The sequence below is a fragment of the Gymnoscopelus microlampas genome (genome assembly GCF_963454915.1).
Source record: "Gymnoscopelus microlampas genome assembly, chromosome: 14".
In the NCBI taxonomy this organism is placed as follows: domain Eukaryota; kingdom Metazoa; phylum Chordata; class Actinopteri; order Myctophiformes; family Myctophidae; genus Gymnoscopelus; species Gymnoscopelus microlampas.
In genome coordinates, this window is record NC_139951.1 from 21369992 (window position 1) to 21440724 (window position 70733).

A 70733-nucleotide genomic window follows, 5' to 3' on the forward strand; every position below is an offset into this window, starting at 1 on the left:
GTGTGTGTGTGTGTGTGTGTGTGGACATCTCCACGAGGCAAGAAAATGCTAGGCTTGGAGAGAGTTCCTCGGCCGAAATGTCTGATGTGACGTTAATGAGCCCTTGGTGTCGTTATCTTCAGTGTGCCCACTTACCCACCAGGGGACATCCAAATTAAGGATAGCAACGTCAACTGTCTGGCTAAATTGTCCTTCATGCTTGTGTGTACAATTCTTGGCACACAACACACAGCCACCTGTAATGCTTATATACACTTGGTAACTAGCGTGCATGATTGATTGATTGATTGCATGCATGCGTGTTTGTTTATGCAGTATCTTTAAAGAGGACCTAAAAAGAAAACTGTATTGAAGTGCTCAAATATACAGACGGGTGACACATTAAAGGAAAAACCTGGATAAATGAGTGGAGAAACATAATGAATACAGATGCTTCCATACAAGTGTACTGTGTCGTCTGTGTGACACAATTAAGCAATGAACCACTTGAACTCCAGCATGCCTATTCTGGGGGGAACATTTGTTGTTCCTTCACCATATTTCATATTAAGTGGTTTTGTGAATAAAAGAAAACGGTACAGGCCTGAATGCTTGACCCCCTACAGTGAGGGGTTATGTGCGAGGGGCATTTTCCTGGCATGGGTCGGTTCCACTTGTTCCCTTAGGAGGAAAGGTCAGCTTTTCTGTGTGTTCACCTTTATCCTACAGTATGATGAAACATTTCTATCATGATGGAAGTGGTCTTTTCCAGGATGACAATGCCCCATCCACAGGGCATGTCATCAGGTCACTGAAATGCTTGATGAGTATGAAACTGATGTGACTCATATGCTATGGACTTCACACAGTCACCATATCTCAACCCAACTGAAAAGCTATGGGAGATTTTGGACTGACTTGTTAAGACAGTGCTCCCGGTGGGGTCAAGCCTGTGTTCCCAGGGTCCTATTTTCCACAGCTCTGATAGGACCCTGGGAACATAAAGGACCAGGTCACACATGCAATTAGCATCAGAAGCGCCAGCGTTCACTTCTATTCTATGGGATCAAAAAAAGGGAGGAGCGTCCTGTGTTGACGGTTTTGAAGCACGTGAAGTCCAACACACGTGGAGCTCACCAATGTTGAACTCCAAGTCTCAACTTGCGTTGGCTAGAACACGTATGTTGGCTACAAAACACCAAATATGGGAACATCCTTTGTTAGAATGGTGTTCTATCTCTCCAATGGCGTTCCAGAAACATCTATGCCAAGTTCTGTTCTGGCAGCTCGTGGTGGCCCAACACCTTACTAAGACACTTTATGTTGGTTTTCCCTTTAATGTGTTACCTGTCTGTATGGCACACTGGAAACTGAGCATGTACGCTTCTGTATGGCTGTAAAGCAGCTGCTCTTCTTCATTTATGGTCAATTCAACTTGTCATAACCACCATTGTGTTATCATCCAAGCCTATCCATCCCCTACCCTTTGTCCCTACCTACCTTAGCTTTCATTTTGTACTCTTATCTTGTGTCTGCACTTCCTACTATTTAGATTACTATAGTACTTGCTACTCTACAGTATGTTATGTATTCTGAGCATGTTGTTTATTTGTGAAAAAATGCTATGCATGTTATTGTACGGTGGGTGATGGCATATTTAAGCAGTCACACCTGACTCTGAGCCAAGGGTAGTGTTACTAACACACCTGCTGTGCCTGAGCTAAACGATTGAGCCAAGGGATTTTTTAGTTTTGTTTAGTAATCATTGTTATAGTGTTTGTTTAGTAACAAGGGTCTCCCCAGCTCTTTAGTGAACAGAAAATAAATGTTCATGCCAGGATACCAAATTGATCCAATCAGGAGAGAGAACTCATACAGGATAAACAAGTGAAATCAGAAGCGATGAAACAAAACAAAATTTGAACTGATAAATGGGTTTTCTCTCCTGAATGGACGAAATTGGTGACCTACAGTACCTGAAAGTTTATTTTCTGTTTATTAAAGAGCTTGAGAGACAGGAAGGTCCCTGTTACTGAGCAAACACTAGCAGTGATTGGTATCAGAATATGGGGCTTTAACTTTGAATTGCCTTGCAACTAAACTGTGCTATGCAACTAAACTCGGCATGCATTAAGCACTGCATTGAAAACCCATTAAGACACTGCATTGAAAACCCCCTCAAGGACCCCTGGGGGTCCGGGGACCCCCAGGGGTCCTTGAGGGGGTTTCAGGGGGTCCTCAACAAAATCAGTTAGTATATCATCAAAATAAGTTTAACCGCTTTAACCCTATTTTATACATATATTTGACATGAAAAAGTTTGAGTTGATGAAACCCTTCTTTCCAGGGGCACTAAATTGCCTTAACTACTCAAAATAAACAATTCAGTGGTACATGTTGCCTTGCAGTGAATTGATGGTGCTGGTCCTTCAGCTTAAAAAAGAAAAAAAGCCTTTCAGGGTAGAATGAGAAATACTAGACAGTTCTGACAGAACATGTCTCTGAACTCCTCGTTTGTGATCCGAGTTGTTAGTCGCAATGTCGGCAAAGGCGTCAGAATCATTATTGCAGTGTGAACATATATGTGGATTGACAGGGAGGTGTTAGTTGCAATATTTTTGGTGCCGCACATCAAGGTATAATTCCTGACTCATACTTGTGTTGTGTGTGGTTTACCGAAAATGCAATGCATTTCGGTGTGTTGTGAGCTTGTAAATCTGCTATTTTCTTACTACCGTTTCGCAACTATGTATACATCAGAAATATCCCAGTTGAGAATGACTGTAAGGCATCTGTTGGCAGGGCTATCATTTACCATGAGAGACACAGTTTCAATTTGGCTGCTCATAGTTGTGGCGATTGCAGCACAAAGCACACCTGTGATTAAGATTAAGTGAGATCTAACTTGACAGGTAAAACCTGAAATGGTGTGTTCATTGTGGAAGGAAAATGCTTGTGTGGGGTTTTGGAAAAAAAATCAGAGCTGTATGGTGTCATTGCTTTTGTTTGTCTGTAAATTCTATTAAAGACGACTACTGTAACAGGTTCCGTAGTAGGGAACAGATGATAGTAGGATTATTGGATCAACAGGCTCTTTATTTGTTAGTGAAAAAATAATCATAGTTATGTTGCTTGCCATGCCGTGGTATAAACTGATACAACTACAAACTGTATGGCTAGAAAATAAACGATTACAGGGGAAATTAGATGTAATATAGCCTACTACTGAGTCCAGACAGAGGCTAGTGTATTGGGATGGCTGATTTAGACTGTGTACAATGATGCACAACAGGTGTGTATAGTAACACCCAGCTAAGAGTCTAATTGATTCAGGCCTGGTGTGACTGCATAATTCAGCCATCACCCACTGCAATGACCTTGCAGAAATCATCATAAGCATGTTGCTTTTATACACCACAAGATGGAGAAGAGCTTTGAAATTATTCCTATATTGTTATTGGTGTTCTATCGTTGTGACACATGTAGGCCTGCTTGTCACGTTAAACTTCTTCCTCGGCTTCCTGTTTCCCTCTCCCATAAATATAGTCTTCAGCTGACCTGAGACATGGACAGTCCTAGAGTCTGACTAGAGTGTCAGAATCAGAATGACAAACTTTATGAAAGCTGAGAATAATTGTATACATGAATTGATAACCCTAGCTGCCATCCCATGGCAGTGGTGTTTTGGGATACAGTTTGAAAAGTCTAAATTAGCAATGAGGAACAAGTTCCAGCAAGATCCTATGGCTAATACTTTTCTCCTTTTTTACCATTGTGAGTTTTTTTGATTAATTGAATACTTTATTAACAGTCTGCAGATTTACAGAGGTACGGTTTACAATGATTGTTAAAAGGAGAACACAAAAGGCCCTAGGGGCTTGTTTCCATTGTGGTGTATTTTATTTTAGAAACTCTTCAAAACTGTAACTGCTGTGATGTGTGGAATGTGAGTGTTGTATAAAAAGGTAAAGCCACAAATGGTAAGAGGCCAGGTTGAGCCCAAAAAGGACCTACCTGGCATAGATATAGAAACCTATACTGCCTCTGCAGTTCATTAGAGCGACCTGCATCGCGGCCGCCATTTCGGAGATATGTTTATACAACTATATTCTGCCAAGTCCTGGAAAAGACGTGTGGTAATTGGTCAGTAGTCAGGAAGCTTGCCTTCTCCAAAATGGCGCCCGAGATACAGATGCCTCAGAGCCGGAGGAGGCGTCTACCTTTATTTGTCTATGAACATTGGGGTAGGGCTGTACTGCCCACTCACAAGATGATGCACAGTTGATTTCCACAACACAAAGATTAAGTGTTTAGCTACTAAGCTACTAAGATGCTATCTGCATCTAAGTTGAAACACCGTCCATTGACAGCCCATACATGAAACTAATTGTACTGAACAGTGATAAACTAATCAATATTGCAACTGTACGGACAGCTTGGATTATCCTCTTTGTTTCTGTCAAGTCTTTGTTTTGAAAAACTAAATACCGTTGTCATGTTATGTGCATCGTTCTGTCAATAAATTCTGTCTAGCCATTTTTTTAATGTGTTTGAGTTGGTTAGTGCTCGTCAGAAATCAGTTAACGTCCTGCATAACACCTGTTTCGAAATTGCACATATGCAGGACGTTGAGTGAAACAGACTTGACAGAGAAAATGAGATAATCCCAGCTGTCAGGATATTGGGGTCATTGTCATAATGTCATTCAATACAATATGTTTCATGATTGGGCTGTCAATAGGCTCTTTGCACAGGAGATTGGCAAGAAATTTGGCTGCTTCCTTACTTCCTTCACAGGTGTTACCAAAACTAATTAAGGCTCTGTTTGTCAAACATAGTCACAGTGCTGATATTGTGCATGTAGGGTTGTTGGAAAGGCTCTCCTACTGTAGGCCCCGTTTATAAGTGTAACAGAGCCTTAATTTGACATTGCTGTCGTATCATACTGGCTCACCCGATGAGTCGGGAGTACGTAGCACCCACAGATATAGAAACCTAGATACCTCATTGGCCTCTGCAGTTCATTGGAGCGACATGCTTGGTATGGTGGCCACCATATTTCCGGGGGGAACGGGCACTGGCCAATCACAGCGTGTTGACTACTGGCCAACCACAGCGCGTCTTTTCCAGGACTTGTCAGAATCTAGTTGTCCCGCCCCCACCTGCGTCTGATTGGCCTACTGAACGCCCCCTTCTGTGACGCACACGGAAATTTCCAGCTGCCCCCAAGAAGCGGAAGTGCGTCCGCCATACATACACTTCAGAGCCAAACGAGGCGTCTACCTTTATATGTCTATGGTAGCACCCATACTCCTCCTGCCCAACACTCCTTGCTGACAGGTGCCGCCCCAGCCTTTAGGAGTATGTGCCGTGACAAATATCACCCTCCCTGCCCGGCTTCCCTCCCCCAAACACGTATAGACGCTCGACAAAGCCGGATGCACTGCGGTGGATTCGAACCCCTAGACTCTGTGGTGGTGGGCAGGTACTTTACCACTCACTGCACTTCATCTGTAACTATGTCCCAATCCCCATTTTGACCACGGATATGCACTAAAAGAGTAAAAAAAAGGACATTCTTCACTTGAGCTTGTCTGTAGAAGATACTATATTTGTTTTGTAAATAATAATAGTCATTAGCTCCTTATGGGATTATTTCAGACACTACAGTTCAGTTGGTAGAATCCAACTGTTACTTTTTTCTCTGCCTCTTAAAATGGGAACAACATTATGATATTTACACCATGCTGAAGTCATTTGTTTGATGATTAGCTGTTTCATGTGAGGAGGGCGGAGGGTGGGAGGACTATCATGCAACCCCAGTTCTTGAAAATGTGCCATATCAAAGCTATGGCAGGTTGCTTTTGTACAGAAGATTGGTTGACTCCTATAAACACTCGTTATCAATAACATAGACCTTTATTTTTCTATTTTGCCAATTAAAAACATTTTACTCATGCACAGAAAGGCGTGAGCAACACATTTGACTTCCAGCATGGTCATGTTCACGCTACTGCCCTTTAAGGCTGGTATTGGGATGGCATTATTCATCATATTCCTGTCCATTTGTTTGCATTCCTAGAATCATGGCTGGCAGCACGTTACTTATTACGACATCGTTATTTTTGACCTTCAGTAAGCCTTTGTCATCCTTGGGGTGCTGATCCAAACCAAGCTATGCATATGTGCTCTAACAGCAGTTTGTCTCATTTCAAGGCAATTGCAGCCCAGTCAAACAGATTGTTCCAAGTCTGTCAAAGCAAAGCATCACAATTAGTGGTAGACCTATTCTTCACAGTAATAGCTACTTTATGTCTGGTTTTATAATTCATATCACGTAGCTGTAGGCTATCCCTTTACACCCACCTCTTAGGCTAGCATGTATTCTCTGTGATCAGATCGAAGTGTATGTAGTTTAAGATAAGATCCATATTTAATATCCCCACGATGCATCAAATAGCTGGTCACAAACCACCTTTGAGGGTAAGGTGATGTATTTTGCCACAGTTGAAAGTGTAAATTAAAAATGTACTAATGACTCAGGCGCTGGTAATATGACTTCTCTGAAGCATTTTAAACCTTATAAGTTAGTGTAGCAGTCTCAGGGAATCATTTATATGCAAGCTCTAATCCATCAATATTATCTGGACATAATCCCGATCTGAGGCACATATTGTTAATGCCAGTTGTAGAGGGGTTCTTAGTAACGAGAGGATGTGTACATTTGAGAAAATGTGGTTTCCTTGAAAGTACAACCACTTACAGTGTCCTCCTGTGTCATAAGGGGGTGGACAAACATGTGTATGGACAGACACACACAGAGATAGAATCCCCCATCGGCTTTGAACATATACACACTTCAATGCACATAACTACATGTTGGTTGACCATCCGCACATAACATCCCTCCCACGTCCTCCATCCCATACACACATATACGTATGCTTCATGCTTTCACTCACTATCTCACTTCCTTCAAGGCCCTCGTGCTGACCTCACACGCAAGTCCCAGTGGCTGGGGAGAACATGACAACATCTCAACCCCCACCTCACTCTCACTCCCATGGTCATGCCTGATCTGGGATCTGTCCAGGGTGTCACTGACTCACAACTAAGCCTTTCTTCCCCTTGTAGCACTGACGGAGCTAAGCTAACATGTGGGGACAGGTTGACTCACGCAGCTGGGAATGCTCCGCTGGCATGTTGCCTGTCTCTTCACCTCACCGCGGTCTCACGGATGTCGCTTGACAATGGACCGTGGAGGCACTGTAAGCGGCCCATCTTCGCTATGACACTACAAGCCAAAATTAAAATATACCATATTCTTTCTGGAAGCGTATATTGTACCCAGCGCGGTTGTTGAATGGAATTAGCGTTGTGCAGGGGAGAGTCGGGACAATACTATCTCAGATCCTCAGGTGGGAGGAGAATGACACCAACGAGGGCCCAGAATACGCTATTCTTACTCCGTCAGCCGAACAAATTAAACTTGCTGCAGAAACTTATGGTCCAGTTCTACATGGCCATCATTGGGTCCATCCCAGGGCGTAAGTAAGTGTGGGGATTTTTTTTTGGGGGGGGGGGACTTTTTTGGGGGTCCCTCGTGCCATTTCACACCAGAAATGTATACATAATGGAGGCAAGATGTTCCACAATAACTTGGCCCATACCATTCCTGCTATTACCCCCCCCTATCTCCCCTGCCTCCTGCAACTCTATCATAAACAGCCTAATGTTAACTTTAGATGAGGGCAAACTAAAGCCAGGAGCCAGTTTACTTAAATATAACATTGATTGGAAATAGGGGAAAACAATTATCCTGACTCTGTACAAACCAAGCTAACAAAAGCTCATGAAATGAACACATCTCAGTTTTGTAGCTAATCTGCACAAAACGTGAAGTGTAAAAAGCAACAATTTATTCACGGGGGAGTGAATTTACCATGCTTGCTGAGTGCCTGTCTCAAGCTGTTAATGCAGCTGCAAGATTAACGAGGTGGGAGGGCACATGCATCACTGCATTAGGTGAAAAGTGAAACTAAAACTGACTGACGGCAGCCAGCTAATTTTAATTAGAATATAATTGTAAATAATAACTATGATCGTGAAATTATTATTATTGGTCAAATGTTCTTCTTGAGGGCCACAGGTGTTGGGCAGGCCATAAAAAAAGAAGGGCAGTTTGGGCATCAGAGAGAAAGGGGCAGGTGCTCAAGCACTCAAAGCCCCCCCTCTGCACGTGAACGCATCCATCACCATGCGGTTCACTTCCACTGCCAAGTGCAGATTGCAGCGGATCATTCGGTCAGCCGAGAGGGTCGTCACTGGTAACCTGCTGCCTCTCCAGGACCTTGACCAGTCAAGGACCAGGAAGCGAGCCAGATAAATGATCACAGACCCTTCACACCCTGGATACCACCTCTTCCAAAGACTTCCATCCAGCAAGAGTTTCTGGTCCATTAAGACCAAAACCTCATGCCATCTGACCGGCTTCTTCCCAGTGGCTCACAATCAACTCCACTGCCCCTCTCACACTCACACACACACACACACACACACACACATGCATGCGCACACGCACGCACCCACGCACGCGCACGCACCCACGCACACGCACGCGCACGCACACACACACACACACACACACACACACACACACACACACACACACACACACACACACACACACACACACACACACGCACACACGCACACACGTACTGAGATGCCTGCACCACCACTAACTCTCTAACACGCCTGTGTAGATAATACAAGTACATTTATTCCTCCATATCCATAACTACAGTATGTTCCCATAGCCTACAGTACGTTGTTTCTATTGTATCCCTTCATTTTAGACATCAATACATTTAAAGAAATACTATATTACTGTATTTGTTGCTATTTATTACAATTCACCAACATCACCAAGGCACATTCCTTGTATGTGGAAAATATACTTGGCAAATATGTGTATGTACTGTATGTGTGTGTGTGCATCTGTGCACACAATGACAGGGTAAACAACACAGCCATGAAGGTTTGTGTTCACAAGTATCAGCAGCCAAGACGTTCTCAATTCAAACAAATGTGGTTTGCTCCTGTTTTCTCTGCACATCTTTTGTTTCCGTTACAAATGAGAGCACATGCAGAAAGTAACATCTGGGAAAATAGCAGTTTGTTCTCTATTTACTTAGTTTGTTTGTTCACTTTTGTACTGATCTAATTCTGGTGTATTAACGTACAATTTGTTTGGCTTAAGGAGTTAGGTATTTGAACATGCCTTCCATGTGAATGATGATTGCCAGAACAATTTAGTGTAAGAGCAATACAGTCTAAAGATCCTGCTCTTTATTTGTAAATATTGAGACAAAAATATAGGTATGCTTACCAAATCAGCAATATTATCTGTGATCTGACTAACGCCTACTTGAGGAAGCAAAAAAGTCTTGCATGATGTAGCATTCTTTAACTAATTTAATGTATTTATTTTTCAAGCTAACAAGCGTTACGTTTCCTTTAATTTGAACATTATTAAGCACTGTATTTGTCTTTAGATCCTATACAAATTAATATTGTAATTATTATAAATGCTCTGTTTCCTTGCCATACTGTAAATCTGATGATATACCCTAAGGACACTGCTCCCCAACAAGAAAATAATTGGCGACAGCCGGTGGTGTTGTAGACACTTATTTCATCTTCTCCCCACACATACACTTCCTATACTCTATGTATAGGAAGTCATTCATTCACCCACTCACTCACACTTCCCTGTACTCTCGCTGCTTTAGCCGCACTCATTCATTTATTCACACACACTCACTCACTCACTCACTCCACCCTCACACTTCCTTATCCCTTAGCCTGGATGGAATGGGACATATAAGTCTATAAGCCTTTATACTTATCATACGACAGAGTCACGTACAGGACATAGCTGATTAATAATCAATAATAAAAAAGGTGTCGCTAGATCCGCTATTTGCAGCATGTGACTCCGTCATACAACATACTCACATGGGCACATATGCACACACACACATGGGCACAAGTGTGTGCCCAGATAGAATAATCATGGAAGGTTTAGATTATTGGCTTACTACTACATTAATGGTAAGTTATCAACTGGTCAGTGGTCTCTGGAGCCAGACTGTTGACTCACACAATTTTCAAATTCTTCCATCATACAGTCTGCGCCACGAGAAGTGCTGAAAATGATCCGGGAGTAAAGCGGACCTCCCGCCTCCTCCCCACTTCCTCTTTGCAGTCACACAATTTTGTCCTAATGTAAATCAAATTAATCTAAGCATATATATAGCTTGCTGCTTAGCAGAAATGAAAATTCAAAAATATATTTTAAAGATATTCAAAAATATTTTTTCGAGAATGGAAATGACAAACATGACAACTTCCTGTTATCAGCTTTCAGGAGGTGTAGTTCCAGATTGTATGTAGCATTCAGAGATTGTGGAAAACTATGCAAGATTACCTGGACAGTAACTGAGATTAAAACGTTTGAAAACAGGAATTACCTTGACTGCACACAAAATGTTTGAAGTTTTCAAAAGCTGTCAAAAATGCCAAACAACAGACCTTGGATTAACTGGAGAAATCACAGCCATCCCTTTGTTATACTGAATTTTATGTAATACGTTTGTATATGCGAATGAAAAATACAATAATCTGTCTTTTGTTTTTAAATTGTACCTGTGGTCAATTTTTTATTGTCTGTGGTCATATGTTACATGAGTTTTGTATTGTTGCGTAAGTTACATGTGTTTGTGTACTGTAAAGTATTTTTAACTTATTGTCTGTTATATGTGAGAGGACCTCAACGGAAATAAGTCTTAGGACTTTCTTGGGTAATCCTCGAACTGCAAGTGGTTTTTGCTTTTCAAATAAATCAAATCAAATCAAATACCTAAATCAGATTATACTACTTTACTAAGAATCTTAACTTCACTCAACAACTGAATTCGACCAGAGAAGCTGAATAATTAGACCAACACAGTTCAGATCGGGGACTGTGCTGCCATTGCTTTGCTGTCATTGTACTGTAAAAAAAAAAAGCAGAAAATGTAAAAAAGAAAATAATAACCTTGAAAAGAAAAAAAAAATCAAAAACGTGCTTATTTTCCTGGTGGGTACAGGACGATAACCCCATTCAAGTAAACGTTTTTAATCATATTGCTGAATCATATTTCAGTTGAGTTTGTTTGCCGTTGCACGTGCCGTTGGTACGTGGTTGTACCTTCCCTGACAGCAGTAGGTGGGAGTGGATGATGCAAAATCACTCAGACAGAAGATTCCAAATGTCGATGCACTGTGCCGCCTAAGGACAACTCTCTGAACATCATGTTGTCATTATAGAACTCTTCACCCCCTGCCAAGAGTCAATTATTTGCTTTGCTACCCCAAAATGGCAGGTTTCAAGTGTGGGCGTGAGAAAATATCAATACACTTCAGTATCACGATATAATGTTTTGTGCTACATATCGATTCTCAAAATGCTATCGATGTTTTATTAATTTATAAAAGTAAGTAGTAGTAAGTTTAAGTTAATAAGTAATTTAAAAATAATATGTATTATTATTATTATTTTACTGATATGGGTAATTCATTTGAATGAAAAGTTGTACTATGATGTTGGATGTTATAGCTATTGTGATAAATACAAAATAAACTTTTTTTAAACTCAGATCTTGTGGCCACTATGACAGTTTTCATGGAATTAGATTAATACAATCACAATAAGCTGTGTTGCCTTGCTTACAGTATTGCAATATATTGAAATCGTAAGCCCTGTATCGTAACGGTGCACTTGCCAATACACAGCCGAAGTATCAAGTGTTACAATTCTGTGATAGCAAAGCGCGAGACAACATATACGTCTAACCTTGGTGGCTCGACACCTTTTGAATTGAGCCAATTTAAATTCTGACCGAGGTTTTGCCACTCATCTCTGCCTGAAGCATTCACACTAACTGGTACAGATATAGTGCTCCCTCCACGTTCTAAATCAGGTCCTTTTCTGTGTCTCAAGCTGACCGAGAAAGGGACAGTGGAAATCTCCACTTAACAGCTGGCTGCCCAGTAAAGTACATTGCCCTCTGGATGGACAGATGAACAGAGGAAAAAGAAAAAAACCAACAATCTAAGAATAAATTGTGTGTCTTATCATGACTCTGGCTGATGGACAGCTCTGAAGAAATTTGTTGTAGTGTTTGTGTGAAATGCGCTTCATAGTGTGTATTGCCTGTGCGTGTGTCTATTTCTGTACGTGTTAAGTGCATTTTGTGTATGAAAAAGTGTGTATTATATGCATTTGTGTGCAAGTGTGGCCAGGCGTTGTCAGTTCACTGCCTCCCCCCAGCCACAGTCACTCAGCATTAATTCTGCAGTCCCTTGATAAAAGCGAAGCTTGGACCAGCGCAGGCCCCATACTGAGCCAAGTTAGCCATGCAGGCTTGCCTTGCCTTCACAGCGCCAAGGCGAGGGGGCACGACAGTGCCAGGGTGATGTCACCAAACCCACCCCCATCCCTCCCAGCCAGACAGGCTCCCACACAGACTGACAAGGCAGATGGATGGCCTAAAGAGAAGAAAAGGCTAGAGCTCCACATTTGGTGACCTGCTGTAACGATTTTCAGTCGAGAATACGCATTTTGTGTTGTATACACCGGGTCCGGGAACCCCCAGGGGTCCTTAAGGGGGTTCCAGGGGGTCCCCAGCTAAATTAGGCACAGTTTAACCACTTAAGCCCTATTTTAAAAAAAAGCTTCCGAGCTTGTAAATGTGCTTTTTACGATTTTTGTTTCTGCCTATGACATAACCAAAATTGGGATGCCAGGTTGCAAGTCATTTATTTCACTATAATTTCAGCGTGTCGCGGGTTCGAGTCCCGATACCGACAGCCTTTGCTGCATGTCACCCCCCATTTCTCTCTCCCCATTTCCTGTCAGCATACTATCCTATCCTATCAATAAAAGCATTAAAAAAGAATGATTCCTCCTGGAGTGAAACCTGATTCAATCCTTCCACAGTACACTGAAGAAAAAACAGTACACTCAAGATCTGACTATTCAGATCATATCTTCTCTCTCCCCAGTCCCCACCTTCTACAGAATATAGACCATTGTAGAATGATGTACTTAAAAATTAATATCTTCTCTTATGACAACAAATCTTTTCAAATAGGGGGTTTGCGGCCTAATCAACCTAAAACGGTTTGAGAAACATTGGTATACACAACAGAGATAACGCCACAATTTGAGCCTAAGTATGAGCCTAAATGAGATGTATCACATTAGTACTGAAGTGAAAATGCAATGTGTCTCAAATCCACATACATTCAAATAGAAGTCATCTTTTGCACGCACAGATCCGTTGACACACCGGGGGACTTTTCATTGCAAACCAAATAAAACAAAAGTGGCTGCTACAGCATCATGTGACATTATTGTTTACTTGAAAACAGCATTGTGATAGTGATAACTTACATTCATGTCTGAGAAATTAACAGCAGCTCATCTAACAAATGTAATTGTTACATGCGAGTATATGCATCCTTTTATAAACAAAACAAAAAAATAAACGGTGAACTTCGTATTTACAGAGGACAGCTTCAAGTGTAAGAAAAGACACAGTGGTAAATACAAAGTCTGCTTGTTAATTCAGTTAACCATTTCCTAAAACAAAAGTGTAAATTCACATTTCTTTGTGTGAAAAGTAGATTGTCAATCACATCTTCTCACTTATTTATTTATTCTAGGGATCCATAAAATATGCTTTTGCAAAACATCGGGGTCACAACTTCAACTTCAAAATCATCAAGTGTCACATCATCCACATTTTAGTAGTAATAATCAAATGAAAAAAATCTAAAATCATGACATGGATGTGTAGTTTGTTGATTTGTACAAGAGTTCAGAGTCTTCAGCAATTTATAAAAATTGCTCAAGACTAGTGAATAAAGTGAACTAAGTGAATAAAGCTATGATTGTTTCTGGACTCAAAAATAGATCCTTAAAGTCATACTGATCCTAGTACACAAGGTAGATTAAATGTATATCCTTTCACATGACCCTTTGCTACTTCTAGAATCAAACTGTTTTTGTTACAAGCCGTAACAAAATATATATAAATATATTTGTGTGACTGAAATAATAAAGTAGAATGTCATTGCTCCGTCTGTTAAGTCTGGGACACATTGCAGTGCTAGTTATCTGTCCTGTGTTAAACCTATCTTCCCTTCCTTTTACAATGCCTACAGAAAATCTCACAAGGAAAAGAAAAAGAAAGAAAAAAAACATCTCAGTCACTAAACCAAATTTTCTTGTCAGTGCAGGTTATATGTTAACAATCTTCAGTTCTTAAATTAAGAGTTAAAAGAGGACATTCCACCACCAACATTCACATTCAACTGCGATCTCTGTCATACTGACCCGACAGATTCTGATTAGAGGTGCTGCCAGTGAATATGGGGCTCAAAGGTATCACACTGGGCCCCAGCCCTCCACAAGCCAGCACAATTTCTCTACCTAGATCCAATTCAATACTTTTTAATTTGTACTCGCAGCTATGTAAATATGTACAGTACTGTGTGTAGTAACTACTAATATACACGCATACAACAATCTTCATACACTGGGGTAGAATTAACACAATTATCAAAAGGGCGTTTTAAGAGAATTTAAGAGATGGCAGGGGAAACAATAGACCAGCTGAATAATAGTTGTGAACTTAGAATCGGGGGAACTAAATATTAACCTGAGTTATGCTTCATATTTGATATGTAAGAATATTCTGTAAGAATGTTTCTCACAGAAACACAATGCAGCTCACCTGTTTCTTCAGTTGAGCCCAGTTCACTGGGTAGGGTTTGGGCTGACAGGGGGTGGTACAGCTGGTTCACTGGGTAGGGTTTGGGCTGACAGGGGGTGGTACAGCTGGTTCACTGGGTAGGGTTTGGGGTGGCAGGGGGTGGTACAGCTGGTTCACTGGGTAGGGTTTGGGGTGGCAGGGGGTGGTACAGCTGGTTCACTGGGTAGGGTTTTGGGGCGACAGGGGGTGGTGGGCATGCCACAGGTAACTTTTTATTTGGTATGAATAGCTTGCTAAAAGGTAGCTTGTGTGGATAGAATGTAGACCAAAAGGGCAAAGTGTTAAGTCTCAGAATAAGTAGCAGGCTAGTTAGTGTACAGTAATGACAATTTCACAGTCTAACGTTAGAAATGAGCTTAACAGGTTAATTTGCATCACTCGTGGATTGATATTTCTTCATATAACATTGTGTTAGGTAGTGACACCCTCTCTCTCTCTCTCTTTTAGCTTTAGTTATAGTTTTAGGAGGCATGATGTCACACTTTCTAGTGCAGTTCGTGGGAGCTTGGAGGGGGCAGGATTAAACCATTTTGTGCGGCGGGGGCGGGCAGATGCTGCCTGTAAATTTACTTTTTACCAAAAAAGAAAAGATGTGTTTATTAAAAGACCACCCTGCCCATTTCTAACCTGAATCCTATCATTCTTTTGTGAGGAGGTTAGGTTAAGAATTGGCGATGTGGGCCTTTAATGAGCATTTGGATGACGGACGAATACAAATATGTTGACACTATAACTTATTTCAGGGCCCCCTGGAATCATCCGAACCCCCTCCTCATACAGCACCCCTGCACCTGGATACTTTCCCCCCAATGGCCCCCTTTCTGCATCATCAGGCCCTGTGCTGCTAAGCCACCAGTATCTTCGTGGCGTACAGGAGCACTCCGCCCAGGCCGGCAGCTGCTGCCATGGCGATGACCCTGACCAGGAGGAACTCCATGGAGTCCTCCAGTTTGGTGTGCAGCCGCAGGACCTGCCGGTGGGTGTCCTCGCGGCTGCCAGAGTTCTCCATGACGTGCTTGGCCAGGCCGCGCTTCTCGTTGAGCGGCATCTGGGCAGCCAGCCGACTCTCCGCCTGCTCCTGGCTCAGGCCGTCCCGCTGCATGAGGCGCGACAGCTGAGTGGCCGGGTCACTGTGTGGGAGGACCACACAAACTGATGTTATTTATGGTATGCTAATGTTAAAAAAATAAGTCATTCTGCAGGCCCTGGTAGCAGTGAGTGAGGTCACTAAGGGCAATATGTTTATTGAGAGATAACAAAGAATATGGATCAAAATGTACCTTATACTATGTTTCAAATCAGAGGAATTTCTACTTTAAACAGCCAGTAATTCAATTAATTATGGGTACGATGATCCTTAGTGTTATCAATTATAGTAATACAAGCATAAATACACGAGAGAGAACAACCAGGTGCTCAATGGAGATAAAAGTGGAGTTAAAAATGTAGATTGGTGCTTCTAAAATCAACAGGAACCAAAGCTTGAAGGAGAGGAAAGATCCGAGCACTCGAAAAAATAACGGGGGAGAGGGCGCAAAAACAATGTATTTAATCATGTTTACAAAAAGTATTAAAAATCAAACACAAGCATAAATACGTTGAATCCCACAGCACAGTGGTGTTGCCGTTCGGCCTTCGCGCACCAACGCAGTGCAGTGGGTCCATGACTATTCTGAATTTGGCAATGCATGCCCATGGCGCCGTGGGAAAAAGCTATGGTTTGTGCATGTGAATGATAAAAATCCAGAAATAAAATGCTCAAAGTGAACCATTGTCTTGCCCAGGGCAGGAAATTGTCCACAGTTGCTGACCCACTTGTATCGTTTTATAATATATAAAATATATATTTTAAATATATAATAATAATAATAATAATAATAATAATAATAAAAGAGCACTGCTTAGTGATGGCTGGTTACATAACCTGCCAATGTGGCTGGTTGCGTAGATAAACAATAAAAGTACAAATAGAATCCGCACACTGGTTCTCAGCAATAATAAGAGTGGATCTGAGAACCAGTGAGCAGATTTTATGTTTTACATTTACTGTTGATCGTCATTTGTCCAGCCCCTGGACTAGATTGGATCTCCTTTGGGTAGATAAACCAATAATGGTCAAAACGTACAGAATCAGCATGAGGCTCGTCTTACCAGTAAACCACCACGGTGTGGTTCAGGAACTGTGTTAAGCGTCTGGTTTCAAAGAGCAGGGGCACATCCAACACCACATAGCGATACCCTGGGGAGGAGGAAGAGGAGGCGGCGGAGCACTTATTGTCAAACAGCATTAATTACTGTCTTTTTACACAAGTGTCTGTGATACCATGTTTTTTTCCCCGTCTCTGTACAAGACATTTACACTCTGTGAGTAATTAAAACAGCCTGCATGCGTGCACAGACTGAATTTGAACAACAATAATCCTTGTCTGACTGCAATCATGTAATCAGTCGTTTGGAATAACATAATGATAATGATTTTGGCAGATTGAGACGCTAATTATTGCAGACCTGATGCATAGTGGTACCACTAGTTAGACTAAGACTATTGAAAGTCTTGGTATTTCCATAAATTATTTTAGAATTATGAGAAAACAAATTGCAAATATCTTTTCATTCTGGCTCTTGAACTTGAATTGGATAGAATGGGTTTGTCTACTTAAAGCAGAACAATGGAACTTGGGGCACCACCGCAGTAGTGAGCAAGAGTGTGTCCAACATAGTTGTGCATCACGTGTTTCTCATCAAGTACACGAAGAAGCACGAGCACCTCACAAGCACACAGGGCTATGTGGAACAGGAAGCATACCTGAAACTTGCCACTCAAATGTGCTGCAGGTCACTTTTTGAACATTGTATGACTTAAGAAAACCTTTCAACATACCTATTGGGGTCACATACACTGTGCATAAATAAAAGTAATTTCTAACACAAACAAAACCACATTTGTTTATTGGGTTCTATTGTTCACTTTGTAAATCAACGTTCAAGCATAGTCGTGCGATCGCAGTGTTGATCACAACCAGGTGACAATGAGACCTTTAAGATGTAGAAAGTTTTCTGAATACAATCCCAGAAGCTATATTTATTTATCTACAGATAGGTCATGAGTGGAGGCCACTACCCACTTTATTTCCATCATAAAACAAGCTCTCTCAACTGAGCCAGGCTCCAGTCCTCCCCTCACCTCTGAGGAAGTAGAAGAGGATCTCTTTGAGCATGGCTTTGTGGATCTCTGGGTGGGTTATAGAGTTGAGCAGCTTCCTCTTCTCCTCACTGGTGAAGATAAGCTCGCCCAGCTTCTGCCTGTCGATCTTTCCACTCTCCAGCAGGATCTCTGAACCAAAGTGTTGCACAATGCGGCAGTAGGCTCGACTGTTGGGCTCCACGACTGTTACACAGTGAAAGGAAATAGTAGAAAAATGTTTTCCATTTACAAGTCATGTCCATAATAATGCCATGCCAATGTCCTCTGTAGTGAGCTCTAGCAGCCTTGCATAGCTTACTACCACCACCCAGTGACAGGCAGTTTCAACTGCATGTGAATGTGGATGAAGGGCTAAAATTATAATCCCAATTATTTTTGCATAATATTGTAACCTTGTTCATTAATCATGATTATTTATGTTGTTGTTGTTTTTTTTGTTTAAAATCACTTTCTTATGCCTTTGTTGCTTATTGTCATGGCCATATCTTTGAATAAAGTGACGGATGCCATTACATAGCATTCAATGTGATGTAATGGCCTCTGTGATATTATTGTCTCTGTCAGCCTGATGGCTGGGGAGACGGGTTATACCATGTTCTGGTTATTAGTTTCATGATTACACAATTGTAAAAAAAATATATATATATATATATTTTTTTAAATTACCATAGAGTAATTGTGCATCCCACTTTGGATTAGGGTTAACTTACCTAACTTTCATTCTATGGTCTGCAGCAACTGCACATGATTGACTCTAAATATAAAGTACATCTCTGCCTTAAGTGAAATGCATGCTAAGTAGGCACTGTCGTTATAAAGGCTCTGTGAGCAGTATTCCGGACTCGCACTACGCAGTGAGGATTTACTTGCTTCAATTGAGCACATTGGCTTGGTCCTCAGCATTAACTGCTCATTCACATAAAGGCTCTCCTTTAAATCTTGATTTTTTAAAATGTGTTTGTTTGTTAAGAATATTTTGATTTATCTTGGCCAAAGAGTCAGAAGGTATGTTCTACAATGTAATGCAGTGCAGTAACATGTGTCCTGTACATCAGTGCATATTTTCTGTATTCCTAAATCTGTTGCTAAATGTTGTTTTGTTGAGTCAACACAAGACTAGATAGATACTATAGACACAGTTCCTTATATGAACCTCATACTTGGCAATAAAGTGTTTAACTTGTGTTTAAAGTGTTATATACTTTATTTGACAGTACAGTGGGGAGAGAGAAATGGTACAGAAGTCTCAAAATTGATTTGAACCTGGGATGTGGAGATGATGTGGTCAGTGCAATAAATGACTGGGCTACAGTACTAAAGTCCTTCAAGGGTTGGTGGTTTTCTATACTTATTTTTTTCTGGGAGCAAGAGAAAGAATATAAACTTCCTCTGACAATCAACTCATTTCATCTTCCTCAGCCCCAGAACTCTAAACTCTGAAATGATTAGAAAGTTCCTGGTCAGCTGAATATAATTAAACGTTGTTGGTTAAGTGTGTCAGTTCTACTGGGTGAAACAAGAATATGTACATTCAGATTTCAACATAACATATTGAAGTGGACTTGCATAAAAATATACCGGTAGCTGATTTAGCTCCAACACAAATATGTTTTGATGTGAAATATCCCATGTTCAAATCATAGTCTGTCTATTCAGATTATTTCACAAGGAAAGCAATTTCGTCCACCGTTTATCGACTAGACTATTACTTCAATTGATTTTGTAAACTGTTGTGAACAACCACTGGCAGCAGGAAGAGATACAGAGATAAACAGAGTGCTGACTGTCACTAAGTTTCATTTTATGAATTCATCTTAATTCTTTAAGATAACTTTTGGCATATTTGATATTTGCTTAAAGGGGAAATCCACCCATTTTCAATATTTAACTATGTCATTAATATAGCATAAAGGAGTTGTGTGGAAATAAGAAAAAAGTTCCCCCCTTTCTGTGTTGCCTTGAACTGGAGGATTGATTGTGGGTTTAACATTGCAAATTACAACGTGATGACTCATCATGTTGTAATTTGCAATGTTAAACCCACAATCAATCCTCCAGTTCAAGGCAACACAGAAAGGGGGGAACTTTTTTCTTATTTCCACACAACTCCTTTATGCTATATTAATGACATAGTTAAATATTGAAAATGGGTGGATTTCCCCTTTAAGTAGACAGTACAGTAGAAAGAGAGCAAGGGACCTACCTTTCCTGGCCACCACATCAGCGTCAATAATAGGGCATCCAAGTTCTCGCAGCATTGAAGAGACTGTGCTTTTCCCTGAGGATATGCCCCCTGTGAGCCCCACCAGGAACATCCTAAAGAGGCAATGTAATAAGAAATAAAACATAATCAATATACACATACATTGCACATAGTGATTGCTGGGGGTGTGAGAAAGTATCAATATATTTAACAATAGCGAGATTATGTTTTATGATACTATTCTATTCTGTGTATGTTTTTTATACTTTTTTTTTAAAACTATTATTTGATTAGATTTTTTTTTAAATCCCAATGTATCACATTGCTTAAAGTATAACAATATATCGCAAATTGCAATATATTAAATCATAAGAACTGTATCATGATGCTGTACGCATCGTATCGCCACATTCTTGCAAATACACTGGTCATAGCAGCCATAATTGCTGCCCTTATGTAGTGTGGATGACATAAGACAGCCCTAGATAGGTCTACTTTGTAAATAATAATAACAGACAGTGTTGAGCAGTAGTATGTGATTGATAAAAAAAAAATAAGATCACTATTACTGCAACTTAAGTATACTATTTCACACTAAGGTCTTATACAAAAGTGGGTTTTCAATAAACCCAATCAATTGCTTGTTCAGTCAGAAGTTAGTTATTTAGTTACTTCTCTTGGGTGGTGGCTACCTCACAGCACCATTTAGTGTAGACTAAAGACAAAATAAACCCCTAGATAAATTATTTACCAGAATCTTAAAACAAAGACAGAGGCTTTATTTATTTTTCATCATCAATCACAACACATCTTTATTTCCCAGTTAAGAAAAAAACATGTACAACATTTATACAAAATGAAGTCTATTAATTCCCCACATTTATACAAAATGAAGTCTATTAATTCCCAAAAGCCTGGAAAGGGCAGGAAAGATAGTTTAATTATACATTTTCAATACATAAATTAGTGAACTTCTGTCAAAGATCTTTGATTTATGCAACTCCCCTACTCAATGATAGTCTGAAGAACATGCTTTTAGTTGCTCTTCTGTTGTTTGACATTGTTTGAATTCCTGCTGTCTGTATGCATGACACAACAGTTCAAATATAGACCATCTGGAACTACAAAGTGGTGAAAGACTCACACCACAGAAGAAAATGTATAGATGCCTCCTTGGAATAGACAGAGACTAGAAAAATGTCTTTATTTTTTCTACATGCTCACGTGCAAGTGCTAAAGAGCATTAGTGAAAGGGCTCATAGGAGGACAGACGTTTTGGACATAAGAACACCGTCAATGCCATATGAATGAATCACAGAGAAGACATGTTTCTCTAGGACTAGAGGTCAACACAGGTGCAGAGGAAATAATCTAGTCTACTCTAGATCATAAAAAAAAACTCTCTCTGGCTGTTTAGTATACCTTTTTTTTGGCAAACATGACGTTAGGTTATCTAACTTACACGCCCTCTACTGTAATCCACCCATTCTATTACAGCATAGATCTGCTATAGCCTTGGATCAAGACTATCATAGATGTATTTAATCGAGTCTGACTTTTACTTTCGTCATCTATGATATGCAAATGTAAAATAAATCTATAATAGTCTTGATTCAAGGCTAGAGCTGCAATAGAGATCACAATGTCTAGACGTGTTGTAAGCTCCATTCCATGGTCATTCTTTGTGAAATATTACTTAAAACTCAAGTCCTCCAACAGCTAGACAGTTTGAAATGAGTTTAATCCAGATTTATGGTTTAGGATAATAACCGTTACTCCCTTTTCTCTGTTTCTCACCACATTACCTTGTAAACGAATCACTCCTGACTTCAGCTGGAATGACAGTAGAGCCAGAATGGATATTATGAAAACGTAAACAAGCCTGCTAACAGGATAACGTTAGCAGTCGTGTTGTTTGTCAAGTCAAATAAATGTCACATATCGCTGCTGCCATTGTCGCTTAGTGCTCATAAAACATGCGGCAAGGTGACAAGAATATGAAAGGTATTTCTATAAGTTAAAATGACCGACACTGTCTGCCAAAACTCAGCCAGCTAGCTAATGCTAACGACCTAGCTTCTTGGCTTAAATGGTGCATCGCTGAAAATCTTCCGGTGTTGCGGACTGTTCTCCCGAGGGTTCCGCAGCTATGCTTCTCCTCCACTGTGCATTTCATCCATTTCAACATTTTGTGTTGAGAATAAATCCCAGTCATATAGTTGGCAATACTGGCTTTCAAATGTGTTTAATAAATAAACAAATAAGCTGTCTGCATAAAATAAATATGGTCAATAGTAATACAAAGCTTTTGCATAGGTGAGAATGGGTGGAACAACAAACAAAACATGTTTAAGTCAAAATTCAATTGAATTTTTATTAAGTAAATACAGTCCACTATCCTAAAAATATCAGTCCTCCATTTGCTTATCTGGGTCTTTGTTTGACGATGGCACTTCTGTGGCAACATGTGGACTTGAGGAGCTGTGGGAATGCTTTGACCTTTTACCCCTGTGTACCATTTCTCCTCCGTTCTCCCCCTCTTCACGCTCCAGTCTTCCTCTTTTAACAAAATGTTCTATCCTGGATTCCAGACTGTCACAGCATGGACGCTCTAGCAAAGCCTTGTAATTTCTTTGTCTGGAGCCTTCTACCAGGAAGCAAGGACTAGAAGACACCCCACCTGTGGACAGAGAAGAGAAGGATTAGGAGAGATGCATTTTATTTGAACCACTTTCAACCTGGCTTCCATATTTTGGGCATGTCATTATACACAAAAGTGTATAAGGTCCCCCGACCTCTAAAGTAGCAAATCTACAAGCTCACAACGCAACAGGGTGCCATCTGTTTCCAAGGCAGCCTCTCTCAGCTATGGCCAATAAAATTGAATCTTATTGAATTTTTCACCTATGACCTCCAGGCCCTGGATCATCCCATGGATGACATTAGCCTTGATGGCACTCTGGGTCCATTGTTGCTGCAGTGTGGCCAGGGCGTGGTTCAACTCATCCTCGTCCCGGTGCCAGCTCAGCCCGTCAAAGTGGCAGTCGTACAGCACAAGTGGAAAGTCTACCGCCATGCTAGAAACAGAAGTCAAAGTAGCAATCACTCAGAAGGCCCTGACACACCAAACTGGCTTGTCCCGACTACTACAGACTAACGTTACAGCCACCTCACCACCACCGACGGTGGACCACTGAAAGAAATGATGGTGAAGGCATTTTCTGATTTGTTCATACAGGCCTGATTAAGTTTTGGCCCTAAACACGCACATCAAACTTACCTGTACTGGGGTTTCCTGGGGTTGCTCTCAACATCCAGCAACTGGTTGATTGTATCTGGAGCTTCCAACTTCTGTCCAATTAGGAGCAGCACGGCCATCATACAGCGCACCTAATATACAGGGATAAAATAAACAGTGGCTGTTAGTACAAAACTAAACACACACCTATAAAGCACAATATACAGCCTATATACATACACAGTTACACACACACATACGACTGTGGTCGTTTTCTCTCCCTGCACACCTGATGATACAGGAACGCCAGTCCTTTGATCTCAAAGATGAAGAGGTCATATGGGTTAGTGCTGGTGGTGTCTTGAGGCTGGATGGGTTTGACTGAGGTTGACAGGATGGTCCTCTGGAACTGCAGCACTCCATTGCCCACGTCCATCTTACAGATGTTGCGGAAGTCGTGCGTGCCCTCATAGCTGTGGAGTGTCAACAGAGACTCAATTGGGAACTGTGACTGCAAGGCACATGAGAGAACTCGGCAACAACGTGTTCATTAACCTTTTTGACAAAGAGATTTGGTGTAGAGGGGGTAAAAGCGGACCAAGTACAGAGCCAACCCCAGTCAAGTTAACTAAGTATAGTGGATTTAAATTTTGATTTATGATCATGAACAAGTCTCCTCTAGAGCTAGAAGCAGGAGAGCCCAGACTCTTTTGATGAGGCCACATACCCACTGCATTACCTCCTTGGTGGAGGGAAAAATAAGTCTATCATAGAAAGTACATAATGGTAGGCCAGTGTTGCAGCCATCTGTGTACTTTATCAGTGTATAGGTTAAGGTTTGCATCTCTAGTACGTACCGTTTTGCGGCCTCTGCCATCAACGCTACATCCAAAGTCCCACGGCTGAAGTAGTAGCGGTAGGTCCGGGACTTGCAGTCAAACCGCGCACTGAAGCCCTCGGCCGCCGGTGCCCACTCCAGCACCCTGATGTCCTGAGGGAGGACTCGGTTCAGCATCTTCACATATGGAAGCTCAGAGCCAACAGCTTTCACTTTGGTACCAGCATCCATGTTGTCTGGAAGCGTGACACCCAATCCTTCACAAAACTGAGAGGAGCGCAGGTCTATGGATATTACCTGAGAAAGGGAAAGGGGAAAAAAAGGATTATTAGTGTAAGACAAGTGAATGTGTAAAAGTAGCGTCTTGTGAAAAGCTTGTCCCTTTTGTTATTGGAGAATATACAGTACACTACACAGGATGCTGTAACCAACCTAAAGCCAATCTCCAACCAGATTAACAGTCAAAGTGAACAGACCTGGGAAAAGGCACTAACTCCCTTATCAGTGCGCCCGCAGCGGTGGTAGTTGGAACTCGGGCGGTCGTGGATCAACCGTGTCTTCAGCAGACCTTCGAACAGCCTGGCCTCCACCGTGTTGTCTGTGTTCTCTTGGACAGCGAAGCCCTGGTAGGCCCAGCCCAGGTATGCTAGCCGGAGGGCCACGTGTCGCCGAGGATGGACAGAGAAGTCAAAAGGACGCTCTTTTCCACCTTTCCTACTCCTCTTGTTGCTGGCGGGGGTATCAGGGGGACCGTCTTTGGTGGTCCTGACCCCGTCATCCCCGGCTCCATGCTCCTGTCCCAGCTGAGACTTGAGCCTCTCCAACTCCTCCTCCAGATCTTTGACTCGTTGACGCAGGTTATCCGACATGCTGCTTCGGAAGTGGAGAACAGAAAGGTTACTTCTGAATGTGTACATAATACTTCAACAAATAAATTAAGAATTACTTGAGGCAATACGTGGGATAACTAAGACATGGCAAAAGTTTGAGCTTGGCTAAAAATAACTGCTATTCTGTTGTTACACCAAACCTAGATTACACCAAAGATGGATTCGTTTTTTATCAATATTGTTTACACAGATAACCAAATCACATCTTGTGTGGAACTAGGATGGAAAGCAAAACATAAGATGTAAAAAAAAAAAAACGTAGGCCTACATCAAGTATGAGAATTGTGAATTCAGATAATCAAATAAACGATGTTGATGGTGGGCAGGGTTGGGTTCAGATTTTGCAGTGTTATTAAAGAGCTGTACAATTGAGGCATTTAGGGCAAGCCATCATAAAGGATGTGGTGAAGGAGGCATGTCATTGTTTTTTTCTGAGAGGGCACTGTTTGAAATGGCTGTTTTAATATTTTTGTGGATTTAGAATACTGTATTGTTGTTGCATTTTAATGTGTTGAGTGATTTATGTTGTTTTTATATGGTTACCTCCTTGGCAAGGTCTTATAAAAGACCAAATACTCGACTGGTTGTTTACACCTGACCCAAGACCCTGGGCAGTAGATGGAGAAGGAGAATCAGCTGGGGTCAACCTGGGATATGAACCAACTCTGAGATTCCCTTGCCTTTATATCGTTGGCTACGGTGCGTGTGTCATCCTGCTGATGTCAATACGGGACAGTCATATCCATATATGGAGTCCCGATAAGCCCAAAGATGGATGCCGTGATATCGGACTTAGATATGTCATTCAGTGACGTGGTCGGACCTAGTATCGCGTAACTATGGCAACCTATCCAACAAACCTGTAAGATGTGAAAGCCTTTTCTACATCTCCCTTGTTAAAGAGATTTCTGAGCTTGATGGGACTTCCTGGTCAAATAAAGGTCCAAATTCAACAATATGTCCAGTTGGTGCTAGAATGGTTCCGTTTCATAGCAGGGTAAAGACAATTCCATTTATACGTGTGCTGAGCTCCAAAGCAAGCATTGACAGTATTCAGTAGTATTTTTGTTAACTGGACCAGTGCACCTAAATAATCAAACACGCCCACTAATATAAATTGTATTAGCTACATGTATTTACAGTTAAAGGGCACATAGATTAGTAATGGAACAATAGAAGGTGAACGGGGTGGCTTTAATCACCTGCTGTGAGGCCTTGCAGTCCCCAGACCAGACTGAGGTCCAACAGGAGTATGCTTTCTGTGAATCTGTGCATCACAACTGATAATAGTCTTGTAAGGCAGTTTGGCTTTAATAAGGCTTCTCATTGTGCAGGTACTGTGCCCTGAACATACGGTAAGTGTTGCAGGTCCTTGTCATATCCTCAGTAATGCTGAGTGCAGACACTTTCCCCCTGCAATCAGTGGTGGAGAGTAACTAGTACATTACTCAAGTACTGTACTTAAGTACAATTTTGAGGTACTTTTACTTTACTGGAGTATTTCCGATTTTCAATACTTTTACTTCTACTACCCTACATCTCAGAGGCAAATATTGTACTTTTACTCCACTACAATTATTTGAACGCTTTAGTTACTAGTTACTTAGTAGATTTAGATTATAAACCACTTCAGCCTTATTAAACATGATAACTTTTGAAACAGGACATTCTGCATAAAGAGTCATTTTACTTTTGGTACTAAGTATATTTTTGATGCCAATACTTTTGTACTTTCACTCAAGTAAATTTTGATTACATTGCAGTTTTTTTTTTTTTTTAAGTTTAAATTGGATTCCTATACTATGTGTGACTGTATCGTGACAAGAGATAATGTGGTTGCCGTGACAGTAAACGGTATAACCAACTGTACTGTATGGAATATAGCAGCATATTAGCTAATGTTAGCCTAGCTCATGCGACAGATGAAGATGCTAAAGAGAGAGAGAGAGGATGTACTTGGCAATGAAAGTGCCAAAACACTTTGGCAAAATTACCTTTGTTTTTTCGTAGTTTTAATTTCCATTCCAATTTACTGGTTTACAGACTGGCCAAATGAAAACTTTTATCTGATAACTTTCACACTTCACAGTGAATTCACACGCGAGTCCGCGACCGACAATTGTTGTCGTCGGACGGAGTTTCTCAACGGAATTATTTCCGGTGTAAGTGTGTGGGAAATGTAGTTCATCACCAGCATTGCCATATTTTATGAGAGAAATAAGCAACCAGCTCTAGGAAAAGAAGAAGTTTTCAAGAACATTCTAACAACACAAAATGCTTTGAGAACCACTGGTTTAACAAATAATTTAAACAATTGAGAAGCAAGCCCAAATAAGCAAGTGCACGTTGGAAACCAGCCCAAATACCACAACCCGCAACCACAAATTCTTTTAGCAACTTTACGCTTATAATAAGCCGACATGGCAGCACTGTTCATTATCATCATCATGCGTTTCAAATTCTCAAATGGGTGTACGTGTACCCCTAGGGGTACGCTGGGGTACTGCAGGGGGAAAGTGGAAACCGTGTGAACCCTAATGATCTAGACTAGTGTTAAAACAAATAAAAAAATAAAAAAGCCCTAGCACTACTGATATTGAATAGAAAACACTTATTTGCTACATGCTGCAGCTGTTTTATTTTTAAATGAATGATAACATAATAAAAACTGGACTTCCTTAAATGTTATGGCCACCATTTAAAAAAAATCTGCTTAGGACTGGAGGCAACTCTTTCCTCCATTACTTATTTCTAATTATTCTTTAAAAGTTGGTTTATCATTCATTTATAGCATCATATGCTGGCTACGGTAAGGGGGGTATTCAGATATCAGGGAAAGGGTAGCCTGACACTTTACATTTCGTTTCACTGACTCCATTATTAGAATTATGTTTTGCGTGGCTAGTGATTCAGGGGCTGGAGCCAGGCAAGGGAAAGGGCATGAAGTTCACCCCCAAAATGACTTTTAAATTACTCATATCCCATGTACCCCTTATACCCCATGTACTTCATGTGGGCACTTGGGGTAAGAAGGTCAAAATAATAGCAACAGCAGAATAAGCTGTTTTTCATGGTGGCAACCTGCACATCCTCATCCCACAAATGCATGTTCTTTACAAATGGGGACCATTTAAAAGGGAAATAAACAGGCTTTCCAATGATATAAAAGCTAAGAAGCATTGTTGCAACAAACACAAATTTCCAAACTTTGTGTGCTATGTTTATATATATATATATATATATATATATATATATATATATACTACTATATATTATTACTATATTGTATTGTATACGTATTCTATTATTTTCTATATCTCTTATGACTCTTCTCATCTCCTGGTCACATAATATGACTAAATTCTCTTTTTGTTTAATAAACTTCAGAACTTGTTGTGTGATCCTGCTTACTGAACATTTTAATTTGTAGGTTAAACAAATTATTTAATTATTTAAAAAACAATATCATTTGTAAATAGAGTAAATTTAGTCTAACAACATGCCACACATAGCCATCACAGCCAGGGACATCTGTGATGGCATATGCATACTTTATAAAACCCGCCCATATGGCATATGTATACTTTATAAAACCTGCCCCCCCCCCCCCCCCCCCCCCCCCAGGGGTCCGGGACCCTCTGTTGAAGACCTCTGGTCTAAACTAAGTTTAATGGTAAAAAAAATCAATTTTAAAGTCAGAGAGAGTAAAAACTGATCTAAGGATCAAACTACTGATGATTTATAGGCTATAGCAGCCTGCAGAAACACATAAGATAATGTGCAAAATCAAGTTAGTTTTATGATAAATTAAGACATGGCTGATATGTTTTTGTGTCCTAGGCCAACATGGTGCCATATTATGCAGAGCAGCCCACACCCCATGGTCCTGTCCTACCCTCAACTTATGGAACTGCTGATACGGAAAGCTACAAGACTTTATCTTTCAACACAACTCATCCTGTCTCCTCCCTCCCTCCCTCTCTCTCTCCTCATACAGTACACACACATAAACCGACTCTCTCTCTCTCTCTCTCTCTCTCTCTCTCTCTCTCTCTCTCTCGTTTACTCTCTGGCTTCAGTGGCTTGAAATAACACTCAGAAATTTGTGTGTTTGGCAGTTTTGTAAGAAATTTGAGACACAATAGGCCTACAACTAGGGAACTGTACATTGGTCGTCAGACCAGCTCTCAGGGCTTCACATTTCAAGAACCAATAGCATTTACACTGATACAAAGGCTATCTGTAGGAAAAAAAGTTTCAGAATCCACCAACAGTGTGGCGGCGACCAAACAAAGTCCAGTGTGCATTTCATACCCAGTCACTGGTAGGCTACATGTGGTTGAAGTGTGTGACGCACGGCAGGCAGGGCCAGCCCAGTGCAGTGTGAGAACACAACCGGCCCCCACCTTCAAGCATATGGTCCTTGGCCGATAACGTTGAAGAGGAAACACAAAATCAACCGGAAGAAAGAAGCATTTTAACTACAAATCCTCAGACGAAGCCAATACTGTACAATTTCTAATATTAATTATTCTGTCGGTCAGTTCAAAGATGGTTGATTAATTATTTTTTACACGTGTATCTTTTAGGAACAGGAAGGGATTTAAACCAATATGGCGATGCTGAAGAAAAGGGAGCTAAAACTGATTAGAGAGATATGGGAAAGACTGACACCTATAGCAGAGGACATTGGTTCAGATGCCCTTTTTAGGTAAGTATGTGTGTCTATTAAGATAGACACGTTTGATTTCTTAGACCAGTGGTTCTCAACCTGTGGGCCGGGACCCCCAGGGGGGTCCCCACATGATTTTGGGGGGGTCCCCAGATGACAGTGAAGTGACCATTTAAGGACTTTTAAGACCCTTTTAATACCTAAAAGAGAAAAAGAGAGAGAAAAGAAAAAGACCATTACTGCATCAAAAGTAATCAACAAACTATACTATAAAAAATATTGGCCAAATTGTCAAATAATATAAGAAAGAGGCAAATATGTAGGAAAATATTGTGAAATAGCTAATTTACAAGCTCACAACGCTTGTAGATCTGCTATTTTCACTATATTTATCTGTCGAACAGAGTCAAACTAAATTGAATGCCTTGACTCCTACATCCCAAGTGCTTGTCAGGGTGGGGGGTCCCCAGTTAAATTATGATTACTTTGGAGGGTCACAGCCTGAAAAGGTTGAGAACCACTGTCTTAGACAACAATTCCCGTTGGAATGCCATTTGAACAACTCAAGCTCCTTGTGTATGCTACATTTATTTTTATTGTTTTATTTTTATTATTATATTGATAAAACATTGTTTTTTACTGAATACTTTTTTTTTGTATTTGTAAAAGCATGTACCTTTGCATACTTAAGTATTTCTAAAATATTTAGAAATACTTAGGCCAAGTATATTTAGAAATACTCAAATTTGCACTTGACTTAAAGTACTCCCGTACTTTAAGTCAAGTGCAAATTTGACACAGCAACTTTCACTTGTAGTAATATTTGACCAGGAGTATCTGTACTTTGACTCAAGTACTGGGGTAGAGTACTTTGTTCAGCACTGGTCGTGACCTCCCGTACAGCTGTTTTAACAATTCACTTTGATCACCACTACAAAAAAACATAGTTGAATTTATACAAAATATTCCTAGTTTAAATATTGTAATTCATTTTTCAATAAATGCACTCTTGCACTCCATATGCAGCCAACAGTATAAAGGCATGTAGATTCCAAAATGGCAAACAGCAGAGCATGTAAATAAGCATATCAGGATCAGAGCAGTCTAAACCAGGGGTCACACAAAGATTTGGCGGACCCCCTGTAGCAACTCTGAGGACCCCCTAGGGGTCCCGGACCCCCTGTTGAAGACCCCTGGTCTAAACTAAGTTTAATGGTAAATGATGAATTTCCTCTATGAAGTTAGACAGCCTATCTGTGAAAAGCGGTGAACTGTGTCTTAAATTGTCTCTCTTCTGTAGGCTGTTCACAACTTGTCCTGGCTCCAAGACCTATTTCTCACATCTGGACATCAGTGCCCGTTCTGAACACCTGCTTTCCCATGGGGAGAAGATAGTCCTGGCCATAGCTGAGGGGGCCAAGGACATAAGCCAGTTGACAGAGACTATGGCACACCTCCAAACCCTTCACGCTTACCAGCTCCGAATAGACCCCACCAACTTCAAGGTCTGCCTGGCATCAGTTAGGCTAATAGCCAAAAATAATAGTAGGCCATAATAAAGATATCTATTTCTCTCTCTCTCTCTCTCTCTCTCTCTCTCTCTCTCTCTCTCTCTCTCTCTCTCTCTCTCTCTCTCTCTCTCTCTCTCTCTCACATCAAGGTCTATAGGCCTTTAGAGAGAGAGTAATTTGTTTTGTTAGATTGTAATCGCCCTGCATGGGATATTAAAGTCAGGTAAACAATGATTATGCATAATTGGGTCTCATACCAACAAAACAAAAAAGGTAGCAAACACATGGTGTCAGTAGACTATATCTTATAATTCTATTATTATTATTATTATTATTATTATTATTACATTTTTTATTATTATTATTATTATTATTATTATTATCATCATCTTCATCATCAGTAGCCTAACACCAACAAGTTAATATTTCATAGAATTAAAATCCTGAGGTGAGGCCTAAGAAGTGCCAGCCAATATAAAATAAGCTTTCATTACTCCAATGATACATCTCTAATAACCTCTCTTTGATTGGTCATCAGCTATTCTCACACTGTCTGCTGGTCACACTGGCTGGTTACATGGGCGCTGATTTCACGCCTGTGGCGCACAGAGCCATGGACAAGTACCTGTCTGCCTTCTCAGCGGTGCTTGCAGAGAAATACAGATGAGAATCGTGGACTACCTGAGCCCTTACATGCCCTGCACTATTTTAAATTGCATGATGTGTTGTTATGATGTTGTTTTTAAATAAAAGTTTGCAAAAAATTGCTGTGCTTTGTACTAATTAGGCTTCGTACTAATTAACTGACCTGAATAATCTCAATGGAATATGGTTTTGATGGGATGTCATGCTTCGTTTTTCTTCTTGACTTTTATTGTCTTGAAAATGTTTTTAGTAAGACCTTTACATGTTTTTATTATGTTTAGTTACATCAATATGTGATATGTATTGCTATGTTTGTTGTGGACCCGAGGAAGAGTAGCTGCTACTTTGGTGGCAGCTAATGGGGATCTGAATAAAGATTTGATATAGTTCAACACGGCAAGAGCTAGACAAGGCGAAGCCCACAAGGTACTGAAACTCCTGGGTGGAGTGAGAAACATAATTTATGTTGCTATCCATGGTGCTGAACTCATAACTAAAAATAATGTGTCTGCAACGATATCTATATTTAGCAACCAATTTTAGACCAGCCAACACCTCCGGGTGATTGAACCATATAGGTCATTAGAATAGTAGGATATCCATTCTGTATTATATTCAAGTGTGAATTTAATACACCTTTTTTTAATTAACAAAATATGCCGGATGTTTATTAACAACCATATCAGTTCTAACTGAAGTCAACGGTAACGTTGTCCATAGTATCCACACTGTAATCAGTTAACATTTATGTAAATATAAATTAATAAAAAGAATTGTAGCATTTCATGTTATTGTATTAGCCTATGATAAATGATGTGTATAATGTGTATATAATAATGTATATCATGAATAGGCCTACATTTCTCAGGGTGGAGGTGCTCAAATAGGTTTGTATAATGTTATACAATTAATATTCCTGTTTATAATTTGAATAGCAGTTCATTCATTCTGACTAGGTTTCATAACTTTGTCATTTAACCGGCACAGCAAGTGCTGTTTAGAAAATGATATTTCAGTTGCCCCACTCTGAAAGAAGAGAACGGGTGAACTTGTAAGAAACAAACAGCTCAAGTAGCAGCAAAGCATTTTGGCGGTAGTAGGCCTACATGCTGTAACTTTTGCAATGCCATGACCTAATAACTAGCATTTGGCCTATTTAGTTCTGCAGTAGCCTGCAACATCTTAGCTCAGTAGGCTATTCACCAATTGGTAAGCCTATATGACTTGCAGGGTGAACGTGCTTGACTGACAGGAGGCAGACACATGCCAGATTTATTTTTCCACTATAAAAAATAAAACATTTGTGACAGTGTGTGAGTCCTCCTGTTGACGGTGAGGTGTGCTGAATGTGTTTGCAAATATTAAATTATTGTTATCATGTATGGCCTAGATTTGGTTCATTTAAACGTATTCACTGTGACATCAACCATGTGATTTAATTAATTAATATCTCTCTCTCCCTCTCCTTCACACACACATAATAAAATGTTGTTGCAAGTTTACGCCAATAGCGATTTAGAAGAAATATTTTATTGTATATTTATGTATATATACGTGTGTGTTGATTGATTGATAGATTGATTGATTGATTGATTGATTGATTGATTGATTGATTGTTTTGTTTTTTTGTACTTTGACTCAGAAGTGATGTCTTCTGTCATATACAGTGAACACTGTTCATCATCATTTACAGCAGGTACCTTAACCATGAAGTAAACACAAAGTTGTCAATGTTTCTGTGACACACTGTCTAATCCACTTTTGGATATATTCCAACAATGCTGGAAAGACTTATTTTTGTCCACTGTATGCTCTTGACATCCTTAGTAGGATAAACTTGTGCACTACCAGCAAGAATTAGGACATTTCTTAAGAGGTATTTCCTCAGTTCCAGCCATCTAAAGAAATAAGGCTTTCCCAACTCAAGCTGAAACTTTGAAATGGTTGTACTACTGATGCAGCCTCTCATGCAGCATACCCAATAATAACAAAGACAATAGCTTGAATTTAATTTATCGCTTTCTTTATTGTCCAATAAATCAGACCATTGTACACGATCGTAGCAGCACCATGTCATGGCTGCTGTTTTAACGGTACTTCTGCTGCAGAGCCAGGGCCACCAGCGCCAGGAACTTGTCAACAGCCAAGTGGACCTGGGGGGTGAATTCCTCAGGGAACATCATGGACATTGTCACCAGAATGCAATGGATAAATAACTGAAATGAGAGACGAAAAAGTAAGTATTGTGTTGACATACACTCAAAAGGTAATTGCCAAGAGTCTGACACATACATTTGTTACTTTGTCTTTGTTATTGGTATTTATGTAGCTTCTCCCTTATCCAAATAAATACTTGGCACAAATCTTAAAGCCTAATACGCCTTGATTGTGAGATAAGTAAACCTACAGCTAATTTCAATTTAGAAGCAGATATGCTGTGAAGGCTTTTAGGCTACGTACCTTGAAGTTGATGGGATCAATCCTGAGCATGAAGGCGTGCAACTCGCTGAGGGTGAGGAGACCAGCGTTCAGGTCATCTACCTTAGTGATGGCATCATACACACCATTCATGATGACAACGCCATGTTTCCTGACATTGACAGAGTCCTTGGACAAGTCCTTCCAGTGGGCAAAGTAAGACTTGGCCTGAGGGAAAACAACCATCAACCTGCGGGTGGAAGAGATAGTGGTATTGGTATAACTATTGCTTACATAAAGCTATTCAGTGTTCTATGAGAATTTGACTGTCCTTTAGGTTCATAGGTTCATGGTTTCAGGATTTGTAGTGCGCCCCCCATCCAGTTCTGTATCTCACCTGGCAAGAGCCTCACTTCCAAGCTCATCGGACCTGCTGGAGATCTTTGTGAGGAATACCGTGACGGTGGACTTTTCCTTGGCAGACAGACTCATTTTTGCTGGTTGGCTGAGTTGAGGACTTCTCAAGCAATGCAGGTGAGGAGGCTTTAGAATGTTCTGAAGTTCTGCAGCATCAGGAGGCTCTTTTATGATCCACAATTCATCACGTGAGTCACCTTAGCCCCACCTCTGTCGGCTCTCTATTGGCTAGAAGAGGAGATCATAGATCTGGAATTGATGGGAGAGATGCAAATTCTGTGAATTTGGGGTGTTGTCTGGCGTTATCTCTTTAAGCTAAATATAGAAGCACAGTCTAATTCTGTAGAGTAGCTTATACAGCGGGGAAGGTGGGGACATACATAATAAATGCTGAAATGACCCCGATGGCCCTAATCCTGATGTCTGCCACACTGACATTTCAACGTAAATACATGTATGTGTAGTGTGAGCATGTGATGAAGGTACCAAAGTACTAAAACATGGTTTTAAAGAAAAAAAGCTACTCTTCTTTTTAGTGCTAAAAGTCTGGCAGGACCCCTTTGCCTTTAAGTCATTCTGGTTATTCCATGCACTTTATTACCAAGTTTTGCCAGATCATTTTAATTCATAAACACGTAAAAGACCAATAAAAGGCTTGACTATAAGTAGCCTATCTTAAATAGAAGTTAGTATAGCCTTTGTTTTCTCATTTTGGGCCACAGTCATAGAGTTCATGTACCGCACTCAAATTACAGCGAATCATAATGACATTACAAAAATGCATAGTGAAAGGAGAGGAGTTGCCTATTCTATATTTAGTTACAGCTGTTCTTCCCCCTTATCTACATTCATAATCATCTGTGAGTGAAGGTCTCTTCAGCCACTCAGCTGATCACAGAGGTAACCAGCAGACAGGGTGCTCTCTCACCCGACGCTCCAATATTCAAGAGCAAACTGTGAAGTGCTGGTTGCAAAACAGAACTGCCAATTCACAAGCTTGCTTCCATTGTGCAGATTGGGATGTTATATGACTCATGTTTGGACTTATACTCTATGAACTGAGGCAAACTGTTTATCCTATCTTCTGTGTGGACAACAATATTCCCTATACAACATTACAGTATTCCCAAATGACAAACTATGGGTTAAATAACTACTGTAAAAAGTGTTAAAAGCAAAAATATATATTTTTATATAGGCTACATGGAATAGAAAATAAGTAAATTATCAGAGAAGTAAGAAATGAGAAAAGAAAAGCTAAAAAGAATATACGATTAAGCTAGAAATACAGCAGTAAGTGGTGATCAACCGGTAGCTTGATAAGTATCAAATCCATGTCCTCAGTCACTCAGAGAGACAGGGACACAAGCTTTTATGTATCTGCACGGCAGCCACTCTTAAGCCACTCTCTTGCCGCCATCTCGGATGGCTGGCTGGCTGGCTGGCTGACTGGTTGGGTGGAACTGCACACTCATTGACTAAATTATAGGATTGGAGTACAGGATTGGTCAATTTTGGGGATCACTGGGACCAGAGTTACAGGATTGGTCGACAGAGCACTGAGAGAGCAATCACAGAGCACTTGTCCCTCGCAATTCAATGTAAATCGTCATGCTATGCGATGACAGACTTACAAGATTGGTCGATTGCAAGATGCATCTTGATGCGGATGTGGAAGATTCTGTATTCATGCAGTGACATCACAATCAGTCATAATCTAGTTGATTTACCTACATAAACAAAGCCTATGTTATGTGTTTCCACTTTACATGTCTTGAATACATCTTTTAAAGACGGGGTGCTGTGATTTTCAGTGATCACCCCCCCCCCCCCCCCCTGAAACATAATCATCAGGTATTATGGTTATACTAGGAGGAAGATTTTTTTCAAAAAAGTGTACAGAAATTGTTAAAATTATGTTTTTATGTGGACGCGCCTCCAGTTCATTAAGTATACCTGGTTCTCACCTTAGCACCTCCTCCACCACCTTAGCACCACCCACCTGTCCTAGTCCCTCCTCCTCCTCATGCCCACACCTGTTTTGGTATGATAATGAGGGGGAGGGTATATTTTTACTATGTCACTAAAGGGCTGTTTTTCTATTGGCACGTTTGACCCTCAAGGTTTCAGCGCCCAGGTAGAAACTCAAAATAGTCAGAGAAGACATAAAACACCATAAAAACACCACCAGGGGGCTTAATGAAGTTCTATCAACCTCATAGACACATGAAAAACAGAAAAAATGCAAAACCATGGCACCACCTCTTTAAGAGAATTACTTGACTGTTGATCATTTTAAATGTTGTGTTCTATGTTTCCTTTTGTTTACACCATCCTAAGCAAGGAAACGTTTGAACAGCCTGTGAGAAGGCCATGATTTATACATGTTTAGTAGTTTGTATTTCTTGTCATCTTTCTATTGTATGACCACAGGGCGCCACAAAAAAGGCTGCACGTCCTCGCCGTGGCACACCTGTGAGAACTGCACCTATAATCACTGTGTCTCATTGTCTCACTACACCGGAGATGGCACAAGCAAACACACGTTGATGTATTGAGGCGGAATTCATCATCTGATTCACCTGAGTTGCACACACATCAAAGCTGTACACACCCTTTTATGAATCCCACGTTGGTCTTTACTAAGTAGCAAACCTACTGTACACTAAAATATAGTAGACATATACAAAGACTTTATGAATGAGGCCCACTGTGTGTTAAGCAGATGCACATTTCTGTAAAAGTAATTTTTCTACCTCTGATTTCTCCTGGTGAGAGACTAGGAGAGCTGGGTCGACAGCAAAAAGGAACAGGTAACAATCAAAGAAAGGCTGACTTCATATCATTTACATATAGTAAAAGGAAGAGAGGAGCTAACATGCTCCCGCACATAGTATTAGTGGATTCTGCGAGGAAATTATGCCATTAACATCCAACATTTGTTCTCTGCCCTCTAAATAAGACCACACTCACACTATACAGGTGAACTCTGATCATTGAACGTTGCACGCTACAAATAATAAATGTAATGGGCATAGTCCTCATACGATATGATCTTAAAATGATTGCAGTTACACTTTTGACGTATGATCTCGTATGTATTGTAGAATATTACATGCTTCACAGTAAAACCCATCAGTAAAACCCATCTTAACCTAAGCAGTATGAATGAGGAATTCCCTTCCTTATGTGGGATAAAGTCATTTCACATGTCTATCCTCCCTTTAGTCCCTAGTTCCGTATCGTGGTATATCGGTATCTCACCTGCATTGTAAGAGCCTCCAAACTCATCGGACACTGCTGGACATTTTTGTGAGGACGGTGGCCTTTTCTTTGGCAGACGACAGGCTCATTTTTGCTGGCTGGCTGAACTGAGGACTTGTCAAGCAAGAGGAGGAATGAAGCTGTGGAACGGTCTGAAGTTCTGCTGCATCAGGAGGCTCTTTTATGATCTACAATTCACCCTGTGAGTCACCGTAACCACACCTCTATTGGCTCTCAATTAGCTAGACAGATTTGGAATTGATGAGATAAGGTGTCAGCAAATTCTGTGAATTTTGGGTGTCTGGCCTTATCTCTTTGACCTTTATATAACAGTCTAATTCTGAAGTGTAAACTATACACTACAGATATGTGCAGTTTACGACCTGAAAATGTTATTTTTGCTGTTTGTAACTCTAAGTTTCACACTACCTGTTTAGACCAAATATCCATGTTAGACCCTTGAAAATAAACTATTCTGTCAGAAAAAGCAGTTTTTAACATAAGACCATGGCCACACATTCCTATATATTGTATATTATAGCTGTATGTTCCACTTTCAGATTCTGTAGCTACAGTATGTCCACAAGCTCTAGAGAACGGAACCTCCTTTCACCCTTTATTACGTACCCTTTATTACGTACGCCCAGAGTGGACACTAAGTACACTGACAAATTCAGTCAAAATCTCAGGAGGAGCTATTGGATTTGTCAACTGGTTGGGCCCTCACAACGGACTAGCCATGCAGTCACAGAGGACTTGTTGAGCGAAAATCAACAATAAACATGAATGGGTTATATTCGATTATCGACTCTCTCTCATCTCATAGACAATTTACATGGCATAGCCTGGTGGGACATGTACACTGTGATATAGTCCGTTGTGATTGGCCAAACAGTTGACCAATCTAATAGTTCCTCCTGAGATTTCCTGAATTTCTCAGTGTATAATAAAGGTTAAAGGGACGTACCTTTGTATAGAGCCTGCAGACATATAGCTACAGAATCAGAAAGTGTCAGTGGAATATATTTGGAATATAACACCAAAATATTAAATCATATAAATCCATGGTCTCATGTTTAAAACTGCATTTTCTGACAGAATAGCTTGTTTTCAAAGGTCTCAAATGGATATTTGGGTCAAAGCAGGAAGTATGTAACGGAAAGTTACTGACAGCCAAAATGTCATTTAAGGCCGTGTATAGTCTATTACAGAATTAGACTGTACATCTATATTAAGCTTTAAGAGATAAGGCCAGACAACACCCCAAATTCACAGAATGTGCCGAAGATTTATCTCTTCCATCAATTCCAAATCTGTCTCCTCGTCTAGCTAATGACGACAGAGGTGGGGTTAAGGTGACTCACGTGGTGAATTGTAGATCATAAAAGAGCCTCCTGATGCTCTAGAACTTCAGAACATTCCAAAGCTTAATTCTTGCTATTGCTTGAGAAGCCCTCAATTCAGCAAAAATGAGTCTGTCCATCAGAGAAAAGGCCACCGTCCAGGATTTCCTCAATAAGATGAGGGGCATGCACAATGAGGTCGGTGCTGAGGCTCTTGCCAGGTGAGATACCGGTATACCAAGACACGGAACTAGCTAGTTAAGGGAGGATAGGCATGTGATATTACTTGATTCCACACAAGGAAGGTAATTAATTGCAATGTTCAATGATCAATGAATTAAGGTTCATGGACTCACAGGTAGGCGAGGTAATTCTCGATAAGAGAATACTATATGCATAAACGTATAGATGCAGGCAACCAGTTGTAGTTACCCTTGTGAGAAGTCACAGACAGCCTTCATTTCACATAGCTGTCATAGTTATATGTATAGATTACACTGATGCCTTTCACCTTTCTCACCATATTTGCCATGATCTCTTCCGCCCCCAGGTTGTTGGTTGTTTTCCCCCAGGCCAAATCCTACTTTGCCCACTGGAAGGACTTGTCTGCGGAGTCTGTTGAAGTCAGGAACCATGGTGTTGTCATTATGAATGGCGTGTATGATGCCCTGGCTAAGATAGATGACCTGAATGGTGGTCTCCTTACCCTCAGCGAGTTGCATGCCTTCATGCTCAGGATTGATCCCATCAACTTCAAGGTACGTAGCCTAAATTCCTTCACAGCATTTGTGTTACATCAAATTGAATAAGTCCCAAAAGAAAAAGTAAGAAATTGATGTATCAAACTCTTAGCGATCACTTTTGAGCGTACAGTATGTCGGCATAACACCTACGTCTTCGTCTCTCATTTCAGTTGTTTATCCACTGTATTCTGGTTGTGCTGGCCATGATGTTCCCTGAAGACTTCACCCCCCAGGTCCACTTGGCTGTTGACAAGTTCCTGGCCCTGGTGTCTCTGGCTCTGCAGCAGAAGTACCGTTAAAACAGTGGTCTGCTGTTGATGCTGCTACGCTTTTGTACGATGGTCTAATTTATTTGACAATAAAGAAAGCGTTAAATGAAATCCAAGCTTTTTTCTTTGTGGTTTCTCCTATGGTCAGAATGATGAGTAAATTCTCCCAGCAGTGCTAACAATGCTACAAAAAGGAGTCTTTACAGCATTGTCATAATCCTTCCAAAAGTGGATTAGATAGTGTATCACAGAAACATTTTCACAACTTTGGGTTAATTTCATGTTTAACATACCTACTGTAAATTATGGAGAAGAGTGACTGCTATATGACTGCTTCTCAGTCATATTGCAAAAAATGACCTCATGGGCTAATATATAATATAATAGGCTACAATGCAATATGAAGAAACAACATTTATTTTAACAGAGGATATTGAAATACAATATCACTGTCTTGCACTGCAACCTGATGGTATTAGGTCTTTCATTTAACAACTTAAAACCCTACAGTATATATTTTGTTGACCGGAATCCCAGGAGTCTATCCTTAGTCCGGCCCTTTTTTACCCTCTACACTATCTCTTTGCCGCTCTATAATCTCACAAGAAATACAATAAATAAAACATGGTATACATCATGGCCTTCCCACAGACTTTTGAAAACGTTTCCTTAATTCGAAAATTAGGTAAATATTAGAATACAAGTGCATCACAACATTTAAAATGATCAACATTGGCCAGTGAAGTAATTATATCTTGAAATATGTATTCAAGACAAATCACCGTGAGACTCATCTCACTACACCCTGAAGAAGGCACAAGCCGACATGCGTTGGTGAATTTTACTGTAACTAGACCATCGAATTAAAGGGCTTTTATACATTTCAAACCTATACCCTGAGTGTCTGGATCTGGATTTTTTATGCCTCTTTGGTCATAAAGTGTCCTTTTTTCTTAGAAATATTATATTTCTCTCCTTAACCACACAAACCCTAGCGTTTCTATTCTGGGGTGAACATTTGGTGAAAACAGCAGATCTACTAGTTCACAATTCGTCCCAATGCGACAGATTGTGAGCTTGTAGATCGGCAAAGACATTTGGTGTACAGGATAAAAAAGGATAGACCCCTGAGATGCCGTTCAACAAAGTATATACTGTAGGACTTAAGTGGTTAAATGAAACACCTGATACCATCACGTTGCAGTGCAAGACAGAGATAATGAGATTACTCCTTGAATCAATGTATTTAAATTTCCTATGCTTAAACACGGACTGAATGTTGTTATAGAGCTTTCGTATGTTATTGTAGCCTATTATATATTACTAGAGGTTCACCTACGTCATACCGCTGATCGGACTGATATGCCCATACTGTATACAGTATGGAGATCTCTGTATCTATCAGTCCTTGTCACTTTTGTGCCCATATATGGAGATCCCTGGTGTCATCAGTATATGCACATATATGGGCATGGTGATATGCCCATATATGGAGATCTCTATATCTGACAGTCAAATGCTGTGATGAATTGGGTTGTGGTTAAAACTTGTTATGTGGTTGACTATAATTGTCTTCGCTAAAATGAGTGCAACTGAACTGACAAAGTGTTTTTGGTTTTATTCTCAATAACAAGGGTTTATATGTGATGTCTAAGTCCTATGTGCGGTATTCGCTAGTGGTTAAAAACCCAGATGAGGAAGAACTCGCTAATATAAAAAAGGAGGGATAATTGTTCACTTAAATACAAATAATCAATTCAGTGGAACCGTTACACCATGACCACACATTGTTAGACAACAAACTCTATATTTGGGCGAAGCTGCATTGGAAACTCATTATATGGTTATGGCTGAGTCATGGTGACACTGTCTAATCCACCTTTGTAAAGATCAGATTATGATGATGCTGTAAAAACTCCTTTTTGTAGTATTGTCAGCACTGCTGGCAGACTTGACTCATCATTGTGACTGTAGGATAAACCACAAGAGAAAAGCTTGTATTTAATTTAACGCTTCTTTATTGTCCAATGAATTAGACCATTGTACACAAGAAGCGACACCAACAGCAGACGACTGTTTTAACGGTACTTCTGCTGCAGAGCCAGAGCCACCAGGGCCAGGAACTTGTCAATAGCCAAGTGGACCTGGGGGGTGAAGTCTTCAGGGAACATCATGGCCAGCACCACCAGAATGCAGTGGATAAATAACTGAAATGAGAGACGAAGACATAGGTGTTGTGTCCACATACTGTGCACTCAAAAGCGATCGTTAAGAGATGGATACATTCATTTTTTACTTGTTCAGTTTTGCCATTTAGCTGGGACTCTTATTCAAAACGTGAGTTGGCACAAATCTTAAAACCTAATAAGCTTCAATTGCGAGATCATCAGCATTCAAATCAGACATGAGTAGACCTACAGCCCACTTTGATGTAACACAAATGCTGTGAAGGAATTTAGGCTACCTACCTTGAAGTTGATGGGATCAATCCTGAGCCTGAAGGCGTGCAACTCGCTGAGGGTGAGGAGACCAGCATTCAGGTCATCTATCTTAGCCAGGGCATCATACACGCCATTCATAATGACGACGCCATGGTTCCTGACTTCGACAGACGCCGCAGACAAGTCCTTCCAGTGGGCAAAGTAGGATTTGGCCTGGGGGAAAACAACCATCAACCTGGGGGCGGAAGAAATCATGGTATTGGCAAATATGGTGAGAAAGTTGAAAGGCATTAGTGTATGCTATATAACTGTTAAAGCGAAATGAAGGATGTCTGTGACGTCTCACAAGGGTAACTACAACTGGTTGTCTGCATATACGTTTATGCATACATGTACATATAGTATTCTCTTATCGAGAATTACTTTGCCTACCAGAGTTCATGAACCTCAATTCATTGCTCATTGAACATGGCAAGCGACTAACAATAAATAGAATGGCCATAGTGCTCATACAATATGATCTTAGAATGATTACAGCTAAAGTTTGACCTATGACCTTATATTAGTAGACTATTACATGCTTCTCATTAAAACCCATATTATCCTGCTTAGCTGTATGAACGATTAATTACCTTCCTTGTGTGGAATCAAGTAATATCATGTCTATCCTCCCTTAAATAGCTATACTCTCTGTCGTGGTATACTGGTATCTTACCTGGCAAGAGCCTCAGCACCAACCTCATCGTGCAGGCCTCTAATCAAATTGAGGAAACTCTTGACGGTGGTCTTTTCTCTGATGGACAGACTCATTTTTGCTGAATATTCTGAGGGCTTCTCAAGCAATGCAGAGCAAGAATGAAGCTTTGGAACATTCTGAAGTTCTACAGCATCAGCAGGCTCTTTTATGATCCACAATTCACCACGTGAGTCATCTTAACCCCACCTCCATCGGCGGTGGGGTTAAACGAGGAGACAGTTTTGGAATTGATGTAAGAGATACGGCTTCGGTACATTCTGTGAATTTGGGGTGTTGTCCTGCCTTATCTCTTAAAGCTTAATATAGATGTATTGTCTAATGCTGTAATAGACTATGAAGATGACATTTTGGCTGTTTGTAACTTTCAGTTACACGTTGCCTGTCAGAAAATGCAGTTTTAGACTTGAGACCGTGGATGTATATTATTGAATATTCTGGCTGTATATTCCAAATATATTCCATTGTCACTTTCTGATTCTGTAGCTATGTCCACAGGCTTTAGACAAACATACGTCCCTTCACCCTTTATTATGTACACTGACAAATTCAGGAAATCTCAGGAGGAGCTATTGGATTGGTCACCTGGTTGGCCCCTCACAACGGACTAGCCAATCACAGCGTACTTGTCCCATCAGGGCAATGCAATCATTTGCAATGTAAATTGTCAGGCTATGAGATGAGAGAGTTACAGGATTATTGATTGTCAGATGCATCGCAAAGCGGACGTGGACCATTCTGCATTGATGCAGTGACATCACATAATCGATTATAACCTACTAATGTAGTTGTATACAACGTAGGTTCAGGAGTGGAGACCACCCTCTGCTTATCACAGCCACTCCCCGTCCTCAATCAATGCAGAATGGTCCACGTCCTCTTTGCGATGCATCTGACAATCAACTAGAAAAAGTGCTCCTCAGAGCACAGGGCTCCGCCAGGTCAGGTACGTTATTGTGGCCTCCTGGTGGCGCTATAATAGGCCAATGTGAAAAGGGTGCCATTTGTTCAAGGGCTTTTGACTGCAATCGGACACTGCATTCATGATTTGAGGCATTTTGTTCCAAAAATGTATTTTGCAAAATTAGACCTGCTGGTGGCGCTATAACAGGCCAATGTGAAAAGGGTGGCATTTCTTCCTCGGCCTAAGAGAAATGAGTTTGTGAAATTTCACGGAAATATGCGTTCAAAGCTTGTTCAAAACGGACCAATCCTGCAAACTTTGGAAGCCAATTTTAGGCAATCAGGATGGAATATGGGAAATCGGATAAATCCGTGTTGATCACATGACTAGATATGGTGTACCGATTTGTGTGATGTTTGGACAAAATCTGTAGGAGTAGTATCAATAAATGTGTTTTGCACATATCGGCCTCCTGGTGGCGCTATAACAGGCCAATCTGAAAAATGCCAGAGGTTCTGAATTGGCATCCAGGGAGTGTGCGTGCACAGTTTTGCAGCGGCCGGGCCAACGGTGCCAGAGATTAGCTGCTAACGGACGGACAGGACGGACGGACACACGGACGGACGGACAGAGGGTAAAACATACTCTCTCGCCATGCCTTTCGGCCTGGCAGAGACAATAATCCTGTAACTCTTATCTCATAGCCTAACAATTTACATTGCAAATGATTGCATTGCCCTGATGGGACAAGTACGCTGTGATTGGCTAGTCCGTTGTGAGGGGCCAACCAGTTGACCAATCCAATAGCTCCTCCTGAGATTTCCTGAATTTGTCAGTGTACATAATAAAGGGTGAAGGGACGTACGTTTGTCTAAAGCCTGTGGACATAGCTACAGAATCAGAAAGTGACAATGGAATATATTTGGAATATACAGCCAGAATATACATCCAATAATATACATCCACGGTCTCATGTTTAAAACTACATTTTCTGACAGGCAGCGTGTAACTGAAAGTTACATACAGCCAAAATGTCATCTTCATAGTCTATTACAGCATTAGACAATACATCTATATTAAGCTTTAAGAGATAAGGCAGGACAACACCCCAAAAATTCACAGAATGTACCAAAGCTGTATCTCTTACATCAATTCCAAAACTGTCTCCTCGTTTAACCCCACCGCCGATGGAGGTGGGGTTAAGATGACTCACGTGGTGAATTGTGGATCATAAAAGAGCCTGCTGATGCTGCAGAACTTCAGAACGTTCCAAAGCTTCATTCTTGCTCTGCATTGCTTGAGAAGCCCTCAGAATATTCAGCAAAAATGAGTCTGTCCATCAGAGAAAAGACCACTGTCAAGAGTTTCCTCAATACGATTAGAGGCCTGCACGATGAGGTTGGTGCTGAGGCTCTTGCCAGGTGAGATACCAGTATACCACGACACAGAGCTAGCTATTTAAGGGAGGATAGACATGATATTACTTTATTCCACACAAGGAAGGTAATTAATCGTTCATACTGCTTAGAAGGATAATATGGGTTTTAATGTGAAGCATGTAATAATCATAGGTCAAACTTTTAACTGTAATCATTCTAAGATCATATTGCGTGAGCACTATGGCCATTCTATTTATTGTTAGTCGCTTGCCATGTTCAATAAGCAATGAATTGAGGTTCATGAACTCTGGTATAGGCAAAGTAATTCTCGATAAGAGAATACTATACTGTATATGTATGCATAAACGTATATGCAGACAACCAGTTGTAGTTACCCTTGTGAGACGTCACAGTCAGCCTTCATTTCACTTTAATAGCTGTGAGTCATAGTTATATAGCATACACTGATGCCATTCACCTTTCTCACCATATTTGCCAATACCATGATCTCTTCCGCCCCCAGGTTGTTGGTTGTTTTCCCCCAGGCCAAATCCTACTTTGCCCACTGGAAGGACTTGTCTGCGGAGTCTGTCGAAGTCAGGAAGCATGGCGTCGTCATTATGAATGGCGTGTATGATGCCCTGTCTAAGATAGATGACCTGAATGCTGGTCTCCTCACCCTCAGCGAGTTGCATGCCTTCATGCTCAGGATTGATCCCATCAACTTCAAGGTAGGTAGCCTAAATTCCTTCACAGCATTTGTGTTACATCAAAGTGGGCTGTAGGTCTACTCATGTCTGATTTGAATGCTGATGATCTCGCAATTGAAGCTTATTAGGTTTTAAGATTTGTGCCAACTCGCGTTTTGAATAAGAGTCCCAGCTAAATGGCAAAACTGAACAAGTAAAAAATGAATGTATCAAACTCTTAACGATCACTTTTGAGAGCACAGTAGGGCTTTCACCACTAGTCGACCTTGTTGGTACTAGTCGAATAGTTGGGAAAAAACTATGGCATTAAAAAATATTTTTTTAATTCCATAGTAATGGCTCATCTTACTATTATTATTATCCTCCTGACTTTATTTTTTATCAAAAGGGGGTCAAAAGTATGCCCAATAAAAGCCTATTATTGGACAATGGGGATCCTTGGAGACACTGCTGTGGTGCTGTGCTGCTCTGCCAGAAGCGCTTCCCTTAAAACGCCATAAAAATAAGGGCAGGAGGATAATAATAATAGTTATATAGTAGTAGGATGGCATTCAAACAATGCCCCCCCTAAAAAAATAAAAATAAAAAATAAAGTTTTTATTTTATTTATTTTTTATGTAAATTTCGACTAGTCGACTAGTCGACTACCACTGGGTCAAATTAGTCGACCTGTAAAAATCTCTAATCGTGAAAGCCCTAGTGCAAAGTATGTGGACACAACACCTACGTCTTCGTCTCTCATTTCAGTTATTTATCCACTGCATTCTGGTGGTGCTGGCCATGATGTTCCCTGAAGACTTCACCCCCCAGGTCCACTTGGCTATTGACAAGTTCCTGGCCCTGGTGTCTCTGGCTCTGCAGCAGAAGTACCGTTAAAACAGTGGTCTGCTGTTGGTGATATGCCGCTATGCTCCTTGTGTACAATGGTCTAATTCATTGGACAATAAAGAAGCGTTAAATTAAATACAAGCTTTTCTATTTGTGGTTTATCCTACAGTCACAATGATGAGTCAATTCTGCCAGCAGTGCTGACAATACTACAAAAAGGAGTTTTTACAGCATTGCCATAATCTAATTTTTACAAAGGTGGATTAGACAGTGTATTAAAGTCATGGTTAACATACCTACTGTAAATTATGGAGAAGAGACTGCCTATATTGCAAAAGACCTACTTCTCAGTCAAATTGAAAAAAGAAAAAAAAAACGTATGGGCTAATGACATCCTATATTAAAATTGACGGAGGGAAGACGGGCTGGCGGGTGGACCTCTGATGTCACACTCATGTCACCATGACTCAGCCATAACCATATAAGGAGTTACCAATGCAGCTACGCCCATATATAGAGTGTGTTGTCTACTTCAATGTGTTGTCATGGTGTAACGGGTTCCACTGAATTGATTATTTGTATTTAAGAGAAAGATTATCCCTCCTTTTTGAGTGGTGCTGAAGGCAGCCACTCCTATATCTGGCTTTGTCTGTGTGTGTCCGTATGTATGTACTGTATGTATGTATGTCTGTATGTCTGTATGTCTGTGTGTCCATTGGTCAAGCATCACGTGACACGTGACAATATGTTGAAAGGGTGTGCTTTGATTGGCTAGCGAGACGCATGACGAAATAGAGCCCTATAAATAAGTGCGTCACTTCTAAACATTGTTTACATGTTTCGAAGTGACATCAGTGCCATCAGCCAAGCTTGGCTGATTGAACATGTTAGCCAAGCTAACATGTTCTAATCCTTAGATGTTCTAATCTAAGAATCAGAACATTTCTAGAAAACTATGGTTAAAGATAGGGTAAGTGATTTCCTTTGGTTAAAATAGCACGGGTCTGTTGGCGGAGACTTGTGCTCCGAGAAGCACATTTTTCTAGTCTGTTTTCTATGTCTGTCGACAAACATTGATGACAACATCAATACGGGGGTCAATACGGGGCTCATCAAAGGCACCACTCACTTCACACAGGGTGTGATTTTTTATATTAGCGAGTTCTTCCTCATCTGGGTTTTATAACACTAGTGAAAACCGCACAAAGGACTTATTATCAAATATAAACCCTTGTTATTGAGAATAAAACCAAACCGAAAATTCACTTATTTTAGCAAAGGACATTAAAGTCAACCACATAACAAGTCTCAACCTCAACCCAATTCATCACAGCATTTGCAGCACACAATACAATTCAAGTTAATCACAGATAATACCAAGTCCTTTAATTAATAAATAAAATCCTGTACCACAGGCTTTAATAGTCCGTCCAATCCTTGGAATAAACATATGCAGCAGGCAAGACGCAATGGCATCAGGTGCAAATCTCCATAAATGCTTCTTATATGGGCACAAATAAACTGATAAGACATCAGGGATCTCCATATTTGGGCATAAAAGGGACAAGGACTGATAGATACAGAGATCTCCATATATATATGGGCATATCAGTCGGATCAGCGGTGTGACGTAGGTGAAACTCTGGTAATATAATAGGCTACAATAACATACGAAAGCTCTATAACAACATTCAGTCCATGTTTAAACATGGGAAATTAAAATACATTGATTCAATGATCAACATCATTATCACAGTCTTGCACTGCAACCTGATGGTATTAGGTGTTTCATTTAACCACTTAAGGCCTACAGTACTTTGTTGACTGGCATCCCAGGTGTCTATCCTTGGTCCGCTCCTTTTTCACCCTGTACAAATGTCTTTGCCGATCTACAAGCTCACAATCTGTCACATTGGGACGCATTGTGAAACTGCTATTTTCACCAAATGTTCACCCGAATACTGACGATAGGGTTTGTGTGGTTAAGGAGAAAAATATTCTTTCAAGAAAAACACTTTATGACCAAAGAAGAATTAAAAAATCCAGATCCAGGCACCCAGGGTATAGAGCGTGCCAAAATTCCAGAAAGGGGCGTCAACAAGTGTCTTTTGGTAGCTGCGGACATCTTTGAGGGGTAAAAACCAGGTTGACTTAACATTGCCCAACCACGCCCAATGCCAACGCCCCCCGTGGTGACGACGCGTTGGCACTCTCTATAGGCTTGAAATGTATGAAAGCCCTTTAATTCGATGGTCTAGATACAGTAAAATTCACCAATGCATGTCGGCTTGTGCCTTCTTCAGGGAAACGTTTTTTTTTAAAGTCTGTGGGAAGGCCATGATGTATACCATGTTTTATTTTTTGTATTTCTTGTGAGATTATAGAGCGTCAAAGAGATAGTGTAGACTGTAGAGGGTAAAAAAGGGTCGGACCAAGAATAGACTCCTGGGATTCCGGTCAACAAAATATACTGTAGGGTTTTAAGTGGTTAAATGAAAGACCTAATACCATCAGGTTGCAGTGCAAGACAGTGATAATGTATTTCAATATCCTCAGTTAAAATAAATGTTGTTTCTTCATATTGCATTGTAGCCTATTAGCCCATGAGGTCATTTTTTGCAATTTGACTGAGAAGCAGTCATATACTGTAGCAGTCACTCTTCTCCATAATTTACAGTAGGTATGTTAAACATGAAATTAACCCAAAGTTGTGAAAATGTATATATACACATAACTATTTCCAGTTTATGGTATTGTTGTACCCGGACGACACAATTGTCATGTCTAATACAAAGGAGGAATAACTCTCATCTCATAGCCTGACAATTTACATTGCATAGCCCTGATGGGACATGTACGCTGTGATTGGCTAGTCCGTTGTGAGGGGCCAACCAGTTGACCAATCCAATAGGTCCTCCTGAGATTTCCTGAATTTGGCAGTACATAATAAAGGGTGAAGTAGGGGCGTACGTTTGTCTAGAGCCTGTGGACATAGCTACAGAATCAGAAAGTGTCAGTGGAATATATTTGGAATATCCAGCCAGAATATTCAATAATATACATCCACAGGCTCATGTTTAAAACTATATTTTCAGACAGAATAGCTTGTTTTCAAGGGCCTAACATGGATATTTGGGTCAAAACAGGCAGCGTGTAACTGAAAGTTACAAACAGCCAACATTTTCAGACCGAGAACAGCACGTTTCTATAATGTATCGTCTACTACAGAATTAGACTGTACATCTATATTAAGCTTTAAGAGATAAGGCCAGACAACTCCCAACTCAAATTCACAGAATGTACCGAAGCCTTATCTCTTCCAATTCCAAATCTGTCTCCTCGTCTAACCCCACCGCCGATGGAGGTGGGGTTAAGGTGACTCACGTGGTGAATTGTGGATCATAAAAGAGCGTGCTGATGCTGTAGAACTTCAGAACGTTCCAAAGCTTAATTCTGCATTGCTTGAGAAGCCACCGGAGTATTCATCAAAAATGAGTCTGTCCATCAGAGAAAAGACCACCGTCAAGGGTTTCCTCAATAGGATTAGAGGCATGCACAATGAGGTCGGTGCTGAGGCTCTTGCCAGGTGAGATACCGATATACCACGACGCGGAACTTGCTTCTTAAGGGAGGATAGGCATGTGCTATTACTTTATTCCACACAAGGAAGGTCATTAATCGTTCATACTGCTTAGCAGGATACGATGGGGTTTAATGTGAAGCATGTAATAAATAGTCTACTAATACAAGATCATAGGTCAAACATTTAACTGTAATCATTCTAAGATCATATTGTGTAAGCACTATGCCTGTTTTTGTTATTAGTTTCTTGCTATGTTCAATGAGCAATGAATTGAGGTTCATGGACTCACTGGTAGGCGAAGTCATTCTCGATAAGACAATACTAAATTATATGCATAAACGTAGATGTAGACAACAGTTGTAGTTACCCTTGTGAAAAGTCACAGACAGCCTTCATTTCACATAGCTGTCATAGTTATACGTTTAGAATACACTGATACCTTTCACCTTTCTCACCATATTTGCCAATACCATGATCTCTTCCGCCCCCAGGTTGTTGGTTGTTTTCCCCCAGGCCAAATCCTACTTTGCCCACTGGAAGGACTTGTCTGCGGAGTCTGTCGAAGTCAGGAACCATGGCATCGTCATTATGAATGGCGTGTATGATGCCCTGTCTAAGATAGATGACCTGAATGGTGGTCTCCTTACCCTCAGCGAGTTGCACGCCTTCATGCTCAGGATTGATCCCATCAACTTCAAGGTACGTAGCCTAAATTCCTTCACAGCATTTGTGTTACATCAAAGTGGGCTGCCTGTAGGTCTACTCATGTCTGATTTGAATGCTGATGATCTCTCAATTGAAGCTTATTAGATTTTAAGATTTGTGCCAACTCGCGTTTTGAATAAGAGTCCCAGCTAAATGGCAAAACAGAAAAAGTTAAATTAAATTAATGTATCAAACTCTTAGCGATCACTTTAGTGCGTGCACAGTATGTGGACACAACACCTACGTCTTCGTCTCTCATTTCAGTTATTTATCCACTGCATTCTGGTGGTGCTGGCCATGATGTTCCCTGAAGACTTCACCCCCCAGGTCCACTTGGCTATTGACAAGTTCCTGGCCCTGGTGTCTCTGGCTCTGCAGCAGAAGTACCGTTAAAACAGTGGTCTGCTGTTGGTGATATTCCGCTACGCTTCTTGTGTACAATGGTCTAATTCATTGGACAATAAAGAAGCGTTAAATTAAATACAAGCTTTTCTCTTTGTGGTTTATCCTACAGTCACAATGATGAGTCAATTCTGCCAGCAGTGCTGACAATACTACAAAAAGGAGTTTTTACAGCATTATCATAATATCTTTACAAAGGTGGATTAGACAGTGTGTCACAGAAACATTTTGACAACTTTGGTTAATGTCATGGTTAACATACCTACTGTAAATTATGGAGAAGAGTGACTACCTATATTGCAAAAGACCTGTACTTCTCAGTCAAATTACAAAAAAAAATAATCTTATGGGATAATGATATCCTATATTAAAATTGGCTTAAGGGAGGACCGGCCGGTGGGTGGACCTCTGACATCACACTCACGTCACCATGACTCAGCCATAATCATATAAGGAGTTACCAATACAGCTATGCCCAAATATGGAGTGTGTTGTCTAACTTCAATGTGTCGTCATGGCATCAGGTGCAAACAGCTCCATATATGGGCACACAAGGATTTCCTCAATAAGGTGGGCAGGCAGGATTGAGGTTGGAAGTGAGGCTCTTGCCAGGTGAGATGGAATACCATGATACTGAACTGGGGAGTTAAGGGAGGATAGGCACGTGAAATGACTTGATCTCACACAAGGAAGTTAATACAGTAAATTGTCTAATGTCTACTGCTTAATAGGATGAGATGGGTTTTACTGTGAAGCATGTAATAGTCGACTATACATATGAGATCAAATTCAACACTAGAATCAGAATCAGCAAGAATCTATTTTAAGGTTTTGTATTATTAGTTGCTTGCAATGTTCAATAATCAATTCATTGAAGTTCATGGATTCACTGGTAGGCTATGTAATTCTCCATAAGAGAATGCTAAATGCATGAACATAGAGGCAGATAATCAAGTTGTACTTGCCTTTTTATGGTTTGTAAGAAGTCAGGGACAGCTTTCATTGCTCATAAAATATCTGTGTGTAAATCATAGAATACACTGATACCTTTCACCTTTCTCACCATATTTACCAATACCACTATCTCTTCCACCCCCAGGTTGATGGTTGTTTTCCCTCAGGCCAAATCCTACTTTGCCCACTGGAAGGACTTGTCCAAGGACTCTGTCAATGTCAGGAAATATGGCGTCTTCATTATGAATGGTGTGTATGATGCCCTGACTAAGATAGATGACCTGAATGCTGGTCTTGTTAATCTCAGCGAGTTGCATGCCTTCATGCTCAGGACTGATCCCATCAACTTTAAAGGGATAATTCACCCAACAAGCCAATAATGTCATGACCAGCGGACCGGCAGGCAGTGGTATCCCTTTCTGACATTTTTATCCCTCGATTTTGTAACCCTTTTATCACCCGGTGCCAATTTGCTAAGTGATCCTGGGCACTACACTCCTGCCCCCACCACTGTAACATATTCTAAAAAATACATTGCTTTTAAAGTTTTGATAATTTTAAAACTTTTGTTTTATTTATAAATGTTTACATCGACTGGCTCCACCTCCTGTGCTGGAATTGATCCATAGGAAAAGAGACACTGAACTTGGCACTAGGTCAGACACCAGAGGGTGCTGTGAGGTCCATCTCAGGAAGACCACTTTTGGACAAAATGTCTTATCAATCAAAGGCAGCTGGAACAGCCTCCCAGTAACCTAAGGGAAAGCCCCAAACTAAAACAATGGTTTAAGATTTCCCAAACTTGTGTTTAGCTTCTAGGTAAATCCGATATGTTTACTCAGATCATGTAGTAGCCCAGGGGTTCTCAACCTGTGGGTCAGGATCCCCAGGGGGGGTCCCCACATGATTTGGGGGGGGTCCCCAGATGACAGTGAAGTGACAATTTAAGGACTTTTAAGGCCTTTTTAATATCCCCCCCTAACTCTAACCCTAAAAGAAATAAAAGAAAAAAGATCAACAAACTATGCTATAAAAACTGGTCAAACATTGGCCAAATTGTCAAATAATATAAGAACGAGGAGCTGTAGATCGTCTTTTTTCACAATAACTAACTAGTCAAACTAAATGTAATGCCTCAACTCCTACATTTCATGTGCTTGTCAGGGTGGGGGGTCCCCAGTTCAAATACGATTAATTTAGGGGGTCACGGCCTGAAAAGGCTGAAAGCCACTGTAGTAGCCTACAGATGATTCATTGTCCCTGTATTGCCCCTCCCAAATAAACAAATAAAGTAAAGTTATTGACACCACATCTTAGTGACCATAGGACAAACTTTCCACTGCCTGAGGCCTTTTCAAACAAGCATATTTTAATTGAGAATTAGGATTGGGTTATGTAGCCCTAAAATTACCCATTTCTTAGGAGGTATTTCCTCATTTGGCAATTATAGGTATTTTTGGGGCTTTTCCGCCTTCATTTGGATAGTAGAGAGTGACAGGGAAGAGGGAGGGAGAGAGAGATGGGGAGTGACACGCAGCAAAGGGGCTCGGGAATCGAACCCACAACTCGCTGTCAGGCTGCATTTAGAGCCTATATGTGGTGTGCGCCTTAATTAGGCCATCAGTGCCCCTCAGTTAGTAATCTAAAGTACTAAGATTTTCCTCGACTCAAGCTGAAACTTTGAAATTCTTGTATTAGTAATTGCAGCCCCTAATGCAGCACACCCAGGAACCACAACAACAAAAGCTTGGATTTTATTATCGCTTTATTTATTGTCCAACAAATCAGACCATTGTAACTCGTAGCAGCACCAACAAACACTGTTTTAACGGTACTTCTGCTGCAGAGCCAGGGCCACCAGGGCCAGGAACTTGTCAACAGCCAAGTGGACCTGGGGGGTGAATTCCTCAGGGAACATCATGGACATCGTCACGAGAATGCAGTGGATAAATAACTGAAATGAGAGACGAAGACATAGGTGTTGTGTCGACATACTGTACACTCAAAAGTGATCCCTAAGAGTTTCATACTTGTTGTTCTAATAAGCCAGTTGGCACAAATCTTAAAGCCTAATAAGCTTCAATTTGCGCGATCATCAGAATTCAAATCAGACATAAGTAGACCTACAGCGCCTTCAAGCACACAGAAGCTGTTAGGCTACGTACCTTGAAGTTGATGGGATCAATCCTGAGCATGAAGGCGTGCAACTCGCTGAGGGTGAGGAGACCAGCATTCAGGTCATCTATCTTAGTCAGGGCATCATACACACCATTCATGATGACGACGCCATGTTTCCTGACATTGACAGAGTCCTTGGTCAAGTCCTTCCAGTGGGCAAAGTAGGATTTGGCCTGAGGGAAAACAACCATCAACCTGGGGGTGGAAGAGATAGTGGTATTGGTAAATATGGTGAGAAAGGTGAAAGGTATCAGTGTATTCAATGATTTACAATGAATGAATCATTTTATTTTTGTGTCTGGCTGCCTTTTGCAGCCAATCCCTTATGGGATTATTCAGACACAATTTAAAGAACATTTTTTCCAGTGCCAACATGCTGACACCAAAATAATAAACAAAATAAGTAAATACCACACACTCTATACATGACTCCGATCAAAAGTACAGTTTAGTAGTCTAATTTTCGAACTAGAGAGTGGATATACAGCTATTTATGTGCAATGAAGGCTGTCCCTGACTTCTTACAAACCATAAAAGGGCAATTAAGTACAACTGATTGTCTGCATCTACATTCAGGCATTTAGCATTCTCTTTACTCTTATCAAGAATTACTTAGCCTATACCAGTGAATCCATGAACTTCAATTCATTGATTATTGAACATTGCAAGCAACTAATAATAACAAACAGTCTTAGAATAGATTCTGACTGATTCTGATTCTAGAATTATTTCAGTGTTGCATTTGATCTCATATGTATAGTAGACTATGCCATGCCTCACAGTAAACCCCTTCTCATCCTGCTAAGCAGTAGGAACGATTACTGTATTAACTTCCTTGTGTGGGATCAAGTAATTTCACATGCCTATCCTCCCTTAACTTCCCAGTTCAGTATCATGGTATACAAGTATCTCACCTGGCAAGAGCCTCACTTCCAACCTCATCCGACCTGGCGCCCACCTTACCGAGGAAATCCTGGATGGTGCCCTTTTCTCTGATGGACAGACTCATTTTTGACGACTAAAGTAAGGCAATGCAGTGGAAGAGAGAAGCTTTGGAACGGTTTGAAGTTCTACAGCATCCCGAGGCCCTTTTATGATCCAAAATTCAACACGTGATTCACCTTAGCCCCACCTTTGTCGGCTCTCTATTGGCTAGAGGAGGAGATCATAGATTTCGAATTGATGGAAGAGATGAGGCCTCAGCAAATTCTGTGAATTTGGGGTGTTGTCTGGCCTTATCTCTTTGAGCTAAATATAGAAGCACCATGTCATTTTGTAGTGTGACTACCGTATACAGCAGGGAAGGTGGGGACATGTAAGCCTATCTCTTTAGAATAGGCTACTCCTTTCTTCTCACTAGATTCTTTTGTAATTTACAGGAGGTTCACTTTACTGTAGATCTGAGTGTGGCACTCAAATACCTATAAACAACTCAGGCATCTATCTTGCAGTGGTGTTATGCCATGTTACCCCTGCCAATGTGGTGAGGTTGACGTATGATTCAGTGGCCATTGCAGCGTCTATGTATAATTAATTAGCTTGACAGTGACTACTTAAATCAGCCATCACCACTCCTACATTTGGTGTGGGAGACACAATGGTCAGGGGCATTTGGCCATTTTATATTACAAATGTTACGAATGTTGAACAAGATTGAACAAGAGTTCCAATTTGCAACAGCCTGACTGCCTTGTATACATTTTTCCTTTAGAAACTAAATTTTGTGCTTATACAAAGTGCAAAAGGTAGCCAAGGTTGTGGTAAATGACACATATTATCGTATCAAATGCAATTAGAGTTACAGTTAGATTGACAATGTCATAAATTGAGGCCTCTAAATGCTGCTTTTGAAACATTTCAAATGTTTTGCTAAAACAAAACAAAAAACTGTGGCCTCAATACGGTTATTCTAAATGTACTTACGGTTTATTGCATTACTATAAAAAACATATTTGTATAATATAAATATAAGAAAATTACCAGTAGGCTACATTATCTGTTTTTACAGCCTATTTTGATACAGATCATTTTATCTAAAAAGAATGATTTTTAAAAACTTTAAATGGTCTGCTATAATAAACCAGGATGCTTTAGCCTACCTCATTTGATACAAGAAGAGTTTGAAGAGTTTGTACTTACTCTCTTTTAATGTTTTTTATCAAAGCCATCATTAATGTCCAGTTTCATTTTTCCAATTAATATAAATTTGGTGTCCTGGTAGTAAGATTGGTTCAAGACTGTATTGTCTTGAGAGTATATAGAATATGGAAATCATTTGTATCATATCATATAATGAATATTTTATAACAACGTGTGTGTGTGTGTGTGTGTGTGTGTGTGTGTGTGCGCGCGTGTGTGTGTGTGTGCGCGTGTGTGCGTGTGTGTGTCTTTAGAGATACAGCTGGGAGTTGTTATTCTTTCTTATCTCCTAACAATGCGGGTCACAGCTGGAAGGGTTGAGCAGCTGACATTAGGGCTGTACGATTATGGCCAAAATGGTTATCACGATTATTTTGATCAATATTGAGATCACGATTATTCATCACGATTATTCACTGAGTTTAGTGACATTGGTTTTGTTTAGTTTTTGACACATTTATAGTACATTATAAGGCATTATAACACTGCTTTCACATTCATTCATGTTCTGCTGTACATTCCTGCTAATGTAGGTTTGAATCAAAACAAAACGGGTCCTTCATAATAAATACCACAACTTAACACTATGAAATCAACAGAGCAATGCTTTCACTTTTACATATTCCTGCTATAAACACATCTTTGCAGACTGTTTGTATTCACTCCAGTGCATCTCCTATGAGCAAAATATATAGTCTTTCACTCCATTCATTATACCTGCATGATGGAAATGAATAAAACTGCTGAACCTCACTAGTTGACATACATTTTACCCCAGTAATATGTCGGAGTGTCATTTCCTCCGAGAAGGTGTGGGGAAAGAGACTTTAAATGCAGTTGCACTGTTGCAGATGGCTTTGAACTATACAATACATTAAACTTAAACATTGATGTTGTAGAAAGTAAATGTTTACACCTAGTAGCCTTAGTTACTATGTATAAAGTAAGTTTGAATCAGGCATAAATCCATTTCAATAAAGTGAATTCCAGTGGTGGAAAAAGTACTCAAATGTTTTAGTAAAAGTATCAATACTGCAATGTAGAAGTTTACTTGAGTAAAAGTGCAAAAGTATTGGTATCAAAATGTGCTTAAAGTACCAAAAATAAAAGTACTAAAATGTTTGAAAATAGCAGATCTAAAAGCTCACAACGCGCCACGCTGCGAGCTTGCAGATCTGCCATTTTCAAATAGCCTAGGTATAAAATAGGGCTAAAGTGGTTACTTTATGTTTTATAAAGTAATAAATACTTTACACCTGCAAAGTAACTAAAGTTTTCAAATAATTTGCCTCCGAGATGTAGTGGAGTAAAAGGAAAAGTATAGACAATTGGAAGTACCTCAAAAATGTACTTAGTTATTTTACACCACTGGTGAATTCAGAGTTTCATTTATAACATGAATGAGTCCCAAAAGCAAACGGGGACAAAAGTACAGGGGGTCTACTAACATAAAATGACTGCACGTGGATCATTGCATGTAAAAGAACTGAAGATTCTGAACACAGAATAGACTTTAGGTCTGAACAAGTGTCTCAGGACATGGTGATGGAAGGTGCAGTGCATTTCTTGCAGGTGATGGGAGAGGATTGGTGAACTGAAGCTTAGAAAAAATTGAAATGCATGCAGTAATGTATTCATTTTAACCTGTACCTCCCCCCTCCTATAACACATTTTAACACTGCTGCCCCCCCCCCCCCCCAACAATGTAACAAATCAAGTGCTAATAAACTAGGGAAATGTAAATGCAACGCAAACCATGAGCAGGGCGCCACAGGGAATCGAACCCTGTCCTAGTAAAACCAGGAGAACCAGACCAGCGCCTTTTTTTGGTTTTTTTGCGTTTGTTTTTTTTATGACGCGAAGGGCGCATTTTATGACGCGAATGGCGCAACGCAAGTGACCTCCCTAACCCTAACCAGCAGCACCCTAACCAGCAGCAGCAAAGAATTAAAAAAAAGTTCCTACCTTCCAGCCATCTTCACTGCACACGCTGCAGCAACAGCATCAGAGTTCCTACCTTTCTGCCATCTTCACTGCACACGCTGCAACAACAGCCATAGATATAGAAACCTAGATAGTCACAGCGGATCATCCGTTTCCATCTGCGTCTTCCTCGGTCACTCCAGCCACCTGCATGTCCTCAAGATGTCTTCTTCTGGTCAACTTCAGATTCTGGAAAGAAAGACAAAACAGTTCAGTTGTGTAGGCCATGGTTTTCTTTTTGTTCTTTTGCGAATGGCACATTTTACGACGCAACACAAGTGACCTCCCTAACCCTAACCAGCAGCAGCAAATAATTAAAAAAAGTTCCTACCTTCCAGCCATCTTCACTGCACACGCTGCAGCAACAGCATCATAGGTCCTACCTTTCTGCCATCTTCACTGCACACGCTGCAGCAACAGCATCATAGTTCCTACCTTTCTGCCATCTTCACTGCACACGCTGCAGCAACAGCCTTAGATATAGAAACCTAGATCGTCACAGCGGATCATCCGTTTCCATCTGCGTCTTCCTCTGCCACTCCAGCCACCTGCTTGTCCTCAAGATGTCTTCTTCTGGTCAACTTCAGATTCTGGAAAGAAAGACAAAACATTTCAGTTATGTAGGCCATTGTTTTCCTTTTGTTTTTTTGCGTTGGCGCATTTCTTTTGCGAATGGCATATTTTATAACGCGAATGGCGCAACACAAGTGACCTCCCTAACCCTAACCAGCAGCAGCAAAGAATGAAAAAAAGTTCCTACCTTCCAGCCATCTTCACTGCACACGCTGCAGCAACAGCAACATAATAGTTCCTACCTTTCTGCCATCTTCACTGCACACGCTGCAGCAACAGCATGATAGTTCCTACCTTTCTGCCATCTTCACTGCACACGCTGCAGCAACAGCATGATAGTTCCTACCTTTCTGCCATCTTCACTGCACACGCTGCAGCAACAGATATAGAAACCTAGATCGTCACAGCGGATCATCCGTTTCCATCTGCGTCTTCCTCTGCCACTCCAGCCACCTGCTTGTCCTCAAGATGTCTTCTTCTGGTCAACTTCAGATTCTGGAAAGAAAGACAAAACAGTTCAGTTATGTAGGCCATCGTTTTCCTTTTGTTTTTTTGCGTTGGCGCATTTCTTTTGCGAATGGCACATTTTATAACGCGAATGGCGCAACACAAGTGACCTCCCTAACCCTAGCCAGCAGCAGCAAAGAATTAAAAAAAAGTTCCTACCTTCCAGCCATCTTCACTGCACACGCTGCAGCAACAGCAACATAATAGTTCCTACCTTTCTGCCATCTTCACTGCACACTCTGCAGCAACAGCATGATAGTTCCTACCTTTCTGCCATCTTCACTGCACACGCTGCAGCAACAGCCATAGATATAGAAACCTAGATCGTCACAGCGGATCATCCGTTTCCATCTGCGTCTTCCTCTTGTCAGTCCAGCCACCTGCATGTCCTCAAGATGTCTTCTTTTGGTCAACTTCAGATTCTGGAAAGAAAGACAAAATAGTTCAGTTGTGTAGGCCATTGTTTCTCAAAGTAGGGTCCAGGGACCCCCAAGGGGTTCCAGGGGGTCCCCAGCAAAATGGCTTAATACAGCATCACAATCATTTTAACCTTTTATACTTTGGCTAGTCAAAAATAGCAGATCTACAAGCTCATAGCTTAACTCAAAGCTTTGCTTCTGGGGGTCCCTGGAACCAAATATATGAGAGGGGGCCAAATACATATTTTGGGAGTCCTTCACATGAAAACGTTTGAGAACCACAGGTGTAGGGCTACAGGGTCACATTTTGGAAGCCTTCACTACCATGCTTATGGTCTTTCAGACATCAGAAATTCACAACTAAAGACAGCTAGTGGTTCTCAAACATTTACATGTCAAGGACCCACAAATTGAATTATATTTGGCCACAGACCCCATCTGAAAACATGTGCCAGGGACCAACTTACAATATTTGCGTTGTAAATATTTACAAGAACACACACACACACACACACACTTCTGGAATTGGTTGGAATACAACACAAATCTTGTAGCCTTATGGGTTCCCTGTCAGATGAGAGTCCTTGATATGGAAACGTTTTGAAAACAACTGATTGGGTTGGTTTTAGTAGTTGTAGTTTAGTTGTAGGCTATGGTTTAGTTTAGGCTACAAACCCAATTCTTAAACAATAATGTTAAATATTCAGGCAAAAATCGTCATATCATTCAAACAGCTTGTATTTACCTGCAGCAGAGGGGACAGGTTCCATTCTGAAGTGATCCACCCTGGCATCTCTCACCTGCCTTCTATTTATATCTAATAAGCACTGCTCACATCCAGTCTGGAGTGAATGGATCCCAGCTTGATTTCAATCAACACTAATTGTTGATTGAAGATCTGATGACGATCTGATGATGATGGTGTGTGTGTGTGTGTGTGTGTGTGTGTGTGTGTGTGTGTGTGTGTGTGTGTGTGTGTGTGTGTGTGTGTGTGTGTGTGTGTGCGTGTGCGTGTGCGTGTGCGTGTGTGTGTGTGTTCATGTGATTAGTGGAAGGTAACTGCCACTGGGGTCTTCAACGTACGTTTTTCAAGGACCACAAGGACCCCTGTGTTAGTGAGCGCCACCTGCTGCTGGCAGCATTTCAATATTTAACCATGGGTAGCAATATTCAATAAATCACAAGTGTGAAGAAACAAGCTTAGTTAGAGAAGAACAGTGGGCAGCAGACAGCAGCACCCCAGAAACACACACGTTTTGTCCCATTCTTAAGCCAATAATTTGATGACCAGCGGAAATATGCAAATGTCTCTGATAGGAGACTCAAAGGAGACCCTTTGTGTCTCCTACCGGAGCTGCCGTCAGTCTTCAAATTATTGGTTTAGGAATGCGACAAAACAAAAAAATCTCCATGAATTCAAGTCTCCATGGGTTGGGTAATTAATAGGAAAAAAAAAAATTTGGGGGTGAACTATCCGACCTAACTGTACTATTAACAGTACATCGATGAGTATTGACTTCAGTGCCTAGGCTGGACTTGAACCTGTGGCCCTGTTAAAAGAGACCACAGCAGCATCTACCGACTATCCACCGCCCTACAGCACCTCCACACATTCACACATGCTTCTTTTAGTGTTTTTTAAGTGTAGTTCCTGAATGTTAGTCTTCAAAACATGCTTCAGAGTAAAGGAGCAGGAAGATTTTAATTTGGGGCCCCCTGGCATAAAATCTGTTCAGATGAGGGTTCTGCAAAATACATATCAAATTTTGGGGTCCTTGATATGAAGGAGTTTGTAAACAGTGATGGGCAAGCTACTTGGAAAATGTAGCAAGCTACACTACTAGTTACTCTCGATTAAATGTAGCTCAACTACAACGGAAGCTATCGTCAGAGAAATGTAGTAAGCTACACTACAAGCTACATGGCAAAAGTAGCTAGCTACATTGACACTACTTTTTAAAAAAAAATGTTTTAATCAACTTCATGATCAAGAACAACTTTCCACCAAACAAATAGGCAGGCAAAAAACTGCCCAGTTTGATTGTTTATTATAATGTATAATGTGTGATGTCAAACAAAACTGACATTTTCAAATAATATTCCTATATATTCCTCATTTTGTAAGTAAAATCAATTGATCAATTTAGACTGTATTTAAATACAAATAAATGTATATAAAAGATATGAATTGTCAACACTGCTCTAGATCAGTTGTTCTCAACTTTTTCAGGCCGTGACCCCCCAAAATAATCAAATTTGAACTGGGGACCCCTCAAAATAATCATATTTGAACTGGGGACCCCCTAAAATAATCATATTTGAACTGGGGACCCCCCACCCTGACAAGCACTTGGAATGTAGGAGTTGAGGCATTATTTAGTTTGACTTGGTTCCACAGATACAAATTGTGAAAATAGCAGATCTACAAGCTCACAATGCCACACAATGCGAAGCGTTGTGAGCTTGTAGATCTGCTATTTTCAAAATGTTTGCCTCTTTCTTATATTATTTGACTATTTGGCCAATATCTGACACAGTTTTTATAATATAGTTTGTTGATTGTAATGGTCTACTTTTTGTTATCTTTTTTTTATGTATTAAAAAGGCCTTAAAAGTCCATAAATGGTCACTTCACTGTCATCTGGGGACCCCCCAAAAATCATTTGGGGATTTAGTAATGTATTTATTTATTTATTTACCTAATGATTCATTCATTCATTCATTCATTCATTCATTTATGTATCTTTTTACTCTAAGGTTCTGCCATGGCAGCAGATGTAGGCTACATGCTTCCATTTATGTTTACATAAAAGCACTGTTCTGAATACATGTTCCCATTCAAGGATAACAAAGTGTGGAATAACAGGCAATTCTCAACTTCTCAACTTTTTCAGGCCGTGACCCCCCAAAATAATCAAATTTGAACTGGGGACCCCTCAAAATAATCATATTTGAACTGGGGACCCCCCAAAATAATCAAATTTGAACTGGGGACCCCTCAAAATAATCATATTTGAACTGGGGACCCCCCAAAATAATCATATTTGAACTGGGGACCCCCCACCCTGACAAGCACTTGGAATGTAGGAGTTGAGGCATTATTTAGTTTGACTTGGTTCCACAGATACAAATTGTGAAAATAGCAGATCTACAAGCTCACAATGCCACACAATGCGAAGCGATGTGAGCTTGTAGATCTGCTATTTTCAAAATGTTTGCCTCTTTCTTATATTATTTGACTATTTGGCCAATATCTGACACAGTTTTTATAATATAGTTTGTTGATTGTAATGGTCTACTTTTTGTTCTCTTTTTTTTTATGTATTAAAAATGCCTTAAAAGTCCATAAATGGTCACTTCACTGTCATCTGGGGACCCCCAAAAAAATCATTTGGGGACCCCCCTGGGGATACCGACCCACAGGTTGAGAACCACTGCTCTAGATGATCTTTTCCCTCTTATGTAGCCTACTGTATGTATTTATTTTAGTTTGCCTTTTCTTTTCCCCACCCCATAATGTTATTCATTTTCTGCCTAAAGTGAAAAATAGCAGCTATCTACTATTAGTTATCTGTTGACAAAAAAAAAAGGGCATTGACTTGTGTGCTGTTTGGAAACAGTTGACAATGGTTATGTAAAGCTTTTCATCAGCTTATTGTTATAGACCTGGTTGCTTGTTTCTTTCGCACAATTTGGCAACACTGCTTCTAATGGCTAACAAAACTAGCTGGCTCCGTCTGTGATCATAGAGTTATAATATATCGTCTGTGATCCATGCTCTGTGGCTGCTTTCAACAGCCATGGCTGGGACGGTGGATAGATCTTTCTATTACTGTATGATCCATCTAAAAGTATCACACACCGCTGAAAAGTATTGCGGACACGTTATTATGAATCCCACTGCGCAACGCGGACTGCTCTTCATGTGGTCTCACTGGTCTGTGTTTTGATTTCCTTCCTGGTTTGGCATGCATGACCCGCCCTATGCTGACTCTGATTGGCTTACCCGTAATGTTCCTTACCCAATCGTGAGTCGTCATATCTAAACCAACCAATCACCTCCGTGGATTTCTTTTTCTTCACAAAACTATTTAGCAGTCAACTTTTCTCCAGTGAGAGTAGCGTGTAGCGATGATGGACGTTACATCACTACTTGAGTCTAAAAATAGCTACACTACAGAAAACGCTACTTGGTTCAAAAGGAGCGACGCTACCGTCACGCTACTGGGAAATGTAAGTCGCTACTTGTAGCTCGCTACTGCCCAACACTGTTTGTAAACCACTGTATTGGTCAAAGGAGTAGCCATAGCTGAATGGGTAGAGAGCCTGCCTGAGAAACAGAAAGTCCTGGGTTCAAATCCTGAGCTAGGCAATGTGATTGTCTCCATGAGAAAGACACTGAGCTCCTAGCTGCTCCTCTGTGTGTAGCAACTGAATTTGTTGCTGGGTAAAACGGAATTTGCCCTGTGGGATCAAATTTGAATTATTATTAGGGGGGTGTGATGTTGCAATGGTCCATTTTATTCCCCCTAACTGCACAGTGCAGGAGCTTCGAGAGTCTGTTTGCCTCCCTCATCATGTTTTCTATCAATATGTTGGATTCATGTTAAAGGGATAGTTCACCCCCCCAAAAAGGGCTTTTTATAACGATTAGTCACCCCATGGAGACTTGAATTCATGGATATGTTTTTGTTTGTCGCATTCCTAAGCCAATAATTTGATGACCGGCATCGGTTCCGGTAGGAGACACAAAGAGTCTCCTTTGTGTCTCCTACCGGAACCGCTGTCATGAAATACTTCAAGGAAAACTACCTTGCTTACTGTGAGTCGCTCTGGATTAAGAGCATCTGCTAAATGCCTAAACTGTAAATTGTAGAGAAATAGGAGCAGAACTATGTACAGAGCAAAAGGTGGTCTGTCTTGTCATTACAATGACAGTGTAATGGTTCAGTTTTTTTCACCCTAACTGCACAGGACATTTTATGTCTGTTTACATTTATAATGTTAATTTCAGTGATGGAGACAAACCGCACAGACATTCACTGTACTTTAGCACATTTTGTAAAACTTGACTCTGACTTAGTATAGTCTTTTTACAATTATAGCTGGCATGGAAGATGCAACTGGGAATGTAATAATTAATTAAGAATGTGATACTTAACCCACCTTTCAGAATTTAGATGGAGAGTGAAAAAGTTCTTTAGGAGTTTTGAACCCTTAACCGGTTTATAAATCACTGATTTATCTCACATGCTAGCCCCTTTACTGTTACTGAGAACAACTGCCTTAGAATCACTGCTGATGATGTGGCCATAGCTGAATGGTTAGAGAGCCTACCTGTCAAGCCTTAAATCCCCGGTTCGATCCCAGGCCTCAGCAATGTGTCAAAGTGTCCCTAAACAAGACACTTTAAAGAATAGCTCACCCAAAAAATACTTATTCTCTATCAATTACACACTCCATGAAGCCTTGAATTCATACTGATACTTTGTCGTACGACAGTTTTAGCCGAAAATAGCCGATCTACAAGCTCACAATGCGTCACACATTTTAAATAATCAATCAATAATCGGACGATCATGTTAATTTAATTGTGGGAAGCCAAAATCGTGATGCTGATTAAAATTAGATTAATTGTGCTGCCCTATAGCTGACATCACAACTTGAGCTGTGTGTTTGGAGTGGCATGCTCCTGTTTCTACGTATACACTATAGTGAATTAAGTAACATTTTACTAATCAATGAATCATGCAATATATCAGTGCCTTGCATCATCATCTTGAAATGAATTTCATGCTGACTTGTGCAAAAGCTCTGTACGTCTGTGTGTCTGTATAATTCACGCATCTCGAGAACCGCCTGACCGATCGACTCGGCGCAGTACCTGCAGTGCCAGCAGATTCGACCAATATACCCATTAGATCTGGTTGTCCAGAACCACCGGACAGATATGCCTGACCGAATCAAACTCGCCGTACGTAACGCAGAGGACCTGAGGGCATGATGTGCTGAGTCCACTCCACTCCATATAAGAGCATTGGACTTTTTCTGTGTCATTTTGAGCAGTTTGACAAAGAACATCAAACATGCTAGTCACATGTTTTTGTAGGCATTGTGCTTAGTAATTACTGCAATGAATGTCCTGAAAACAATATTCTATTCTCTTTTATACAAGATTCTAGTGATTTATAGTATTCAATTGACGACTCAAGTGTAGGGGAATAGGGAGGAAATGGGGATATGGGTGGGGAGAGTACAGTATGTGAGCCCGTATGTGTATGTGAGAGTGTGAGTGCATATATTTCTGGGCCTGTGTGTATCTTTCCATATACACTTCTGCCTGCGACAAGCGGTGGTTTGCTTCCAGACTTTGACAATGCCATCTCGGGAGGAGGTGACAATAAAGCCCTGTGTGGTCTGGAAGGTGGCCGATGTCAGTGATGATGTCATGGTGGCCAACAGGGAGGGACTGAGGGCCCCTGCGGGGTGTGTCCTCTGGGGCCCCAGCTGCCCCAACCTAATTCTCATCAAGTCAGAGCCTGCTGTCAGTAATTTTTATGGGTCACGAGTAAATACCATTTTTTTCCCAAAAAAAACTTTCAGAAAGTAAAACAAATGAATCTAACATTTTCAGAAAATAAAGACATTTAAACAAATCATTCGGCAGAATTTCATACCGTTTGAATCAAATAAAAAACTTTTAAGAAGTAAGTTGTGAGCTTGTAGATCGGCTATTTTCACTAGTTTGACTCCCGGGGAGACATCAAATTATTTTTTTGGGTCACAAGGTTAAAGGTTTGGGAAACAATGATCCAGTGTCACATCACATATGTCTGTGTTTTGTTTGTTCTGTTCTGTTCTGCATGAAATCTCTGTCCGCCTTTCCCTCGCATATCTCGAGAACCATTCGACCGATGGACTTCAAACAGACCTGAGGGAGTGCGGTACCTGGTGTTAAGTTGATCAGATCAACAAGTCTAAAAATATATATATTTGTAGACATATTCCTATTCCTACTGTGTCTAAGGGTAAAGTGTATACAAGCTACATTTCCCCCTCAGGCTCACTCATGGCCATTTGACAGAGGGGCTGCCAGCACACCTTCCTGTCCAGGCCTCCAGTGGCACGAATCGTTCTTTGAAGCGGTTGACCTGCGGCTTGTAGCCCAGCAATGGTTTACCCAGCAGACCACATGCTGGGCATGGAGGGAGGAAGTGGAAATGCAAAACTCATGTTAGGATCCAAGAACATTCACAAGTGCACATGAACACAGACCCGGCCAGGCAAAGCCACTCACATGTATTAATTCATGCATGTGGCGCCACCATCAGGCAAAGGACTGGATATGTGCAAAGTTCTGTTTATTGTCCTCACCAGGCTATCAGGCTGGGAGCAGGGGTCATGACCATGCTGGCTTGTGGTGGGCATTTTTGTCAAAATTCTATTTTTGCCATGGACATGCAAATGAGCAGACAATATTACCAGAAACACATAAAGAGCTAGCTGTACTGTATCATAGTCAAGAGACCTTTAGCGTTCCTTGAAGGTGGTCTGTAACTCTGAGTGTACTGATGGGTCCATTTGGTTCCATCGGAACACTCTCAAAAAGTATGGGGGTCCTTGAAAAGCCTAAAAAGTATGGTGGACAGTGGACTAATGTACAATAGTGTCATAGTAAATAAGTGTCATACATATTCTGAAGAAAACATGTTGACTGACATTAAATAATTGGGTTATATTGTCATGATGCGACTCAGGAGATGTAGGACCCAATTGCAGAACAGACAGTCAAAGAGGCAATGCAACTCAAATGCACAGTGCTTTATTCCCCCAAACACAGGAGTACACAGGGAACACTAGGAGAACACTATATACTAAGTGTCACGACAACATAACAGATCTGACATGAAAACAAAAGGGACTGAGGGTTTAAATAGACCCAGGGTCAACCAGACACAGGTGAAACTCAAAGACAATCAACACAGGGATTGGCTGGAAGACTAACAGGACACAGGGGGAGAAAACGAGTAATCACAGGGAGGCGAGACAAAACAGGTAACAGTAACTAGGCAAAAGAGGAAACACTAGGACATCACTACAATATAAAAGTATAACACAGACAGGTCATGGCACTTATGATCAAAATAAGAACATTATATGTATAGTGTTATGTAAAAACTAAATCTACCATTTGCCACCATGGGCAAGGACAAGTCTTTGTCCGTGTATGCACATATTGATGATGAGCAGTCAGCCTAGTAGCAACTAACTTGCTTCAGCAAGCAATAGTATCAAATGCAGCAGTGAGCCGCTAGAGGGAGACGTTGGACAGATGAACGTTGGTGGGTCGGTTATACTGCCGACTGCCGTCTCCTCGGGTGGGCGAATACAGGAGCGACTCCCGTCTTACAACGGACAGACTGACAAATTACTACGTCCCGGCGCTGGGGGACAGACAGCTGTTGAAGGAGAGGCTCATGACCGCCATGAAAAGAGACGTTTTTTGGAACGTTGTCTGGATTTTGCCACCAACATAGGAAGCAAGTGGACGCCGCCTGCCTGCACTGCACATAGTCTCTCAATAGGATGAACTACAGCGGTGTTGCATAGGATAGGTGTATTATGAAGTGACCGGTATTCTCACACATTGCTCGTGTCCTGCGTCACGTGCCAGTGCCGTCGGTGTGTCGGCTGCAAGAAGGCGCGGAGAAACCGGCGGCTATTCAGCTCATTTAAAGGTAAGGCATGGATAATAAAAGGCTACTAAGCTCGACCATATCTCGATATTAGGCTACTTTTTAGGCTACCATTTTGGCGCTTTATGAAACAGCGTTGCATTGCACTTAAATCATCTCCCTCGGTGCTATGAGGGCTGTGCTGACAGACTGACAGTGACAACAAGCACGTGTGACACTGTCACACGCGCCGTCACGCTCGCTATTTGGGTGCGGTCTCCCGAGGCAGGTTGACAGCCAGTCAATTCAATTATGTACATGTACTACAGCCTATTTAGATAATATTTTAACTCAGTCTAGGCACGGCACCTGATACATTCATGATACGTGGTGGAAGAATTACTCAGATATTTTACTCAAGTAAATGTAGCCATACTAACTACAAGATATCAAAATACTCTGTTACAAGTAAAAGGCATGTGTTCAAAATGTTACAGTTAAAGTACAAAAGTATTGGCACCAAAATATACTTTTATTTTATTTTATGCACCACAAGTAAAAGTACTAAAATGTTTGAAAATAGCATATCAACAAGCCCACAACACCTCACTGTAAGCTTGTAGATCTGCTATTTTCAAATTGTCAAATATTTATAGATTTAGGAACCACATAAACTAATTGGTGAAAGTGAGAGGAACAGGTGGAATTTTCCTCCCTGCTTTCTTTCACTTTCTCTGCCCCCTCTCTCTCTTTCTATTTGAATTCCCTCACTCACTCACTCACTCTCTCTCTCTCTCTCTCTCTCTCTCTCTCTCTCTCTCTCTCTCTCTCTCTCTCTCTCTCTCTCTCTCTCTCTCTCTCTCTCTCTCTCTCTCTCTCTCTCTCTCTCTCTCTCTCTCTCTCTCTCACACACACACACACACACACACACACACACACACACACACACACACACACACACACACACACACACGCTACTATTGCAAGTGAGTGGTCTGAAGTGAGGTAGCCAAGTGTGTGGGCATTTCAAACAAGTTAAATTAATTGAAATCAATATGCCCACACAGCAACACAGGTTG

The 70733-nt window shown here is 40.7% G+C and overlaps 10 protein-coding genes across 13 annotated transcripts in view; 5 read left to right on the top strand and 5 right to left on the bottom strand.

Moving 5' to 3' along the window:
• Window positions 1-13430: 13430 nt before the first annotated feature.
• On the bottom strand, window positions 13431-22366 carry dcakd (dephospho-CoA kinase domain containing). Its single transcript, XM_084077722.1, has 5 exons — window positions 22078-22366; window positions 20273-20385; window positions 18049-18252; window positions 17016-17103; window positions 13431-15994 (listed from the first exon to the last, which is right to left on the bottom strand). Exons 2-5 carry the CDS (start codon window positions 20382-20384, stop codon window positions 15709-15711), a joined length of 690 nt encoding a protein of 229 aa, XP_083933848.1. The 5' UTR covers window position 20385; window positions 22078-22366; the 3' UTR covers window positions 13431-15708.
• Window positions 22367-22539: 173 nt separating this feature from the next.
• Window positions 22540-27368, bottom strand: pus3 (pseudouridylate synthase 3). 2 transcript variants are annotated; one of them, XM_084077711.1, is made up of 7 exons: window positions 27233-27368; window positions 24825-25221; window positions 24368-24645; window positions 23800-23983; window positions 23553-23662; window positions 23177-23349; window positions 22540-22952 (listed from the first exon to the last, which is right to left on the bottom strand). In XM_084077711.1, exons 1-7 carry the CDS (start codon window positions 27259-27261, stop codon window positions 22681-22683), a joined length of 1443 nt encoding a protein of 480 aa, XP_083933837.1. In that variant the 5' UTR covers window positions 27262-27368; the 3' UTR covers window positions 22540-22680. The 2 variants fall into 2 exon arrangements, with proteins under 2 accessions (XP_083933837.1, XP_083933838.1); XM_084077712.1 differs by having other exon boundaries at window positions 24825-25218; window positions 27233-27365.
• A 2297-nt stretch (window positions 27369-29665) lies between these two features.
• On the top strand, window positions 29666-32173 carry hbae4 (hemoglobin alpha embryonic-4). The gene is made up of 3 exons (XM_084077729.1): window positions 29666-29949; window positions 31211-31415; window positions 31960-32173. The coding sequence occupies exons 1-3, from the start codon at window positions 29852-29854 to the stop codon at window positions 32086-32088; spliced, it is 432 nt and encodes a 143-aa protein (XP_083933855.1). The 5' UTR covers window positions 29666-29851; the 3' UTR covers window positions 32089-32173.
• A 1980-nt stretch (window positions 32174-34153) lies between these two features.
• Window positions 34154-34999, bottom strand: LOC311059705 (hemoglobin subunit alpha-1-like; the record flags this gene model as incomplete). Its single annotated transcript, XM_084077732.1, has 3 exons — window positions 34882-34999; window positions 34527-34734; window positions 34154-34282 (listed from the first exon to the last, which is right to left on the bottom strand). The coding sequence occupies exons 1-3, from the start codon at window positions 34974-34976 to the stop codon at window positions 34154-34156; spliced, it is 432 nt and encodes a 143-aa protein (XP_083933858.1). The 5' UTR covers window positions 34977-34999.
• A 4592-nt stretch (window positions 35000-39591) lies between these two features.
• Window positions 39592-40550, top strand: LOC311059704 (hemoglobin subunit alpha-1-like; the record flags this gene model as incomplete). Its single annotated transcript, XM_084077731.1, has 3 exons — window positions 39592-39729; window positions 40059-40266; window positions 40422-40550. The coding sequence occupies exons 1-3, from the start codon at window positions 39635-39637 to the stop codon at window positions 40548-40550; spliced, it is 432 nt and encodes a 143-aa protein (XP_083933857.1). The 5' UTR covers window positions 39592-39634.
• Window positions 40551-42598: 2048 nt separating this feature from the next.
• LOC311060113 (hemoglobin subunit alpha-1-like) lies at window positions 42599-43771 on the bottom strand (the record flags this gene model as incomplete). The annotated part of the gene is made up of 3 exons (XM_084078239.1): window positions 42599-42727; window positions 42989-43196; window positions 43677-43771. The coding sequence occupies 3 exons, from the start codon at window positions 43769-43771 to the stop codon at window positions 42599-42601; spliced, it is 432 nt and encodes a 143-aa protein (XP_083934365.1).
• A 2174-nt stretch (window positions 43772-45945) lies between these two features.
• Window positions 45946-47584, top strand: LOC311060114 (hemoglobin subunit alpha-1-like; the record flags this gene model as incomplete). The annotated part of the gene is made up of 3 exons (XM_084078240.1): window positions 45946-46040; window positions 46522-46729; window positions 47456-47584. 3 exons carry the CDS (start codon window positions 45946-45948, stop codon window positions 47582-47584), a joined length of 432 nt encoding a protein of 143 aa, XP_083934366.1.
• A 3443-nt stretch (window positions 47585-51027) lies between these two features.
• Window positions 51028-52217, top strand: LOC311060115 (hemoglobin subunit alpha-1-like; the record flags this gene model as incomplete). The annotated part of the gene is made up of 3 exons (XM_084078241.1): window positions 51028-51122; window positions 51611-51818; window positions 52089-52217. The coding sequence occupies 3 exons, from the start codon at window positions 51028-51030 to the stop codon at window positions 52215-52217; spliced, it is 432 nt and encodes a 143-aa protein (XP_083934367.1).
• Window positions 52218-54964: 2747 nt separating this feature from the next.
• LOC311059703 (hemoglobin subunit alpha-1-like) lies at window positions 54965-56411 on the bottom strand. Its single transcript, XM_084077730.1, has 3 exons — window positions 56273-56411; window positions 55346-55553; window positions 54965-55134 (listed from the first exon to the last, which is right to left on the bottom strand). The coding sequence occupies exons 1-3, from the start codon at window positions 56365-56367 to the stop codon at window positions 55006-55008; spliced, it is 432 nt and encodes a 143-aa protein (XP_083933856.1). The 5' UTR covers window positions 56368-56411; the 3' UTR covers window positions 54965-55005.
• A 13013-nt stretch (window positions 56412-69424) lies between these two features.
• Window positions 69425-70733, top strand: part of rhbdf1b (rhomboid 5 homolog 1b) — a 56699-nt gene continuing 55390 nt past the window's right edge. For all 3 annotated transcript variants that reach the window (XM_084077705.1, XM_084077702.1, XM_084077704.1), the window contains exon 1: window positions 69425-69717. The gene's annotated coding sequence lies outside the window, so the exon portion shown is untranslated. The remainder of the gene's footprint in view (window positions 69718-70733) is intronic.

What these genes read in the sequence shown, in the direction of transcription:
- dcakd (XM_084077722.1), bottom strand. Translation starts at nt 20,384, where the DNA reads ATGTTCCTGGTGGGGCTCACAGGGGGCATATCCTCAGGGAAAAGCACA. An exon ending in TGATGTGGTGGCCAGGAAAG is followed by an intron (nt 18,253 to 20,272) that starts GTAGGTCCCTTG and finishes ACTGTGTAACAG; the next exon opens with TCGTGGAGCCCAACAGTCGA. An exon ending in CACACCGTGGTGGTTTACTG is followed by an intron (nt 15,995 to 17,015) that starts GTAAGACGAGCC and finishes CCTCCCACACAG; the next exon opens with TGACCCGGCCACTCAGCTGT.
- pus3 (XM_084077711.1), bottom strand. Translation starts at nt 27,261, where the DNA reads ATGGAAATTAAAACTACGAAAAAACAAAG. An exon ending in GAGTTAGTGCCTTTTCCCAG is followed by an intron (nt 24,646 to 24,824) that starts GTCTGTTCACTT and finishes TCCCTTTCTCAG; the next exon opens with GTAATATCCATAGACCTGCG. An exon ending in CCCAGGAAACCCCAGTACAG is followed by an intron (nt 23,350 to 23,552) that starts GTAAGTTTGATG and finishes TTCTGTTTCTAG; the next exon opens with CATGGCGGTAGACTTTCCAC.
- hbae4 (XM_084077729.1), top strand. Translation starts at nt 29,852, where the DNA reads ATGGCGATGCTGAAGAAAAGGGAGCTAAAACTGATTAGAGAGATATGG. An exon ending in GGTTCAGATGCCCTTTTTAG is followed by an intron (nt 29,950 to 31,210) that starts GTAAGTATGTGT and finishes TCTCTTCTGTAG; the next exon opens with GCTGTTCACAACTTGTCCTG. An exon ending in TAGACCCCACCAACTTCAAG is followed by an intron (nt 31,416 to 31,959) that starts GTCTGCCTGGCA and finishes ATTGGTCATCAG; the next exon opens with CTATTCTCACACTGTCTGCT.
- LOC311059703 (XM_084077730.1), bottom strand. Translation starts at nt 56,367, where the DNA reads ATGAGTCTGTCCATCAGAGAAAAGGGCACCATCCAGGATTTCCTCGGT. An exon ending in GGAAGTGAGGCTCTTGCCAG is followed by an intron (nt 55,554 to 56,272) that starts GTGAGATACTTG and finishes TTCCACCCCCAG; the next exon opens with GTTGATGGTTGTTTTCCCTC. An exon ending in TTGATCCCATCAACTTCAAG is followed by an intron (nt 55,135 to 55,345) that starts GTACGTAGCCTA and finishes CTCTCATTTCAG; the next exon opens with TTATTTATCCACTGCATTCT.